The sequence below is a fragment of the Sphaeramia orbicularis genome, chromosome 17, assembly GCF_902148855.1.
Source record: "Sphaeramia orbicularis chromosome 17, fSphaOr1.1, whole genome shotgun sequence".
NCBI lineage: Eukaryota > Metazoa > Chordata > Actinopteri > Kurtiformes > Apogonidae > Sphaeramia > Sphaeramia orbicularis.
Window position 1 is genome coordinate 43,765,699 of NC_043973.1, and position 72,089 is coordinate 43,837,787.

The window sequence follows — 72,089 nt, forward strand, 5'->3', positions numbered from 1 at the left end:
AATTACTTCTATGTAACAATAGGATTAGTGGTTTAAAAGTCATTAAAAAATACAAATACATCTTATTTGAATTTCCCCCTTAATACTTCCAGTAAATAAAGATATCTAAGCATATCTTAGCTTAGATGTTCATATAAACACTTGGTGATTCTATCAAATCTGAAAAAAATAGTATTAAAAGTGACTTTTTCAGCAAAATTGATCAGTCATTTGTCAAACTCCATGGATTTTACTGATGAATCATGTTGCAGAAGATGACAGTGTTTCCACCTTCACTACGGAGCCTCTGAACATCCAAATGGGTCATATCTGACACTGATGAAAAGCTGAGAAACTACATTTTACTTGAATTATTTCCATGTGTCAACAGGATTAGTGGTTGAAAAGTTCCTCAACCTTTCATATCAGTAGATGCCTCTGGTCGGCTGTGCTCGTTCAGGTCTTGGAGGGTTAAAAAGCATCGGTTTGAATCCCTCCATTTCCCTTTTGTTTTGTTAACCTGATGCGTTTGTGCGTCTCGGTGCATCCCTCTGCCCTGCTCTGCTCTCTCCTTCTCCCCTTCTGTCTGTCTCTGAGCGCTGAGGCCATAGATCTCTCTAACAGGCACTATCTGCAGCCCTAAGCCCTAATGAGGCATCATAAGGCGAACAGTTTGCAGCAGCGCCACGCTCCTCTTTTATTTGCCAAACCATATCTCTTCCTCTCCCCCCCTCCTGACTGCCCTCTCCTCGTCTCTCAATTGCTCTATCAGTCTGCCCTGCTCTCCATATCTCTCCCTCTCTGTCTCTTTCCTCCCCTCATTCTCTCCGTCTCCTATGCCTGCCCTTGCCCTCTCTCTCCCTCTCTCCCTCTCTCTCTCTCTCTCTCTCTCTCCTCACGTCTTCCCGCCATTGTGTTTTATCTCTCTTCTCATTCACCCGTTGAGCTCCCTCTCCCTGTCGTGGTGGTTTGAATCATATCTGGCCGCCTACATATGCTAAAGCCTGTGTAATTACAGCAGCTCTTAAATAAAGACACGCTCCTAAAGCTGTCGGCTGGAATCACGGCCAAACAAGGCAGGAGGGGCCTCCCAGCAACAAAGCTGTCATAGATAGCTATGGATTTATCACCGCCAAGGATGAGGGGACAGGGGAAGGAGGGGGGAAATATATATTTCACATATATTCTGAGGCATCGTGGAGGGTGAATCCACCCACTCTAAAGTTTAATCGTGTTTTTATTTTGAGTGAAATCGCAGGAAAATCAAACGAGGGAGGTGGACAGGGAGAAAGTAAGAGGGTAAAAGGAGGAATAATAGTAGAAGAGGTTGAATAATGCAGAAAATGTTGCATCTTTAAGAGAAAACAGGATATTGTATTACTTTTATTATTTATGTTGCTTGTATGATGTTATGACTATTACTATTATCACTTTGTTATAACTTCTGTTCTGTGATTATTAAACTATGTATATATACATATATACATATACATATTGTGCATACTATAATATTATATTATAACATAATAAGCTACTTATGATGATGACGATGATGATTTTATTATTATTATTATTATTATTATTATTATTATTATTATTATTTACTATTTTGCCACTTGTGTCTACTAGTACTTTTAGTCTGTGATTATTAAACTACATACACATATTGTGCATACTATACACTATATTATTATTATTATTATTATTATTATTATTATTATTATTACTACATTGCCACTTGTTTCTGCTAGTACTTTCCAATGTGCAATTACTTTTTTTTCACTACTGTTTATTACAGTTATGTTAATGTATTGCATTTGTCTTGTGGTGTTTCTTGTGTGTATGCTCGGTGTTGTGCTGGTTTTGAAACCTCAATTTCTTGAGGTTTCTGCCCAAAGGATCAATAAAGGTCTATCTAATCTAATCTAATCTAATCTACTCTGATCTAAACTAATCTAGTCTAATATGACCTAATCTAATCTAATCTAATCTGTTGGGTTTCTGTAAATTGGCTTAGAGTCTGGTTTTGACCAACTCTATATATAAAATGTCAAGAGATAACTTTTTTTGTGATCTGGCGCTATATAAATTAAATTTGATTGATTGAGTGATTTAATTGGTTTTCCCCTGTAAATCGCTTTGGAAAAAAGCGTCTGCCAAATGCGTAAACATAAACATAATCTAATCTAATCTAATCTAAACTAATCCAGTGTAATATGACCTAATCTAACCCAATGTAATCTAAACTAATCTAGTCTAATATGTCCTAATCTAATCCAATCTAATCTAATCTAATCTAAACTAATCTAGTCTAATATGATCTAATTAATGTAATCTAAACTAATCTAGTCTAATATGACCTAATCTAACCTAATGTAATCTAAACGAATCTAGTCTAATATGACCTAATCTAATCTAATCTAATCTAATCTAGAAATTGAATGTAAAAGCAGTAAAATAAGAGTACCTGGGGCTGCATTAGGTCTTTATTTCATGACCAAAAATGGTTTTCATTGTCGTGGATCGCTAACCCGTCTCCATCCCATACATGCAGACTACAGATATCTAATATTTAAATGTACTTCAGTGTAAAGTGAGAGTTGAAAGAAGTGCTTTTGACCAACAGAGCGTCAGAACAATACGCCGTGATATAAAATACTGCTCCCTCGACGCAGTTTTTGGCAGCATGGCGTTAAACACTCCATGCATTATCAATCTCCGACCCTTATGACAGCTCTTTAAAACAACTCATTGTCAGGAAGTTTCCATTCTGTAAAACAATTTCCCTCTCTGTTAAAACAAAGACGTCTATTCAGGACTAATATATCTGTGGCCATAACGTCCTCTCTGTCTGTCAAAACGTAGCAGCTAAAGTCAATATTACACATACATCCTCATGTTTAGGGATGAATTTCAAGTGGTTGGGGTTTTATATATATATTTTCTGGCCTCATTCCTTAAACCTGGACTGGAACTAAATGAGAGATCCATGTGATGTGCTTTAGTTAGAAAGTCTTTTTCAACTCTTTTTCTACTGCAAGCGCAATTTTTCATCTCGCTTTCATCATCGTCTCCATCCTTTTTTTTCACCCTCAAGTCCAGCGTTCCTCCTCCTAATTTTCCTCGTCATGTCTTCCACCAATTCCCTCCTCATCCTCCCTCCCTTGTTTCTCCTTCCCTCTCTTCCTGCCTTGACTTCTGTAATTCATCAGTGCGAGCAGCGGTGCAGATTGATCAGCCTCTAAAGGCAGTGCTGTGTGTGCTGCTGATGTAGCAGTAACCTCTGCTGAATAGTGAGCAGTGTGTGTGTTTGTGTGGCACCAGGGAAAAGTGGAGGGGACATTTTTTAAAATGTATTAATCGTCGCGGTAACAGGGGATGAGAGTGGTCGAGACAGGCCCATCTTTTGAGAGAGAGACCATATGTGACACCAACACACACATGCCGACACAGACGCGCACACTCAGCCGCATTCTAATATCCCCAGGGTTCAGCCCAAGTGCTTTACACCCTCGTATCGGCTAAAACACACCCCCCTCCCACATACTGATACCTACAACCCTCACAAACACACACACCACCTATGGGGAAATACAAGACAATTTATCACTAATCACTAGACTCCCTAACTTTGTATTCATCTGGATTTCCTATGATTAATAGCTTTCCGCAACAAACTTTATCTCTCTAAAAACTACGAGTGTGTACGTGTGTTTGGAAATAAGTGCTCTACAGTATAAGCAGACATAAACCACTGTTTAATTGTTTGGGGAGAGAATGTTGGATTAGTCACAAGATTACTCCTCCTATTGCATCTTTCTCTGGCTTTTCTCCTCTACGCTACCTATTTCACTTTCCCTCTTTTGTATTCTGCTCTCCCTCCGGCAGGATACGGAAAGAAAGGTTGGGCCTTTAGTGCATTTCCATCCTTTATTTGTCTTTTTTTTCTGTGTTTATTCATCGTTTTAGGCCAATGAATAAGTTAAAATGCACCCACATAACAAAAAATATACACATTTTTGATGAAATGCAGGAAAGCATGGGATAATATTGCATTAAAGGGTGAAAAATCTGATGAATTAAAGATATTTGTATTTTGAGGAGCATGTTTTGTGAAGTTGTAAGGGGAAAAAGAGAAGAAATGTTGAGAATCTAGTGCTTTTTGCCTTCTTATGTCTTTTTTCTGTGTTTACTAATCTTTGCTTTGTACTTTTAGGCCAATGGATGAGTTAAAAACGCACCCACATAACAAAAAATACACAGATTTGTTTAAAATGCAGGAAAGTATGGGATGATATTGCATTAAAAGGTGAAAATCTGATGAATTCCTGATATTTGCATTTTGAGGAGCATGTTTTGTGAAGTTGTAAGTAGAAAAAAAAGAAGAAATGTTGAGAATCTAGTGCTTTTTGCCTCCTTATGTCTTTTTTCTGCGTTTACTAATCTTTGCTTTGTACTTTTAGGCCAATGAATGAGTTAAAATGCACCCACATAACAAAAATACACAGATTTGTAATAAAATGCAGGAAAGTACGGGATGATATTGCATTAAAAGGTGAAAAATCTGATGAATTAAAGATATTTGTATTTTGAGGAGCATGTTTTGTGAAGTTGTAAGTAGAAAAAAAAGAAGAAATGTTGAGAATTGAGTGCTTTTTGCCTCCTTATGTCTTTTTTCTGCGTTTACTAATCTTTGCTTTGTACTTTTAGGCCAATGAATGAGTTAAAATACACCCACATAACAAAAAATACACAGATTTGTAATAAAATGCAGGAAAGTACAGGATAATATTGCATTAAAAGGTGAAAAATCTGATGAATTCCAGATATTTGTATTTTGAGGAGTATGTTTTGTGAGGTAAGGGACGGAAAAGAAGAAATGTTGGACTCTAGTGCTTTTCAGTCCCTTCTTTTGTATTTTTTTCTGCATTTATTCATCTTTGCTATGAAGTTTTAGGCCAATGAATGAGTTAAAATGCACCCACATAACAAAAAATATACAGATTTTTGATGAAATGCAGGAAAGCATGGGATAATATTGCATTAAAGGGTGAAAAATCTGATGAATTAAAGATATTTGTATTTTGAGGAGCATGTTTTGTGAAGTTGTAAGGGGAAAAAGAGAAGAAATGTTGAGAATCTAGTGCTTTTTGCCTTCTTATGTCTTTTTTCTGTGTTTATTAATCTTTGTTTTGTACTTTTAGGCCAATGAATGAGTTAAAATGCACCCACATAACAAAAAATACACAGATTTGTAATAAAATGCAGGAAAGTACAGGATAATATTGCATTAAAAGGTGAAAAATCTGATGAATTCCAGATATTTGTATTTTGAGGAGTATGTTTTGTGAGGTAAGGGACGGAAAAGAAGAAATGTTGGACTCTAGTGCTTTTCAGTCCCTTCTTTTGTATTTTTGTCTGCATTTATTCATCTTTGCTTTGAAGTTTTAGGCCAATGGATGAGTTAAAAATGCACCCATATAACAAAAAATACACAGATTTGTGTAAAATGCAGTAAAGCACGGGATAATACTGCATTGAAGGGTGAAAAATCTGATGAATCAATGATATTTGTATTTTGAGGAGCATGTTTTGTGAAGTTGTAAGGGGGGAAAAAAGAAGAAATGTTGGGAAACTAGTGCTTTTCAGTCCCTTTTTTTGTCTTTTTTCTGCATTTACTCATCTTTGCTTTGAGTTTTTACACCAACTTATGAGTTAAACGTGCAGATTTCTAATAAAATGTTGGACAGTACAGGATTAGACTGCATTATACTGTGTAAAAATCTTGAAAATTCCTGATATTTGCATGTTGAAGAATATGTTTCGTGCTCCTTAAAGCAGCATTCAGTTAATATTAGTAGATTTTTTTTTTTTTTTTCATTTTTTATTAACTTGTACCGTTTTGGTCGTGTGTGGTCGAGGTTTCTGCTGGACCAGAGAAGACGAGAAAGAGGAGGAGGTGGAGAGGAGGGAAGGGAAGGGAAGGGGGAGATGAGAGTGAAGCAGGAGGAGCAGGCCTGAGAGGGAGGAGAGGATGAAGGCGATGGAGGAGAGGAAGCAGAGGAGCGGAGGAGAGGTGACAAGGCTTCGGGGACAGACAGAGGGCATGAATAATTTATCAACACTTCTGATGGACAGATTAGGAGAAAAAATGAAGAGAGACGGAGCGCAGGGGGGGGTGGAGAGGTGGAGGTGGAAGGTGGGGGGGGGGGGGGGTGCTGGAGGAAGCGAGATTGAAAGCAGAGGAAGGGGAGGAATAAAATGACAAACAGAAAGAGAAAGAGAGAAAGAAGAAGAAAGCAAGTGAAGGGTGGAGGGGCCACACACTGCAGCTCTTTGATCCTAACAAACCCCTCTCACCCTGACACCACCATGCCATCTGTGGCCCGCACTGTGTGTGTGTGTGTGTGTGTGTGTGAGGGGGAAGACAGAGGAGACAGTGACAAAGAAACACAGATACAAAGAAAGTGTCTATTGTTTTCTTACGATCAGAGTCAGGTTCTGTAACAAATACTGTATAAATCGCACCTAATGTAGTGAATCTGAACTCGTGCAATGCTTGTTTCTGACTTTCACATGCACAAATTGCACAAGAGTAACTCATTACCTTAAGAAAATTTTAAAAATAACATTATCTAAGCAGTTCTGCCCAATTTATAGTGTCTGTTCTGGTAAAAATAACCAATTTTGAGATCAAATACTAAAAAGAAACCTTAAAACTACACATCCCATGATGCAATCTGCTAAAAGGTTTCACTAGTCGCTTTTCCATTGACCTTCAAATTGTGCAAATATTACTAGCTCATAAAAATGTACCTAATGGAAAAGTGACAATTTCACCAAAACTCTCATTTTTTGATTAAAGGTTTTTGCTATACTGTGAGCATACATGTTAATATAAGTAACATAGGCTTTGATGTTTTTAAATCCTTTTAATGTAATTTTCCAAGCACTTTTAAAGGGGTCATATTTAGCGAAACCCACTTCTATTAGTCTTTGGTTCATTTATTTGTGTATTTGGACCCTAATAGTGCAAAAAGTTTGAATTTGAACCCTCCAGGTGCTGCAAAGCTATGTTTATATTCATTTTGGCAAAAATCAAGTGGATTTCTACCACCTGTTTTAATTCCTGCTTAATTTGTTATGTTTTAAAACTAGTTACATCATGACATTTGCACATACAAGGTCAAGACTTCCGATGAACATTTCTCCGAATATGCCACAATTGTTTATCAGCAGCAGCAGATGTAGTAAAAACTGAAAATATGTCCAAATTTTGAGCCAATTATCTAAAATGTTCAGCTGTTGGATGTATTAGCAAATACAAGTGGCTGAACGGGACAGAGCAGCATAGTCAACAACCTGGAGGGGGCGGGGCCTGAAGTGGCTCATGTGCATTTAAAGGGCCAGCACTCCAAACCACCTTTCTGGTGTCATTCCTCAGAAATATTGTTGAAGATTTGACCTGTGGAGTTGAATTAATGAAGAATTCAGACCCAAGCACTGCATTTACAGTTTGGGTAGATCACAGGGAAATGTTTGAAAACACATAATTCCATTTAAAATATCAAAATATCACTCCTTTAAGTCAGTACTTTGAAGATTTAAAAAAACTGTCTTGGTTAATTCGTCAAACCCTACAGCCAAATGCCACAATTAGCATTCTGACCACTTATTGACGTTAGTGTGTGTAAGGTTGATGAATGCCTATCCATGGATGGATGGACCGGATACCTCGGTGTGTAACGCGTGTATTGACGGGAATTCTGCATGCGAAGGACGACAGGACGGAGTGGTTTAAGTGCCCTCAGGTGCAACAACACATTAACCACAGAGATCGCATAAACACCCGGCGTATATTTGTCTTGCAGTAAAACACACAACACCTGTCTCTGTCACATTCGCACACGTCGCATCAGGGCCTTGAGTCGTCGTCGCTGTTCCGTTTGCTTCACCTGCTTTGACTTTCACATGCTCTTTTTTTGTCCTCTCTCATTTTCCCTTCCTGTTCCTGTCGATGGCCTCCCGGTGCACCTGCCTTTCATTATCGCAGGCGGCGTTTTTCAGCTTATACCGCTGGCTGTGTGTGTGGAAGATCGGGGTCAGCATGCGGCCCGTGGACATTATGCCACAGCCCTTACATGCTGTAGACAACAACCCCACAATGTCAGAGTGTGCACCTCCTACCCCCTCGCTCCCCTCTGACATACTCACTCTAAGCGCCGTGATCCGTTCCCCCTGGCGACCAGCCATTACCGGAGACCTGGAGCTGGGCCGCCGTGCCAGGTCGCAACACATGTGACCTAACAGTCAGCGCAATGCAAACATACATGTGCATGTGGAGCATGCCTGACATTCATGGAAAGTCAACGCTGTATTTAATTCCTGCTCCTTTGCACACATGTACATACATTTTTAATAACTTTATAGAATTATTTTAACATTTTTATCGATATAACTTGGCACTTTTCATTAGATTCATGTCCTGAGCCTAAATGCAATGAAATTTTGTACATACCTGAATGACAATAAAGTTTGTCTAAGTCTAAAGCTGCTGCTGTTTTTACACTAACACTGTTTAAGATAATAAGGCGTGAAGAAAAAAATGTTAAATCAAAGTTATCACCTAATACTGAAGTCATTATTGGCCTGTTTTCTTCCTTTTTTGCTAGTTTTTGGTTTTGCATATCGTTGCCTCACCTCTTCCTCATGTCAACACCCAGCAACATACACTTTTCACCCAATAAACATCAAATATTAACCCACAAAGACCCCAAAAGCCACCGGTGACACAAACCATCTACTGATCTAAACTGTTTAATACCTGTTGATCCATTAATCTTATCGATACATGTAAATAATTGTAGTAAAATGCAGTTTGTCATCTTTCCATGATCATCAGATATGACCCATTTGGACGTTCAGAGGCTCCGTAGTTACCATGGAAACAGTGTCATCTTCTACAACATTGATTCACCAGTAAAATTAATGGAGCTGGATCAAGGACACTTGGTTTATGTTCAGTTAATGAGAGATTTTGTTGGAAAAAGTCACTTTTTTTTCAGATAACTGTCAACTTTACTTTGAGCTTTTATGACCTCAGCATTATCAGTCGATTTAAATATAGGGAAATACATGATTATCACAAACAAGCACAAAATACAGAGCATAATATTAAAATAAATGGTGATATATCATTTAATAAAGGTTAAAATAAAGAGAAAAATTCATTTGGGAACTGGCACAAAAGTAGTACTGTGTCTTTATGGGTTAAGAATCACAAAATCTGCACTTATCTCACCAATGTTACAAGGAGATAAACCCCAATAGCACCCGATATAATCATACTTTAATGGTGATTTCACAACTTTTTGAGATCAAGACTCAAATGACCTGTTTTAGGTCTCCTTGGAAGCAAAATTACACTAAACCTGTCTTTATTGATCAATTTTTCAGTAAGTTTTGCAACTTTACAGCATGTCAGACTAGTTTATTTTTTCCTTTTATTCCTATTTTGTTAAGCTAACAGACAAGAGCATTTCCTAAAACACAAATATATATACCATTACCATTTTAAGCTAAGTTACAGTGGTGTGAAAAAGTGTTTGCCCCTGTGATCTGCTTGAGTCCCAAAGCTTTAGAAATGGCTTTATGACCTTTTCCAAACTGATAGATCTCATCTGTTGCAGAATTTCTTTGGATCTCAGCATGATTTCTAGCTTTTGAGGACTTTTTGGTCGACTTCACTTTGCCATGCAGGTCCTATTTAAGTGACTTCTTGATTGAGAACAGGTGTAGCAGTAATCAGGCCTGGGTGTGGTTAAAGAAACTGAACTCAGCTTTGCAAAGATGTGATAAGCCACAGTTAAAGGTGGGGTAGGAGATCTTAGAAAAACGATTCGAGCAAGCTACATTTTAAAATATTCAATTCAAAAGTCCAAACCCCTTTCTTCAGACATCCCCCCGAAGCCCCGCCTCCAGAGTACTGGCACACAAATGCTTGTTCCTGAGGGTTCATGAGCGCTGCACAGCAAGAATTCGCCCAGCTCCGGCCCGGATCCATGCATACCTCATTCAGACTCCTCCAACACCCCAGCTCTTACAGAACAGCCCCAGTTCATACCTATCTGGCTAACGTTAGATTTCCTAGTGATTTATGTTGATGACAAAACAGGATTCTGTTGGGTTTCTGTAAATTGGCTTAGAGTCTCTCTATATATAAAGTGTCATGAGATAACTTTTTGTTGTGATCTGGTGCTATATAAATAAAATTTGATTGAGTGATTGGGTGACACGGTGGTGCAGTGGTTAGCACTCGTGCCTCACAGCAAGAAGGTCCTGGGTTCGATTCCAACTCCAGTCGACGGGGGGTGGGACCTCTCTGTGTGGAGTTTGCATGTTCTCCCCGTGTCTGCGTGGGTTCTCTCCGGGTACTCCGGCTTCCTCCCACCATCCAAACACATGCACTAATAGGTTAATTGGTTAATCTAAATTGCCCATAGGTGTGAATGCGAGAGGGATTGTTTATCTCTATATGTCAGCCCTGCGATGAACTGGCGACTTGTCCAGGGTGTACCTTGCCTTTGCCCCTATGTAGCTGGGATAGGCTCCAAGCGACCCCCGTGACCCTAGTGAGGATAAAACGGGTTCAGATAATGAATGAATGATTGAGTGATTTGATTGGTTTTCCCCTATAAGTCGATTTGGAAAAAAGCATCTGCCAAATGCATAAACATAAACAAAACAGTTCGCCAGTGAACTTTCCATCCTAATATAGCTAATATAGCCAAGCTCTGGCTCTGGCTTCGTTTCCTGAACAAGTGCTCCAGGCATCTGAGAACGCACGATTCATGCACAAAGAGGGGTACGAGCAGAGTGGGGGGTGTCAGCTGAGTTTGATAGACATATTTCGATTGGGCGCTTAAAATGATTGGATGATGTTTATTCAGTCCTGTCCATTCCACAGGTGACTACATTTTTTTGATTTTTGTGTTAGAGCATTTAATTAATTGGTTGTAATCGGGTTGTGAAGGGGATTTTAAGCAGTATAGTAAAAAATGATCCAGGAAAACATCTTGCACCCCACTTTTAATTTATGTTTCAACAGGGGTAGGAGGGGGGGTATGTAGGTTTTTTTTCTCCTTAATAATAAATAACTTCAATCAAAAACTGCATTTTGTGTTATCTTTGTCTAACATTTAAATTTGTATGATGATCTCAAAAATATTTAAGTATGACAAACATTAAAAAAATAATGAATCAGGAAGAGGGCAAACACTTTTTTCACACCACTGTATACAGTTATATCTAAATATCCATGCTTCTGCTTGTCTCCTGTTAGTCTATGTTTTGAACCATTGTGCAGTCGTACAAAACGTTCCAGTCTATGTCCGTAACCTCGGACCAGTTATGGACCATCCCTGCAGTTACTTCACAGCGTTTGGCAACAGACAGCTGTGGGCTTTAGTTAACACCATCTTCAGTATGATTTGGGAGGTCGATTTTAATCTTCCCACCACTGGGCCTTAAGGTTCTGGCCCGGTCTTTGCGTGACACTGCGCTGACAATTACATGAAAGTACACAGAGGGTTCCTAACAGCCTGCAGAGCCCCGACCGGCGACGTCCCACAGGTCATTAGGCTGGAAAACAAGGCAGCGCTAACAAGTGCACAGTGAGGTTTAATATGGTGTTAGTGCTCAGATAAGAGAAATGAAAAGCTCGTCTCGGTTTGTGTTTTTCTCGCCCACTGACTTCTTTTCCTCCAGAACTAAAACGAAGTGTGTAGATAGGAAACAGAGCAAGACAGATATAAGAAAAAGGAAAAAAAAAAAAAAAAAACCCTAAAGAACAGCAAAGTAGGTCAGGATATGTTCTAAAATCTGCGGTTATGTATCTGTGTGTGTGTGTCTGTGGTAACAAAAGAAACATTAAATAGGCTGCAAACAGTTTTATCGATTACACAATCAAATATGTTCTATCTTATTTGACAGCGCTGCAGGAACAAGGCTGTGTACTTATGAAGGAATAATAGGAATAGGAAGGAGGAAAGATCAGGCTATGTTAAGCACTTGTGCACTGACACACACACACACACACACACCCTCCCTGTTGGGTGTAGAGGAGAATCAATATGTCTTTGAATGAGGGTCAGAAGGGTTGTCTGCCCAGGGAGAGCTGACAGATTTGCTCTCTTTTGCTCTGTAAAGCCCCTGCTTGCGTCTAACACCCTCCGACACACACATACAGATGGAGACACACACACACACACACACACATACACAAACATACAGACGCAGACACACACACTCGCATAAACAGATGGAGGCAGACACACAAAGATGAGGGGCTTCTCCAGGAGGGCAGAATTCCGAGCATTTTGCTGTGGGGGTGTGATATTAGACGTTCCATATCGAAATGGACCCTGCTGAGTGTTTGCGTGTGTGTGTGGATGTGTGTGTGTGTTGGAGAAAGACACGGGGAGACGGAGACAAGGACGGCGGACGCTGGGTTTGGACGTCGGACCAGCAGAGTCGGACAAACGTGTTCGCGCAATGTGAGGAAACAGGCATTGATTGGAAAGCAGCATGGAGGCGGTCTTCAAAAGTCGAAAACTAAACACATTCTCACCACTTTGTTATCGTCAGCCTGATATTTTTATTATGGCTTTAAATGTCCGGCTTTGATTTTGTATTTTTTCTTTATTTTATTTTGCTGTCCACTAAGCAGATCAAGAGAGATGTCCACCAACCTGGACCTCGTCTTTTTGTCAGTTTTTCCTGCTAATGTAGCATTTCTGGAGTTTTTAAGGCCTAGAATTTGTGAATTGTGTTCAGATAATCATGCTATTGATGGCACGATATAAATAAAACTGAATTCAGCTGGTATTTTATTGATAAACTGAGTCCATACGAAGAACTCAGAGGTGTCAAACATACGGCCCCGCAGGCCAAAACTGGCCGGCCAAAAGGTCCAATCCAGCCCTTGGGATGAATTTGTGAATTGCAGTAAGATAATCATGTATAATGAAAGGCACAATATGAATAAAACTGAATTCAACAGTTATTTTTTTGATAAACTGAGCTGGTGATGAGATTTTCAAGTATCAAAAATGTATAGTCAAACACTGATATCAACAATATTTGTCCATATGATGAATGTAACTCGCAGGTGTCAAACAGGCCAAAACTGGCCCGCCAAAGGGTTCAATCCAGCCCATGGGATGAATTTGTGAATTGAGCTAAGATAATCATGTATTATGAACGACACGATATAAATAAAACTGAATTCAACAGTAATTATATTGATAAACTGAGCAGGTGATGACATTTTTAAGTATCAAAAACTTATAGTCAAACACTGACATTAGGAATATTTGTCCTTTTGATAACTGTAACTCACAGGTGTCAAACGGGCCTAAACCGGTCCGCCAAAGGGTCCAATCCAGCCCTTGGGATGAATTTATGAAATGCAGAAATGATGTTGAATATATTAACACTCATTTCTGTTAAAATCATTTTAGTTCTGGTCCCACATTCAGACCAATTTGATCTAAAGTGCAGTAAAATAAGAGCATAATAACCTACAAATAACAACAACTACAAATGTTTCTCTTTGTTTTAGTGTAAAAAAAAAAAGAAGTAAAATTACATAAAAATGTTCACGTTTATAAATGATCCTTTCATAAAAAAAAAAAAGTGAATTGCATGAACAATATGCACAACCTGAAATGTCTTAATAAAAATAAGTGTAATTTTAACAGTATTCTGTCTGTAACTGAATGTTTTGTGTATTTGTAGATCCATCTGTGATCTGTAAGTGATAATGCACACGCGTAAATGATAAACTGAGCCATAATATTGTTATTAATAATGTTAATAATAATATTTCTTTCATTTCAGGTTGTTCATTTTCATAATTTTACTTTTTTTTTTTTTTTAACTGTTATTATTTGACTGGTCTGGCCCACTTCAGATGATACGTGACCCTAAAATAAAATGAATTTGACACCCCTGATGTAACTGGTTTTATGTGTAAATCTTATTTTTTAGCTCTAACTGCACACAAGCATCACAGAACTGGTAATATTGGATGTTTCAAATACTGATAACTTCAGAATAACACCTAACAATCTCTTGTTTGGCTCCTTATATTTTTATTTTTTACTCTTCCTTTAATCACCCCCCCCTGTTTTTGCAGCTAATTAAATCAGACGCGTGGACTGAAGCAGACATATGCATGTGTCTGTGTTTAATGAATGTTTTCATGTGTGTGTGTTTGCCACGGCATACATGTGTGTATGCGTCCTGTGTGGTTAACATACTAGAGCAGCAATTAGTAATCACTCATGGAGCTAATGACATCAATCAATGAGCTTTTAAAACCAGCCATTTGATAATTACAACCATCAATGGTCGCCCGTGGATTCATTATAGTACAACATATTCTCCCTCTCTCTCTCTCTCTCTCTTTCTGTTTCGTATCGGTATCATTCTGTTCTATTAATTTATATATATTTATTATTATTTCAGCAACTTAAAGCGCTGTTTTCTTAATGATCCATTACATTAAAGGAGGGAAATTGTAATTTATGTGGCGGAGAAGCGCAAAAAGAGGGTGTTACGGTCAAATCAGCATGAGACGACTGCTTCGAAAGCAAGAATTCAGAAGTGAAACGGCAAAGATATATGGGTGCTTCTATGAAACTGGGTATATTTTGGTATCTGGCACTTTTCCAGCTTTTTAGACCCAATAATAAAAGAGAAATTTAGACATATTTGACCCCAGGATGTACCTAATGATGACCTCCGATAAATGCCAAAAAATTATACTCTTTCTCTGAACCATCCCAAGATTAATGAATTTTTAATAAAATTTTGGGGTCAAAAATAGGACCCAAATTGGGACATGAAAAACTACCTAGGTATCAGTGCATTTGATCTGGAAACATGGCTGTAAATAGTCTTATATACCGCTATAAATACAGACACTGTGTTAAATTTGATGATCCTAGTGGTTTTTTTCTGATCCAGACGTGGGTTTTTCATGAATCTCAGTCTCGTTCCAGGTTTTGTATGTAACCCATCGTGTCCACTTGCGTTACATGCAGAACCTGCCCAGTGAAATGCATATAAATCGTAAATGATTTTGCAACAGCGGTCATTTTTGTGAAACACTCTGCCTTGCATAATTAGTTCAATTCCCAAAATATACCTGTGAGAGAATAGAGAGATATTAAAAAAAAAATAGTAGCGTGTAATTTTCGTGTCCTTTTGACCGTGTTACGTGCGTATTTTTGTATTAAATGTAATGTAAAATAATATAAAAATGTGTTTTATCTGAAAAATAGTTTCTCTTTTATCTCAGTAAGTATTTATTTTTAAAATAGACCCCAAGTGCTTCCAAACTTGCTTCGTAACATTAGTCTACATCTGGTTTGAATTTTTAGCCCCCATGTCCTGTTTTTACGGACCAGTTTCTTAGAAGCACTCATATAGATGTGCAATTCTATCTTTTACTTTTACCCACTTCCCACTTTCATTAGTAAATTTTAGACCCTAATGCAGCTCCTATTGTCTGTAAACTGTGCTCTAAACCTGAAATAAACCCACATTTCTTTCCTTTTACAGTCAGATTTGTCTAAAGTAAAGCATAAATAATCCATTTGTCGCTTGTCTTTGCTTAAAACAATGTCTTGATGAGTAAAATCACAACATGAAAAAGTCCAGAACTCTGTGTTGCATTCAATATCGCTTAGATTTTATGACCTTGACCCTAAAATCAGTTCCACTCAGTGAAAATGAAGTGTCCGTGTGGCCAGCTGACAACAACAGGATCTGAATATGAGCTAACCTGGACATCATATAGGTGTACGGGTGTGTATGGGTGTCCTGTTATGTGTGTGTGTGTGTGCGTGTTTGCGTAGTTTGTGTGTGCATGTGGCGCGGATGCACAATTACCAGGCAGGCGCAAATCGATAGGTGCCTGCTGACAGATGGATTAGCACGGTAAACAGATGATACACACACCGCTAAATTATTCATCTGCTGAACAGTGGGCTGGGTTTCCACACACACCCTGTGACAGTGGGAGAGGGTGGTGGTGGTGGTGGGGGTTGGAAGATGGTGAAAAGAAGCTAAAAACACAACTCGTTTTTTTTTTTTTTGGTTTTTTTTTTGTTTTTTTTTTAGCAGAGTTTGGATAAAGTGATTTCTTTCTTCATTTAATTACGTCCTAACAGGGTACAGCGGAGGTCAATACTTAAACTCGCCTGCCTTGAATGTGTTTAGAGATCAGAGATTCACACACAAGGGGGGAAAAAAAAGATCCACGGACACACAGTCAGCGTCCCTCTAATGCCTTTTAGATATGCAGAGGCACCACGAGGTCAACCTGAAGTGTCTCGCGAAGCGTCGGAGATAGCGGATACACACACACACACGTGCGCAAACGTCGACACACTCATCCTTTCTTTATCCACGTATTTTTCTGAAGTGCGGGCAAATCCGTGATCATCGACTGTTTATGCCTTTAACAAAGCCCGCTGCATGAATGCAATTTTACACGCGTGCAAACACGAACTAGAGATATGAGGAGTATTGTGGATCAACCTGATGGTGCTGAAAAAGACAAATAAAGAGGGAACTTTTCAATCCGTGTATCATTCGTTCTTTTCACATTCGCAACTGAGAATCCACAGTCGGAAAACGAAAAAATGACTAATTTCATTATTCATGTACAAATCAAAAATCATAAATCAAAAAACGAGTTGTTTTTCATTCTTTCGATTGTACGCACAAATTAAACGTTGGAAATAAGCACATGGACCAAATGTCGGGTTTCATGTTGACATTTTTGATATCCGATTTGGTATGACCCGGAAGTTACTGACTTCTCCGTGTGTTGAGCTGGACAATCGTGGGTTTGCTAGTATTCTGCCGTAATGGAGAATTTTGTGTTATTCAGCGGCAGCAAATACGTTACTCTCAAGGAGGACGACATGACACCTGAAAAAGTTGTCAGAATCTTCTAGGTATTGTTGTTTTGTCTAATACAGTGCAGCCATGGTAGACAATCTGAGTAGAATCCACTGTAGCTACCTGATCCGTACCCAGAAACCAGATCGGTACCCCACATGCGAGACCCACAGAGAAACTAACAACCACAGAAACCAACTAAACATTAGCAGACACCGAGCATTGTTTTGCAAATAAACAGTTATGTACACGGAATCAGCCGTAAATGACAACAATCAGTGACAGATGTGACGTTATTTCGCGCATGTGGGGCACCGATCCAGTTTCCAGGTACGGATCAGGTATCCATAGCTACTTCACGTAACACACAAAGAAGTCAATAACTTCCGGGTCATACCAAATCGGACATCATAAATGTCAACATGAAACCCGACATTTGATCCATTTGCTTATTTCCAATTTGTTTTGTGTGTACAATCGAAAGAATGAAAAACAACTTGTTTTTTGATTTTTGATTTGCACACAAATAATGAAATTAGTCATTTTTTCATTTTCCGATTGTGGATTCTCAATTGAATGTGAAAAGAATGAGTGATACATGGATTCTTTTCTTACATGGATCTCATTTTCAAGCCGTGACCTTGGGTGATCTTTTGGTTCAGGCTTTCCAAATGGACGTCCAATCTTACAATTGAACAATCGTACAGTCGAAAGAATGAAAAACAACTCCTTTTCCGATTTTTGATTTGTACATGAATAATGAAACGAGTCATTTTTTTTTTCATTTTCCGATTGCGGATTCTCAATTGAATATGATAAGAACGAATGATACACGGCTTCTTTTCATATATGGATCTCAGTTTCAATCTTGGGATCTTTTGGTTTGGGCATTCCAAAAGGACGTCGTTACATTTACACCCAAACTCTGAATATTTCACCAACAGATTTATTTTTTTTTATTTCTATGAAAGCTGGTCCATTGCTTGTATTTTTACAGGAATGGCTCTGTCCAGTCATCTCTGGGACCTTTTAGTCTTTGCTGCGACCAGAGTGTACTCCTTCTATTGAACTGTATAGATTCTGTGTATGCAAATCATATGAGCACACACATTCACACACACTCTGGCATGCATATAAAACACCCATTATTGATTTGTTTCACCTTTCCAAGGGACTTCTGGGGCTTTTTGCAGCAGATGGTAAGCTTTACCCCCCTGGGATGGCTGCAACTTTTAGCCCCAAGAAGAGGAACAAATCAAATGTTAGCATATAAGGATACACGCTCGCTAACTTAAAAATAACTGAAAAATCCTCCTTCCTGATTTAAAGAACTGTTTCACTTCCAAATCAGCTACAGGTGCAGTAGGTGGTTTGGTTGCTGCTACGTGAATATAACATGTGTGTGATCTTATGCTAAGTGGCGGTGCAGTCCAGCTTTGTGAAGCGACAGCGCGTTGAAAAACGGCTAACGATCTCGAACCCTGCAAACCTTCCACCCACAGTCTGTTTGTACGCATCATGGCCGCCATCAGCAGGAACCAATCAGATTTGATGAATAATTCAATATTAAAGAGGGTGTGACCAAGACAGTGAGGGGGGGGGGGGGGGGGGGGGGGGTGTAAACAGGCTTTTTAGAAACAGGCCTGCTGTTTATGTGTGTGTATGTGTGAAAGTGAGAGGAGAAGAAGAAGAAGAAGGAGGAGGAGGAGGAGGAGGTGGAGGATGGGGGTGGGAAGGTGGGGTGGGGTGGGGGGGCTGTCACACTAGACTGCATCCACAAACTGGCTACAGATTAGATTACTGAGGAGAGGAAAGGAGAAGAGAGGAGAGGAGATGGGGGTGTTGTGTGGGGGGTGAGGGGGTGAGGAGGTGGGAGGAGAGAAGACGACAGGAGAAGGAAGGGTATGGAGGGAGTGAGGAGAGATGAGCGAAGAGAAAGGTAGACTGAGGAGAAAACAATCTCTTAACACTTCTGCATTTAGGGGTTTAGTTCTACTACTGCTGCTGCTGTGGTGAGAAACAAACACTTTTTTTTTTTTTTTTTTTTTACTACAAACATGGTTAAACATACATAACACAAACAGCAGGATCAGGAAAAAAGGAAAAATAATAAATAAATACATAAATATATCTGAATGTTTATTTTAATCTCTGACACATAGGCGTAAATGTCATTTTGTACTGTAATGTAAGGTATTGTACGTATTGTCCTTTTAGTACTATTAAATGCTTATTTTAGTTCTTGCCATGTACTATATTGTAGTGTATTGAACTGTACTGTCTTGCTCTGTACTGCACTTATTACACTGTATTGTTTTGTTTTGTTTTGTATTGCACGGATCTCTTTTACTTATTATGTGGGAACTGCGGATGAAAATTAGCATTGGCGCTAACTCCGGCATATTTACATGTTTATACTGAAATGGAATGTATAAATGTGTTCATTAATGTGCACTGTCCCGCCTAAATAAAGATACATACATACATACATACATACATACATACATAAATACTCTCACACAGTGTAAATATGTATGAATATAAGTTACACCTGCTTTAAAAACAACAAAAAGCATGTTTAAACGGGTAGGGTTTTTGAAGTTACTGAGCTAAGAAGAGGGTCCACTGTTTCCAATGTCCTTCTCCTACATCCTTTTATAGCATCAGATTATAAGTGATCTGCTCCATATGATGAAAATGATTTGCAATATTTATAAAGCTGTCCACAGAAGGGCCGTGTTTTTGAAGCCAGCATGTTGTCGTAGTTTTCTTGCTGGCTGCCATAAAAATCTTTAGTAAATAAGAATCCCCTGGGGGAAGTCTAAGCTATAGAGTGGGAAAAGACATATTAAGCTAAAAAAAAATAAACACATCTTGTAGTGCAATGTGTGAAAAAACATCTAAGAAGTTGGGGTGTAGGCAAATATCAGATCTGCAATATATCACAATATTTCACTTCATGATACCGTATCGATATTTTTCAGTATTTATTCAAATGCAGATATAGCGAGGGTTCAGTTTTACTTTTGCTTTTCTTTTGTTTATACTTTATTTATTATCATTTGACACAGTTTTGTTAAATAATGCTTATCGCAAGCATCCTAAAAGCACTTTTTACTGTCTGAGAAACAGATGTTAGTTCTTTTGTTGGGATGGCGCAAAAATAACATTATGATGTTGGATGATTCAGGGACTGTCCACTATGCATTTTAATCACAACTAATAGAATATGAACATTTCAGCAGGATCTTAAACTGTAATGTAATGTAATTTAAGTAGGAAAGTTGTGTGATATCGCATCAAATAAAAATGTGTTTAGTATTTGTGCATATTTATGATGTAATTAAAATGTTTCCAGGAAATAATCTTTAAAAAAACAAAAAAAATATCGCCTTATTATCAGTATCATGATATATTGTATTCTGATTTGTATCGCATCACCAGATTCTTGCCAATGCACACCCCCACAAAGAACTAGAGTAATTTTTCTTTTTTTTGCATTAAATGGAATAAACCTGTTTCATACCACAGAGTATGGGAATGCATCTACCTGTACTGTGCAGCCACAGGTGTAGCCATGACATGCAATGACCTTAACCAAGCCAGTGTGTGTGTGTGTGTGTGTGTGTGTGTGTGTGAAAGAGTACACATATTAAAAGCCAAATGTGTGTTGTGTTGCCAGGTGTGCCGCAGTTGTATGAGGCTCAGTGGAGTTTTAACGCCGGGTTTTTATTGGCCAACGCTGACATCACCAGGGGAACAAAGTGGAATTCCGGAACCCAGGACATTATGGAACCCGGCATGTGTGGATGCCTCTGCTGCTTGTGTGTGTATGTGTATGTGTGAGTGTGTGTGTGCGCTAAAAGAAAAGCAGAATATAAGTCTAGTCATCAAAATAATGCTTCATATATGTCATGATTTTTTTTAACTAAATCTATGTATCTGGTGAATTTTCTACGTATGAGCGTATCAACTTTATGAACTTTTATGTAGTTGTGGCTTTTTTTTTTAAAGTCAGCGTTAAAGAAAGCAGGTCTTAAGTCTGCAACGTGTTTTCCAAAACCTGAAACAAAGTGCTTACATGGCCTAAAATGAAAAAAACTTCAAGACTCAAGATATAAAGTCCAGTTGTCGGTTGCAGTTTAGGCAATAAAAGCACTTTGGCTCACATTTGGAGGACATGATGCAGACTTAAAACGGATTAATCTAAGCTCTGGTTTCTTTGCTTAACCCTAACTGAACTAAAATGCTCTTGTGCACAAATGAAACCATAAAAATTGAATAAAGATTCAAGTCCTGTTATATCCAACATTCACGTGGGCCAAATCCTTCAATAACACACACGGTACACATCTTTGGTTTGCAGCAACACACCGTGACATGTTTACTTTTGTTGTCTTTCATTTGATAGAAACACTATATTGTATTTTCCTTGTACTATGTGTGTTTTTTCCATTCAGTCTTTTCAGTCAATTCCTCTGAGGTACAACAGCAATGGGAGCAAGTGGAATCTGTCATGTCATATTAGCAGGTGTGTTCACTCGTTTAATTAAAAAAACATCCTATATAAAGAGTGGAAGTAAGATCAAATGACTTTTGTGGCTGGAGAATATTTTGCAGGGTGCCACAGAGGGAATCCTCTCATCTTATCCTGTCTCCTTCATTTGCCTTACACCAGCCCCAGCGGCTCATTTGTGTAACCCACTCCTACACACACACACACACACACGCACACACACAAAGACACACAGTGATCTGTGTCCAAATGGAGTGGCTGGGCTGACAAAAGGCTCGACAGGAAGCAACTAATCCTTGATCTGCACAATATCGCAACAATGACCGCAAGACTCACACTGAATGAAACACACACACACACATAAACATTGCTTCCAGTTGCCACCCAGAGAGAAAACGGGAAAAAAAAAGGGAACATATTCCAATCTTACAGTCACTGTTTCATTAAAGGAAGGAAAGAAAATGTGGAGAATATACAGTACTATGCAAAAGTCCAAGTCTAACATAAGGTTTACTGGTTTAGTGACAGTATAATAACATATGCATTTGTCAGTTTCTGCGATAAAATACAATCTGTATATACAGTCGCGGAAAAAATTATTAGACCGCCCCTTGTTTTCTTCAATTTCTTGTTCATTTTAATGCCTGTATTTTACTGCAAGTCACCTTTTCTTCCATTTTCTCTGTTTTAGATATCATAACCCTCAACTTTAATGTAAGCTTTTATGGACCTTTTCATCATTTTGATTAGTAAACTAAATACAGGAAAATATGTGATTTATACTGATAAAATGCAAAATATAGAGGATATTATTATAATAAATGGTGATAAATGACTTAAAGGTTGGATATAGATATGGAAAATTTCATTTGGGAAGTAACACAAAAGTAGCACTGGGTTTTTATGGGTTAAATTTAACTTGTAGAAACCTGTAGGAACGCTGTAAATAGAAAAAGACAAGTGTAGGAATCATTAAATACAGTTGCAGAAAAAAATTATTAGACCACCCCTTGTTTTCTTCAATTTCTTGTTCATTTTAATGCCTGGTACAACTAAAGGTACATTTGTTTGGACAAATAGAATGATAGCAACAAAAATAGCTCATGAGAGTTTAATTTAATAATTGATATTAATCCATTTTCTATGGCTTTTTTGATAATAACCAAAATCACTTCAGTTCTTACATCAATATCTATTGCATTGTACTGACAAAAACAGTGCTTTTAGGCATTCCATGTTTTCTTTTCTGTCTGTTTTGGTCGCATGATACGCACAGGAGTTAGTACTTGACTGCATAATCATTGTTTTTGATTATTCATTAATCATTTTTTCCGTATATGTGTAGTATGTACAGCGGTAAAAACAAAAGTATCAAAAAACAGCTTCTATAAACCATTTGCATTTAACATGTTTTTAACCCTTTTGTTCAGAATATATGAGATTTATTGCATTCATTTTCTGAGGTTTCATTCAGCACATGTCAGATGGTTCTAATCGCTTGTGCTGCTTCTTGTCATGGGGTCAGAGGTCATACTAAGTAGTGACTTTAACCTTTACAACACATTTACGTCCGTTTTTTTGTGTGTCTTTGAAAGCTGCGCGTGCACTCCCTGTATTTTCTTACTGTTTGTGAAGAAACGACAATAAGAAGAAATAAATAGGTATGATCATTTCAACGACAAAACAACAAATCTAACCGTGGAATAAGACTTTTGCACAGGAGTGTATGTGGACTGTATACGTAGCAATAACACGGAAACACACCCATACACATAAGAAGCAAGAAGTGCATGAGGCCACACACTCTGGGGTAAACAACGCCACCACAAGCGGGACGGTCCGTGGTGTGTTCGTGGGAGCGTTGGAGTGTTTGTGTGGCACAGTGTTGAGACTGACAGGGAGGGAACATGAGAGGGACAAGCCTTTTAACATCTGGCTAAGCGCTGACAGGAACACACACACACACACACACACAGATGCACACATGGGCAGGCAGGCGAGCGAGTCCCAGTCCTAATTATTAGAACACTCTTACTTAACTTAACCCTGCCACTAGACCGTGACAGGCAGAGATGGAGGGGGAGGGAGAGGGGGAGGGAGAGGGGGAGGGAGGTAGAGGAGGAGGAGGAGGGCAGATTTTTGTGAGGACAAGGAGAAGGATGAGCATTTCTGTCTCCTTGGCTGATTTTTTAACCCTTTATGCACCATGATGTTAGAGGAGTTAGCATTGAAAACGAAACCAGACTGGAAAGTTCTTTTATTATAGAGAAGAATTACAGAACAGAGCTCCATCCAGATGTTTGACTGACCAATGGTGTAGTAGATAAAATAAGATAAGATAAGATAAGATAAGATAAGATAAGATAAGATAAGATAAGATGAAATAAAATGAGAAAAGATAAGATAAAGTGAGATAAAATGAAATAAGATGAGATAAGGTAAAATGAGAAAGGATAAGGTGAGATAAGGTAAGATAAGATGAAATAAAATGAGAATAGATGAGATAAAAGATGAGATAAGACAAGATAAGATGAAATAAAATGAGAAAAAAATGACAAAAGATGAAACAAAATGATAAAAGTTAAGAAAAAAGATGAGATAAGATGAAATACAATGAGAAAGGATAAGATAAGATAAAATGAGATAAGATAAGATAAGATAAGATGAGACAAGATAAGATGAAATAAAATGAGAAAAGATAAGATAAAATAAGAAAAAATGAGATAAGACAGGATAAGGTGAAATAAAATGAGAAAAGATAAAATGAGATAAAATGAAATAAGATAAGGTAAAATGAGAAAGGATAAGGTGAGATAAGGTAAGATAAGATGAAATAAAATGAGAATAGACAAGATAAAATATGAGATAAGAAAAGATAAGATGAAATAAAATGAGAAAAAAAATGACATGAGATAAGATGAAATAAAATTATGAAAGTTCAGAAAAAAGATGAGATAAGATAAGATGAAATACAATGAGAAAGGATAAGACAAGATAAAATGAGATAAGATAAGATAAGATAAGATAAGATAAGATAAGATAAGATAAGATAAGATAAGATAAGATAAGATAAGACTTGATTTATCCCATGGGTAAATTTCTCAGTTAACAGCAGCAACATACAACAAGCAAGTGCAGAGAAAAGACAGGTAGAGAAACAACAAATGAGCGAAAAATGACATATAAAGAGAAAAAGAATAAGAAACCTGGTATTTATATATGAATATAACTCACATATTTACATTGTGGGAGTAAGTGGGAACTGTTCTATAGTCTGAAAACCCTTCAGCATCAGTCTGCCCAGTCTTTGTGAATTGTTTTTTTTCCCCTGGTTTATTTTTTCTCCTGTGAGTTTTTTTTTTTTTTTTTTTTTTGGGTCAACCAGAGTCGCTGCTACTTTGGCCTCTAAAGAAACTACAAACATGACATTTGCTCTGTGGACAAGGAAAATAACAAGATAAACAAAGAAAAGGCCAAAGATAGAACAGAAGAAAGGCAAGGACGGGGATGAAAAACGGAGGCCTGTCGCTGTGTGTTTTAACAGCTGGATGATGCAGCTGTTAAACTGGAAATATGCTTTTGCACCAAATGAGACTCTCTAAATTTTATGATCCAATTCTTGCGCAGATTTTTTCCAAAGGTATCGTCGTTAGCAGCAGCAGCCAAAAGACGCAGGTTTGATAATATTCGACTGAAATCCTCTTCGCCGTGTACCTGTACGGCGGGACATCTTAGGAATTCCTTTGCTTTTATTTCGGTCAAACAGATGGGATCTGCGTTTCAGCTCAACATCTCTTTTCCTCCTCATCATCTGCTCTTCTTCCTTTTCTTCTGCTCTCCCACAATTTTTTTTTTTTTCCCCTATTTTACTTTCATCCTCTCTTTTATGTCACCCTCTCCCCCTCCTCTTTCGATCCCCTGGCTTCTCTCATTCTGTGCTAAAAGAATTTGTCTTTCTTTCCCTGCCAGGAATCTCTTGGATTTTTCAGTACGTACATTTGTCTTCTCGTTGACCTTTCTCGGTCTATTTTCATTGTACAATTTCTCTTTGTCTATTTCTTTAAACGACGGGAAGAAAAAATAGAGAAAGGAAAGTAAGGAAGCTGGGCTAGGCATTCGGGGTCAGGTTCAGTGTAAATCTCTCAGTCTTGTAAATATGGAGAGCGCAGAGAACGCAAACAAACAGACTACAGCTGTCACACACTTGCGTCGTCGCGAGATGTGCAACCGCGAACAGACGTAAAGTAGTAGAAGAAGAAAGACAGGCTGAGGAAAACAAAAGGCGATGGAACGTGCTGGAGACTGAGGCGTCTCTGAAAACATTAAATCCCTTACACAAACAAACAAGTGCTCCTTCGTCGCCGCGCGCCTCTGCAAGGGCGGATCATTTCATTTGTCAACATTCCCATTAATTCCAATCACACATCCAATAATTCCATTTTCTCTTTTTAGTGTCAGCACAAAAAAAAAAAAAAAAAAAAAAAGAAAAAAAAACCTTCTTCTGTTCTGTAGCTTTTCCATTCTTGTGCTAAAACCTGTGAATGTGAGCGCTGTAATGCTAATAGCTTTTACCATAATATGACATGCATAGGCCTCTTAAGGCATGATGGGGCCTTTATGCGCCGGTTTAACGGCTGACAGGTTAGCGGGTTTAGTTAAGAGCCGACGTGCCTTCAGGTGCAGTTGGGGGGATTTGGGAGGGCTTAGCATAGAGTCGGCCACTGTTGCTTGGAGTGCCTCGTGAGCTGACAGGAGTGCATGCAGGGAAGTTGGGCTCCTACGGTTTTTCGAGTTGTTTTAACATCATTTTTCTTGAAGTATGTAGCGAAGAATGGAGGATCACCTTCATGTTTGGGATTAACTGGTGTGACATGTTCTTGGAATGTGAGCAGAATCAAGGGTTGCATAGATATGTGCAGGCTATATGTGAAGGTATTTTAACCCATAAAGAGCTACTTTTGTGCCAGTTCCCACATGAGTTTTTATTTTTTTTAAATTTTTTTTAACTTAAGTAATTTATCACCAATTATTCTAATATTATGCTCAGTATTTTGCTTTTTTAAATTTTTACTTTTCTTAAGTTTATTCTAATATGCTCAGTATTTTGCTTTTTTGATTTATTTTTTTATTTTTTAAGCGCCATTCCACCCTCACCCCCCCACCCCCCCTTGGGAGGACAACTTTATTTTTAATTACAGCTTGTGTTTAAGTAACAATCTCAAACTTTATATTCACAAGTTCACCCATTCTTTAAGTATGTAGCAAAGAATGGAGGATCGCCTTCATGTTTGGGATTAACTGGTGTGACATGTTCTTGGAATGTGATCAGAATCAAGGTTTGCATAGATAAGTGCAGGCTATATGTGAAGGTATTTTAACCCATAAAGAGCTACTTTTGTGCCAGTTCCCACATGATTATTTTTCTTTCTTTTTTTTTTTTTTACTTAAGTAATTTATCACCAATTATTCTAATATTATGCTCAGTATTTTGCTTTTTTAAATTTTTACTTTTCTTAAGTTTATTCTAATATGCTCAGTATTTTGCTTTATTTATTTATTTTTTTATTTTTTAACCCGCCACCCCACCCCACCCCACCCTCTTCGGACGACAACTTTATTTTTAATTACAGCTTGTGTTTAAGTAACAATCTCAAACTTTATATTCACAAGTTCACCCATTCTTTAAGTATGTAGCAAAGAATGGAGGATCGCCTTCATGTTTGGGATTAACTGGTGTGACATGTTCTTGGAATGTGAGCAGAATCAAGGGTTGCATAGATATGTGCAGGCTATATGTGAAGGTATTTTAACCCATAAAGAGCTACTTTTGTGCCAGTTCCCACATGAGTTTTTATTTTTTTTAAATTTTTTTAACTTAAGTAATTTATCACCAATTATTCTAATATTATGCTCAGTATTTTGCTTTTTTAAATTTTTACTTTTCTTAAGTTTATTCTAATATGCTCAGTATTTTGCTTTTTTGATTTATTTTTTTATTTTTTAAGCGCCATTCCACCCTCACCCCCCCACCCCCCCTTGGGAGGACAACTTTATTTTTAATTACAGCTTGTGTTTAAGTAACAATCTCAAACTTTATATTCACAAGTTCACCCATTCTTTAAGTATGTAGCAAAGAATGGAGGATCGCCTTCATGTTTGGGATTAACTGGTGTGACATGTTCTTGGAATGTGATCAGAATCAAGGTTTGCATAGATAAGTGCAGGCTATATGTGAAGGTATTTTAACCCATAAAGAGCTACTTTTGTGCCAGTTCCCACATGATTTTTTTTAACTTAAGTAATTTATCACCAATTATTCTAATATTATGCTCAGTATTTTGCTTTTTTTTTTTTTAATTTTTACTTTTCTTAAGTTTATTCTAATATGCTCAATATTTTGCTTTTTTTTAATTTATTTTTTTATTTTTTAACCGCCATTCCACCCTCACCCCCCCACCCCCCCTTGGGAGGACAACTTTATTTTTAATTACAGCTTGTGTTTAAGTAACAATCTCAAACTTTATATTCACAAGTTTACCCATTCTTTAAGTATGTAGCAAAGAATGGAGGATCGCCTTCATGTTTGGGATTAACTGGTGTGACATGTTCTTGGAATGTGATCAGAATCAAGGTTTGCATAGATAAGTGCAGGCTATATGTGAAGGTATTTTAACCCATAAAGAGCTACTTTTGTGCCAATTCCCACATGATTTTTTTTTAACTTAAGTAATTTATCACCAATTATTCTAATATTATGCTCAGTATTTTGCTTTTTTTTTTTTTTTTTTTTTTAATTTTTACTTTTCTTAAGTTTATTCTAATATGCTCAGCATTTTGCTTTTTTTATTTTTTATTTTTTAACCCGCCACCCCACCCCAACCCTCTTCGAAGGACAATTTTATTTTTAATTACAGCTTGTGTTTAACAGTCTCAAACTTTATATTCACATGTTCATCCATTCTTTAAGTATATAGCAAAGAATGGAGGATCGCCTTCATGTTTGGGATTAACTAGTGTGACATGCTCTTGGAATGTAATCAGAATCAAGGTTTGCATAGATAAGTGCAGGCTATATGTAAAGGTATTTTAACCCATAAAGACCCAAAGCTACTTCTGTGGCCCTCATTTTATTTATTTATTTTACTTTTCTTAAGTGATTTATCACCATTTATTCTAATATTGTGCTCAGTATTTTGCATTTTCAAGTGAAAATCAGGTATTTTCCTACATTGAATTTACTGATTATGATTGATATCCATAAAAGCTCAAATTAAAGTTGAGAATTATATAAAAAATGGAGAAAATGGATAAAAAAAAGTGACTTTTTCTGTAAAATATATCATTGACTGAACATAAAAAAACATCTCCATCCACTGCCATTTGTCAAATTCCATGGGTTTTACTGGTGAATCAATGTTGTAGAAGATGACAGTGTTTCCACGTTCACTACAGAGCCTCTGAACACTCAAATGGGTCATATCTGATGACCATGAAAAGATGAAAAACTGCATTTTACACCAATTATTTACATGTATCGATAGGATTAGTGGATCAACAGGTATATAACTTTTAATATCAGTAAATGATTTGAACGCCAGTGGATGTTTGGGTCTTTATGGGTTAATACAGAGCAAGTTATGACAGAAAACTTCATAAAAACCTACAACTTCCACTTTTAACCTTTTATCGGGCAAATGACTATTTTTGGTCATTTCTGCAAACATTCAATATGGGGCCAATCCTGTGCCTTATTGAAATCAAGAAGCATGTTGGTTTTTATAAAACTCAGAGAGATTTTATAGAAATTTTGAAGCTGTATATAATGAATATGGATGATTTTTGTCAGTTTATGACCTTATAACAGTTGTTTTATTGCATGCGTTTACTTTTTAGCAAGTGCTGCTCCGATGTTTTATGGTAAGAGGAGGGAGACTGTTGTCACGTCAACCGACAAGGAGGACGATGTCCAATAACACACTAAGGTTGAAACTTTGAGTTTTAGAGCATTTCAATCAAATTTCTATAAAGGGTTAATCCAACTTTTACAATTTCTTAGAGCTTTTTTTTTAGTTTTTCACCATGACTGAAAACCAGACAGTGTTGTGAATTCTGGAATGGACAGTCACTAGAAGGTCGCAAAACAGAACTGTCATCCAAATACCAAGTAATGTGAAGAAATGCAGCCATAAAACTGAAAGAAGGCAAGAATTATCAGTATTTAACGATGTTCCAAACTGGATCTATGTAAATACTGCAGATAAGATACAGATTTAATGACAGATTCAAAGTTCGCAGTAGCAGAATGTGTTATTGCGCTGTATGATCTCAAGCATCATAAACAGCTTTTATTTTATGATACTGCAAAGCTGCTTCTGCTGTATGTGTGAAGCTGCAAGTATGGCGCTAGTTAGCTAATGTGTGTGTGAAGCAGCAAGAGCACCGTTCTCATGGGATTGTACCAAAGTGTTGTTTGTTCTTTACGCCTCCACTGGATAGCCAAAACCAGTGAAGGAGAACCCATAATTCTTTGCTGTAAGCAGTGCCTCTGCACATCCAATTGCATTAGAAGCCTGTGGTAGCAGTGAAGGCTACTTGTGCCAAGATTTAACCTGATTAGATACAGATTCAGCCGTTCCAAAAGAAAGCACAAACGCCCTGTACCCATCTCCTATTCTATTTCTGACCACAGCCTTCATGTTTACAGATCTATAGTGATAACAAGGTACATACAGAGATGATGTACTCAACACCTATAGGTGTCTGGAGGAAGGTGGTTTTCCTGGTTTAGAGTAGTTCGGGCATAGTGTCAAAACATTCAACAACAAGGGAAATTTTTCATCTAATAGGACTAAAGTTGCCATTAATGAGCATTTCTTGTCTTTTTTTTTCTCAGTTTGTGCCATTTGATATCTCTCTCTCTTTTCTTATTTCCTCCAGCAAGCCACAGGATGTCATTTCCACCAATTTCCCGCCCTCCATTCCTTCCCTCATCCCTGTCTTTCCCGACCCTCCCTGCCTCTCCTGCGGTGGTCTTTTTATCGGATCAGTCTCAGGTCGTCGCCTCTGTTTCTCGTGTGTTCCATCAAGGATGTATCCCTCAACCACACACACACAAACACACACAAAAAGCTCAAAGACAGCGGAAGTAATGGGGAATAAAGTAAAAAAAAAAAAAAAAAAGAGGAATATTATGACTTTAAAACACCAGAGAGCACACGATGACAAAAAAAAAAATCAGATTTACCCTGTTAAATTATACACTATAAGCACGTCTCTCTGTGTTTCGTTCTCCTAATTTGTCGCTGAGATCCGATGCAGCTTGTTGACATGTGTAGGAGATGTCGGTGCTCATGCTGAGAGCCGTTTGTGTATCTGGAAAGGGTGTGTGTGCATGTTTGTGTGTTTGCGCTTGGAAGTCTTACAACCCGTCTCCCACCTCCCGTTTTATTAAACTCACACACTCTCTCACACACACTGTCTGCCAAGGTTTGGGGCATGTGGGTAAATCTTTTGGCAACAGGGCTGCCAGCATGGAGCTATGATGAATGCTGATGGCAAAGAGCATGGCCGGTCTCTGAACCAGTCACTCACACACACACACACACACAATCATACTCACACACTAATCAGATTCCCAGTGCGTGAGGGCCAAATGGCATCCTTCCACTGGTGAATGCTAATGTGACCAGTGGAGCTTGCGAGCTTGTGAAACAAGGATAGGGGGAGCCAGGAGAGATGATGACAACAGAACATAGATGGGATTGTTCACTGGCATGTGTGATGCTGATGTGCAAAAATGTTCACACTTGAAACAAATAAGATTTGATTTTGTGTTTGTTTTACTGTGTTTATGGGACTGTGGATGCATCGAATTTGCAAGTTTAATTATCACAGTTTCCTGCAGAGCAATCTTTAAAGATAGTGTAACAACGTTGCTGTAAAAGAAGTTGTTCAAGACCTTGTGTGTTTAGGATTGTGTCAAAGCAAACCTTGTTGGATCAAAATTGTGTGTTCAGTGAAGGAAGCTTTATCAATTGAATGCTACATAGTTAAGATCATTAAGCAAAAAGAGCAGAACTAATACTTAAAAACACCACAGTCAGGATGGAACCACAGAGTATGTTTTTAGAAGTCGAAGAAATAGGATAAATAGATGGGTAACAAATCGAAAGTGCTAAACTACAGATATCTCCTTGTTTGGTGTTGGTAGTAATGGTTGTGGAGAGCACTGTCACATCTTAGTATATAAAAATCTGCAACACTTTGGTTTCAATTTGTCACCCATCTGTAGGTACAATTCAAAGTGGTTCTCTGGATAGACCGTAGAAAGAGTTCAATTGCTACTTACAGCGCTCGATGCGGTCCTCTGGGCTGGAGGAAGTCTCTCGATCAGACAGGAGGCCTGACACGGCGAAGATCTTTTTCCCACTGTCCTCAACTGCCTTCAAGGCGCTGCTGGGCGAGCCCCCAGGAGGAATCTGGGCGCCGCCAAAGTCGTACTCTTTCCCCTCAGCGTCAGAGTACCGGAGATGGGGTGAAGCCTCTGGATCCAGGCAGCCTTTGAGGCGCTTGGCAGGGGTGAACGCAGACTGATACCCCCCTGGAGCTCCATCCCGATCCTCCGGAGGCGAGGCGAAGGGCCTGAAGGCGCCGACCCCACTGTGATTCAGCATGCTGATTGGTGAGCAGTCCAGATTTGGTGGGGCAAACTGATGATGGAGGTGGAGGAGGGACGGAGGAAAGTCCCTGTTGGGAAATCCTGGAGGTACAGCACCTTGACGGTGGTACATTGACGCAAAAGTGTAAGAACCATTGTTGAATGGCAAATGGACGTCTTTCTCTACTGAAACCGGGACGCCAAAGGGCCGCGGCTGCTGACAGGGGATAGAAGCATCACGCGAAGCTTCAGCTGTGGAGGCCAGGACCATGAGGGCTGGGGAGGCCAGGGGATTGGGCAAGTAGGAGGAGCTCTCCATCTTGAAGGCTGCCCTGTGGAGGTCCATATCTGGATCAAAGAGTGTATTTCTGAGGAATTATAGGGGAAGAGGAGATGATTCCTCCTCAGAGAAATTGGAGACACTATCCAAGACCCTTGGAAAGGGTCTGGGGAAGTGAATGAGTGACGTTTGAAGAGTCAAATGGCTTTTAGAAAGAAGGGGCTCAAGAAAAAAAAGAGTCCAACTTAGGTAGAGTGTTCTTGGCAAAATGTGTGTGTCAGCTAATGTCAGTTCAGGTTAGCGTGAAATCAGTTCATTTCTCTTCAGTGGAACTAAACTTATTTCATGTGTCTCCCGCCAAACTCACTTCATTTGTGTTCAGTCCCACTCATTCCATTCCAGTTAGGGGCGTTTTGGGTTTGTTCAGTCCTTCATCGGTTTTACAGTTTGGACCAGTTCTGTCCTACTGATAAACACAATAAACTTTCAAGGTTAAGGTTTGTCTCCTGGGCAAGAAGCTGTAAAAGCCTCCCTTTTGGAGAGGTTGTTGTGGTGGAAGCCAAGGGGTCCTGGGAAAGTGAGTGTCTGTAGTCGATCGACCTGGTTCCTCGTGTTCATCTGGTCACCAAACTGTTGGGATAAGAAACACAAGAATTAGATTTAAATTCAGCTCCAACAAAGATAATATACTACGTTGTTGTCATACTGTCTCAAGACCCACATGGGTTTTAATTGCGATAAATAAATGTGGCTGATCCTCTGTTCTTTCCAAAGTCTTGCACAGCATCGATAATCTCTGTATCTACAGCAGTGCTAACGCTCAGCTCCTCTGTCTGTCTTATTACCAATAATCAAAATTTCAATCCCTTTAAGCACCTTTTCACATTTGTCTTAGAACTCCTCATCTCTTCTGATGACAGTAACTTTTGAGATCAATGTCCTGCCCTCTATCTGTATGTATTGGAAAGGAAGAGAGCTGAGTGGAATTCTTTTTTTCTTTTTTTTTTTTTTTTTTGTAATAAAGGAGCTGCTGAAAGCCCAGGCTTGCAGTCAAAGCCTTTGGGGACAGAGTGTTCTTAAGCGGACAATGTTGTTAAAGCCACAAATTTAGACCCTCTTGGGAAAAAGTGTCCTCAAGTTGACACTGTTGATCAAATCCTGTAAATCCCTGCCCTTTGACAAAAGCCAAGAACTATTTCAAACCCAAACTTCTCTCCCCCTCCCCCTTTTTTCTCTCGCTCTTTCCACTTATGTTGAAAAAAAAAAAAAAACTTCTCCAAACTGTTTCCACCTCACATCTTTCTACCCCGATCTCTGCAGCCCTCCTCCTCCTCCTGCTTCCCATCCTCTCTTCTTATCTCCTTCCAAATGTCCCCTCCTCGTCCTCTGTCCTCCTAATCTGTCCACCTCCTCCTCCACTTCCTCTTCTCTCAATCCTCATCTCATCCTCTCATCTCCCTAGCACTATCTCTCCTCCCTCCCTGCTTCATCTTAGATCTTGGTTTAAGCCGCTTATTCCTACCATCTCCCAGGATCTTATTGGACCAGAACCACTTGTCTTAAGATAAGGACACACATACACACTTCACCCTCGCAGACATCAAATAATGTGTATGGCTCTCCACTCGGTGGGGCAGACACACTCCACCCACTCTCCTATCTCTCTATCAAACCACTTTTAATTCTACAATTTTGACTATCTGGCCTCTCTTTCTTTTCACATCTCTTCCTGTCAATCTCTTCTCCTCTCATCCCTTCATCTCTCGATCCCCCCCTCTCTCTCCTCTCCCCTGGGTGATTCAGATGGGTGATATCATATCAGACCTCTCCATCTGCTATCCATGAGCCAGAGGAAATTTGACTGAGTGAATAAATTAGCCGTACTTGACCTCACGACCCCCAGGCATCCGTCGCAACAGACCAGAATTTCCCCCCCATTGGGGATTAGATCGGAGCATGCGATTGGTCAGTCAAAGGAACGTGGAGAGGCAGCCGACGAAACGACGAGCTACATTTTTATCCCCAAAGGCCAATTTGAAGGTGGCTGAGTTAAGCACGAAATACGTTGAGATTTAGAGTAGCTAAAGGTGTGTTTGTTGTACATAAAAACAGCACAAAAGTCTTAGACCACCTTTAGCTTTGTTGATTTTGCAGGGTTGAAATGCGCATATGTTTATTTCCCATTCTTTTTTCTTCACACGCAATGACAAAATAAAGCAAATATTAGCACAGCCTTAAAAAAACATTAAAAAACCTGAACTAAATGAGTTGCAAAGGTTAAACTCACTATTTAGTGTGACCTCTGACCCCATAACAAGAAGCAAGAGTATTGATAATATTGAAAGATGTCTTATGATTTGTGTTGTTTGGTGAATGAGCATAAATGTATAGCACTTATTTTGTTTGTTAATTTATTTTTATTGCATTGGGCTGTTGTATTATTATGTCCCATTTGTATGTGTGTGTGTGTGTGTGTGTGTGTGTGTGTGTGTGTGTGTGTGTGTGGTGGGGGGGGGGCTGAATGATGTAAGATTAATGTAAATAATCAAAATTGTAATGTCATGTAGAGGAGACCCCAGGAAGAATAGCGACTGATGTTTCAGTTGCTAATGGGGTTCTTAATACATGAAATTAAATTAAAATATTTGACATGTGATGAATGAAACCTAGTATAAAACATCAGAAAATTAATGCAATAAAACTTACATTGTCTGAACAAAAGGGTTAAAAACATGTTAAGTTCAAAGAGAGGTCTAAATAAATACAACAACTTTGGTTTATAGAAGCTGTTTTCCCCAGAAACTTTAATTTTTTTTTTTACTGATGTACATACTTTACACATATCCAGGTTGACTGAGAAATGCGGTCATTTGAACTTTAACCTCCTAAGACCCAGCTATGGGTTTTCTGTCCACATTTGTGGACAAGAGTTTCACAACTTTATACAAAAAAAAAAAGAAAACTGTCCACCAAAAAGGACATTCCATAAAACTTTTAAAAACTACATCTGAAAAAACTGTTGCATTATGATGTTTCCAATATAGGCTCTTATTTAATAAAAAACAAAAAAAAAGCATGTACTTTGCTGACACTTCCTGGGTCTTACGAGGATAATAAAACAGCAAAACTAAAGATGCACACTAAAATTCATGATGGGATTTTATGTATTAGTCTGCATTTGATCAAATCAGAAGAACAATAATGTAGTTTTTTGTTTATATTATGCTAAAAGTCAACACTGCAATTACACGGAACTTGAAAAGGTCAAATATGAAGTCGTGTGCGTGCACCTACATAACCGTACAATAAATACAAACTCGCAGTATCAAGTAGCGGCATGGAGCGCTCTAGATGAGCTTCAAAGCTGCATTGACTACCAGCCAACATCAAAAGAGAAACTCCCTGGGAAATGAAAGGAGAAAATCTTTTATAGCTATCAGCTGTCCACAACACTCATTCAAATCAATTTCCAAACCTGATCTCAGCTTTGGCACGCTCCCCCACCTCCTACACACACACAACGACACAAAGACACAAAGAGACACACTCCGACAACTGCCAAGAGAAAGGAGAGAGGAGAGGGCCTAGAGACAGAGGGAGATGGTGAGATGTGAGATGTTTTACATTACCGCAAATGTACAGTAGGCCAGTGTGGAGTGTTGAGAACGGCTTACGCTAACACGACTTTGGTCTGGACAGATGCCACAGAGTCACATTACATGTCTCCCTTCCTCCTCCTCCTCCTCCACCACCTCCTCTTTTCACCCTCTCCTCCGCTCTACCTACCGCAATCCGTCCTGGAAATAGCACCTTGAAAAGTAGCCACAAGAACTCCTCTCTCTCTTTCTTCCTCCCCTCCCTTTCTCCGTCTCTCACTCTTTCTCACTTTCTCGTCTGGCGTCCTCTCCCTGTTCGCGCTGTGTATCACATCACGCTTTCTCCTGTATAACCTCTAAAGTAGGAGTGTGTCTGAGGTGTTGATAGCGAGGTAATACACTGATAAGTACCGGGATATTTCAATTTTATTATCATTACCCAGCAGGCCGAGGGGCGGCGAGTGAAGGGCCGCCAACGTGAAGCAGCCAATCCAATAACAGGAAGGTGGATATGGAGGGAGGAGAGGAGAGGAGAGGAGAGGGAGAGGAAGAGAAGAGAAGAGAAGAGAAGAGAAGAGAAGAGAAGAGAAGAGAAGAGAAGAGAAGAGAAGAGAAGAGAAGAGAAGAGAAGAGAAGAGAAGAGAAGAGAAGAAGAGAGGAGAGGAGAGGAGAGGAGAGGAGAGGAGAGGAAACGAGAGGAAACGAGAGGAAACGAGAGGAGAGGAAACGAGAGGAGAGGAAACGAGAGGAGAGGAAACGAGAGGAGAAGAGAAGAGGAGAGGAGAGGAGAAGAGAAGAGAAGAGGAGAGGAGAGGAAACGAGAGGAGAGGAAACGAGAGGAAACGGAGGGAATGAGAGGAAACAAGGACACGAGAGGAAATGGAGGGAATGAGAGGAAACAAGGAAATGAGAGGAAACGGAGGGAATGAGAGGAAACAAGGAAACGAGAGGAAACAATAGGAAACGAGGAAACGAGAGGGAACAACAGGAAACGAGGAAACAAGAGGAAACAAGGAAATGAGAGGAAATGAGAGGAAACAAGGAAACGAGAGAAAACGAGAGAAAACGAGAGGAAACAAGGAAACGAGAGAAAACGAGAGGAAACAAGGAAACGAGAGGGAACGAGGAAAGGAGAGGAGAGGAAATGAGAGAAGAGGAAACAAGAGGAAAGGAGAGAAAACGAGAGGAAACGAGGGAACGAAACGAGGGAACAAAACAAGAGGAAATGAGGAAACAAGGAAACGAGAGGAAACGAGAGGAAATGAGAAAATGAGAGGAAACGAGAGGAAATGAGAAAATGAGAGGAAACGAGAGGAAATGAGAAAATGAGAGGAAACTAAGAAAGGAAAGGAAAGGAAGGATGCTATAAGATCAAATGAAACAAATCTTGTATGAACAGACTTCTCCAGACACATCTCCACTCATACAGACTCATACATGTAAAAGGCCTTTAGACTCACTCATCAGCTCTTTTTAACTGTCTCTGCGTGTCTATACGAGTTTCCACATTTTACATTAGCCCCATAACTTAAGAAAAAAAAATTACATATAATCTTCTATACTTTAACATACAATAGGTTTTAAGCGTACTCACATTAAACTAATAGAAGTGTCAGAGCCGCTCAGTAATTTCCATCATATCTCTAAGACAACAATCATAATTCCAAATGACACACACCTATGCATATCATCAATATACAAGCGCAATTACATCTAACGCACACCCACATAATGTCACTGGGTGCCACTTACAATCCCATTTGCCAGTGAAGGATACCACCCACACATTGTCTGACACTGGGTATATGCATTTTATAATAGAAAATGTCACAGGGGAACATTTACCACGCTGTCATAATTTGATTACAGTGTGCAAGAATGATACAGCTGTCGGCGCGATATTAAATACAAACAGCGAGGAGGGCTTTTCATGTCAAATCTGCACTTTAAGTGACAATGTTATACCAGTCGGTGAAATTGCGGTGTCAACAACAATGTGCTATAACATCATTCTGGGAGAAATTTTCACTCAGGAAATATGAGATACTGAGAGGGGGCAGCACGAGGAGTCACAGATTCAATGTGTAATAATTGGTAAGTGTGGCCGTAAACATTATTATTATCTTTAAAAAAATAATAGATGCTGTTTGTTTGTTAGAAGACTCGGGGAAAAAAAAAAAATTGCAGCAGTTGTGAGCTTTTTGATTCAGGCATGTCTAATGATGATTTACATGTAAATTAAGGGAAAAATTGCTTTATCATGTGCTTGTCTAAGGAAAAATTGTCAACTGGAAGGTTTGTCATCCAAAAAGTCAAATCATAAGCAGCTCTGATCTAAAAAGGATCTAAAAGCAGAAAAAAATTGGTCTGTAAAATAGAATAGAATAGAATAGAAATCAGTTTACTAGCTCTCTTCTGTTTAGCTGCAAAAAGACTCTAAAAATATTAGAGGTAGACCGATATATTCATTTTTTTTCAATATCAGCCATATGCCCTAAATTTTTTTGAAAGCCGATACTTGACCAGCTGTAAAAATATTTGATCAAGCACCTGTGTGCACTTGAAGTTCAATAAATGTTAAAAGACTACTATGTGTTTGTGTATGAAGAATTTAATTTATGTTACTGCATAGAAATCTTAATTATCGGAGTGTTTCAATTGTATTTCACGGATAATGTGCTTTAAAAAAAAAAAAAAAAAAACACCTTAAATATTGGGCTCAAAAATTGGGTGTAAATATCAACCATCGGCTGACCAGTTTTTTTTTTTTAAATCAGTATTGGCCTCAGAAAAACCCATATTGGTCGACCTCTAAAAAATATCACAAAAAATACTGAAAATGTAGGCATGTGCAAAAAGTATATACATATGCTGCAAGTACTACAAAAACTACTGAAATATACAAAAGCTAACTCTATGCTAAAGATGAGCAATATGTACAACTAATAAGGATATATACAAGTAATATAGGGTATATACAGGTAATATACGGTATGTACAGGTAATATAGGGTATATACAGGCAACATAAGATATTTACAGGTAATATAGGGTATGTACAGGTAATATAGAGTATGCACAGGTAATATAGGGTGTATACAGGTAATATAGGGTGTATACAGGTAATATAAGATATTTACAGGTAATATAGGGTATATACAGGTAATATAGGGTATGCACAGGTAATATAGGGTATATACAGGTAATATAGGGTATATACAGGTAATATAGGATATGCACAGGTAATATGGGGTATATACAGGTAATATAGGGTATATACAGGTAATATAGGGTATATTTCAGGTAATATAATATAGTTACAGGTAATATAGGGTATATACAGGTAATATAGGGTATGCACAGGTAATATGGGGTATATACAGGTAATATAGGGTATATACAGGTAATATAGGGTATATTTCAGGTAATATAAGATAGTTACAGGTAATATACGGTATGTACAGGCAATATAGGGTATATACAGGTAACATAAGATATTTACAGGTAATATAGGGTATGTACAGGTAATATAGGGTATATACAGGTAATATAGGGTATATACAGGTAATATAAGATATTTACAGGTAATATAGGGTATGCACAGGTAATATGGGGTATATACAGGTAATATAAGATATTTACAGGTAATATAGGGTATGCACAGGTAATATAGGGTATATACAGGTAATATAGGGTATATACAGGTAATATAAGATATTTACAGGTAATATAGGGTATGCACAGGTAATATAGGGTATATACAGGTAATATAGGGTATATACAGGTAATATAAGATATTTACAGGTAATATAGGGTATGCACAGGTAATATAGGGTGTATACAGGTAATATAAGATATTTACAGGTAATATATGGTATGTACAGGTAATATAGGGTGTATACAGGTAATATAAGATATTTACAGGTAATATAGGGTATGCACAGGTAATATGGGGTATATACAGGTAATATAGGGTATATACAGGTAATATAAGATATTTACAGGTAATACAGGTTATATACAGGTAATATAGGGTATATACAGGTAATATGGGGTATATACAGGTAATATAAGATAGTTACAGGTAATATAGGGTATATACAGGTAATATAAAATATTTACAGGTAATATAGGGTATATACATGTAATATAAGATATTTACAGGTAAAATAGGGTATACACAGGTAATATAGGGTATGCACAGGTAATACAGGGTATACAGAGGTAATATAGGACATGTACATTTAATATAGGAAATATACAGGTAATATAGGATATATACAGGTGAGATTAGGAAAACAAGGTGCATGTGTTGTAAGTATTGCACTGTCCATTAGACTGGGGGGTGGTGGTTATTCAGTCAACGTGTGTGTGTGTGTGTGTGTGTGTGTGTGTGTGTGTGTGTGTGTGTATGTATGTGAGTGTGTGTGTGTGTGTGTGGGGGGGGCATTTAACTGCTAAGTCCACCAGTAGAACAGAGCACCAGTGTTATTGATGCCCTCCTGTTTGTTGATTGGTTGGGATGCATATCTTTTGTGCATGGCTGTTTATGTGTGTGTGTGTAACCATCAGTTCGGCTGCTTCAATAAGGAGCTGAAAGTTGTCACATCAAGTTTTCCAGTATGTCTGCTGAGTTTTGGAGAGGAACGAAGAGGAATCCAATTTTTGTTATAAAAATGCTTCTTCAACTGTGACTACTGTGTGTATTTGCGTGTATGTGTTTTCCAAGACTGTCGGGAAGCAAAGGAGCTGAAGGTTTTTTTTGTTTTGTTTTGTTTTTTTCTTCTTCTTCTTCTTCTTCTGTCTCTAATGGAGATGGAGAGAAAAGCAGTCAAAACCGCAGGCCTGTCTGAATGTGTGTGAGGCTGCACAGACGCACACATACACACTTCCCGCTCTGTGGGTATATTTAGAGATTGTTGACAAGCGTGAAAGTGCCACTCTTACATTTTATTACAAGACAGGCCGGGTTGTGTCATTCAACTCATCCCTCTGGAGAACACACACAAACATACACATCCCAGGTGACGCATAGACACCGCACAGTAATCTACAATTTCCTATAACGTACATCTGAACTGACCTAACATGCATTCACGACCACCTTGAATTTTTTTTTTCCCCACATCTTGACTTGTGGGACAGAGAACAAAACTCTCACAATAGCAAAACGCTGAATGTTGAAAATCCCTCCACATTTAAATTTACAGTCTCTAAAATCCACCCTGAGTCACTGCCAATACTTATATCTCACTGTACATCACCCTGAAAGCCTTGGCACATCTTATTTTAGGGTAATTACAGCACAGTGCATTTTACTACTGTACCAAAACTCAACCAAGCACGCCTTTAATGGGTAACGATCGATTACAGTTTAATGACATTTAAGCATTCTCTTCCTCCTTAAAATGTATGTATTTTAAGCTTTTGCAGTATTTGCTTTAACAGATGCAAAAACAACATTTACTTATTAGTTGTATTAAGATAAGATAAGATAAGATAAGATAAATATTGTATTAAGTATTTTAACCCATAAAGACCCAAACATCCACCAGTGACCAAAAGCATCTACTGATCTAAACTGTTTAATAACTTCTGATCCATTAATCCTATCATAGTTTGTCATCTTTTAATGGTCATCAGATATGACCCATTTGAGGCTCCGTAGTTACCGTGGAAACACCATCATCTTCTACAACATTGATTAACTAGTAAAACCCATGGAGTTGGATCAATGACAGTGGATGGAGACAATTGGTTTATGTTCAGTTAATGATAGATCTGCTGAAAAATTTACTTTTTCTTCAGTTTTCTGTGTTTTTTATGTAATAACCTGAAACTTTAATCTGAGCTTTTAGGAACATCTACATGATCAGTGAATTAAATATAAAAAAAAAAAAATTGATTTTCACTGAAAATTCGCAAAATACAGAGGATAATACTAAAATAAATGGTGATAAATTACTTAAGAAAGGTTAAATAGAGAGAAAAATTCATTTGGGAACTGACACAAAAGTCACATGGAGTCTTTAAGAGTTAAAATGATTACAAAAACATGAGAATATGTATAAAATTAAACCTTATTTTGTTTTAATGAATCTTGTATTAGGTATTTTAACCCATAAAGACCCAAACATCCCCCAGGGACCAAAAGCATCTACTGATCTAAACTGTTTAATAACTTCTGATCCACTAATTCTATCAATCCATGTAAATAACTGGTGTAAAATACAGTTTGTCGTCTTTTCATGGTCATCAGATATGACCCATTTGGAAATTCAGAGGCTCTATAGTTTACCATGGAAACACCGTCATCTTCTACAACATTGATTCACCAGTAAAACCCTTGGAGTTGGATCAATGACAGTGGATGGAGACAATTGGTTTATGTTCAGTTAATAATAGATTTGCTGAAAAAGTCACTTTTTCTTCAGTTTTCTCTGTTTTTTTATATATATATAACCCTATAATAACCCTCAACTTTAATTTGAGCTTTTACGAGGGCTGTTCAATAAGTTCATGGCCTCACCCAGAACAGAACAACACAGACTGATAATTTATATTTTATTTTTCAACATAATCTCCATTTACAGCAATGCACTTGGTCCATCGATGTTCAAGCATCACTATCCCATCACGAAAGAATGTAACATCCTGTATTATAACAACCAGTATTTCTGGGTGAGGCCATGAACTTATTGAACAGCCCTCGTACGAACATCTACATGATCAGTGAATTAAATGTAAGAATATAATAGATTTTCACTGAAAATTCACAAAATACAGAGGATAAAATTACAATAAATGGTGATAAATTACTTAAGAAAGGTTAAAAAGAGAGAAAAAATTCATTTGGGAACTGACACAAAAGTTATTTAAGGGTCTTTATGGGTTAAAATGCACTTTATAGAGACTGCAGAATAAACCAGATGTGTGTTAAAGACTGAGAAAGAAGCTGCATCCTAAAATCTAAAACCCTGCATAGAATGAAATATAGAAAGTAAACCGTCTGCGTTTTTGTATAAAAAGTGTCGGCCCACTCTGTATTCCAGACAGACTGTGCTGTTCGTGCTCGTGCGTGAGTAGGTGTGCATTTCCCAGTGTTTGCTGATGTCCGAAGCAACAGTCGATACTATTGAAATCTACTCATTCATGTCTGGCCATAAGGCAAAGCTCAAATGTCCTTGTGAATAAGAATCACAGCCATTTATCTCCCCGCAGTTCTTCCTCTCTCGCTCATATTATTTGTCCTTGTCTTTCCTTCAGCTGCAAAAGCCTAATTTTGTTTCCGAATGTCTTTCAAATATCCAATCTCGTGTTTCTAACCGCTTTCTTTTCCTCCTTTCTCCTTCTCTCGACCCTCCTTCGATATGAAATCTGTAACCTGGTTATCTGCTTCAGTCACCAGCTGTCACAGTTAACGGGAGATGTATGCATGTGGTGAAAAAGCATTACAGTAAGATTTAATAATAGACAGACACACACATCTTTCTAAGAGGGATAATGACACTTGGGCAATATACAGCACCAAAATCAATAAGGATTGGACAAGCTTGTGCGGGCCGGCTTGCAAGCTCTATGCAGCACTTCACAAACGACAAATATATTGTGCGGAATATTTCGGAGTACATCAATTAATTAGCCGTTTTTCTGAATGTTTTAATGCAGAAACAGGAGGAAGGACATGTTTTTGTCATTTCTCGCTACACAACCCAACATCATTCGTTCATGAAACACTTCTAAAAAAAAAAAAAAAAAAAAAAAAGAAAATTAAAAAAAAAAAAGAAAAGAAAGAGGATTTACTTCTCAAATAAGCCTGTGTGATTTCAGAAACAGAGTCATGGCCAGCAGACAAAATCATTCTGGAAATACGCCCTGACCTGTGGCAGGGATTTCTATTCGTGGCGAGGCCCGGTTCAGCAGGGCCAGCTAATTCCTGGTGCAGACAAGGCCAAATGGGAAAAGCATACAATTCCATTGCTCATAGATTGCCATCCCAAAGTGTATTTTAGGATCACTGGTAAACCAAATCTCAGCATCTTTTCTTTCTTTTTTTTTTTTTTTTCCTTTCAGGTGCAGCTTTAGGAGCCTGTGTCCTCAACAGGCCTGTGCGCAATCTTACATTAGTCACTTTTCCATTGACCTTCAAATTGCGAAAACATTACTTATGCATAAAAATTTACCTAATGGAAAAATGACAATTTCGGCAAAAGTCTCATTTTTCGATTAAAAGCTTCTGAGGTAGTTTTTCGGGCGTAGTGCAAATGATGTATCACGCAAAACTGCAAATTTTCGCAACTAGCGTCAGGTGAATTTAAAAAAACGGATATTGATATATGTTACAACAAGCAAAGAAGAAGAAGAAACATGTCTTGCTATGTGTGGACACACCAGGAAACCCAATCATTTTTTAATTTATTACGAGATAGAGCGGTAATATACAATAATAACAATGAATATATCTGTAAATCAACACCATATTTACGTTCGTCGCCATGTTTATGGAATGACTTCTTGTGTCATCTCGCGGTAATAAATAAACAAATCATAGCATTTGTGATTTAATGGAAAAACCAACATTACGCACTTTTGTTTTTTTGAGATTTAGTAAATATCGGTAAAGTTTTGCGCAAATGTCCAATGGAAAAGCAACTATTTTCATGATTTACAAACATTTTCAATGATTAAACAGCCCTTACATTGATTTATAATTATGGAAACCAGGGAGAGAATAAAAGAAAAGGACAAAATTACCTCCAATTCTGCTAAAAAATGAAACCTGATTAGAATAGAGAATGTGCTCGGGGGCAGCAATTGTACAAAAAAAAACCTGACAAGGTGCTGTATTGCATATTTTCTGCTGAAGTCCTCACACTTTTCTCCTTTCAGACACGAGACACACACTCGCAAACGCCTGATAAGCCTGATAGATGACACCGGCGTGTCTTCGCTGAGCGACAGGTGACAGAGCGTGCCGTCTGTCCTGCACAAGTGTGACAGAGTGCGAGTTCGTGCTGCACCCGCCGCCCTCCTATGACTCTTTATTGCTACAGCAGCCACTAATCTAGCTGGCTGGCAGGCAGACAGGCGGCTGGCTGGCTGGTTTGCAGTACAAGCTGCATGCGAGCACAAGCCAATTAGTCCAAGTTTAACAAGGAAAACAGCAGCCAGGTACAGCGCTTTCACTCACAGATTACGCTCTAATAGTCCTCGACTGTAAAGTTCATAATGATATTAAGAACAAAGGGGAACCACCATTATCTGCTTTTCTATCGTCTCCAATGGGGTCAAAGGTCAGAGACAGATACAAAGCGACATCATCTCCTCTTCACAAAACAACTGAATCCTCATCTTTTAAGATAAGATGAGATGAGATGAAATAAGACAAGACAAGACAACATAAAATAAGCCAAGACAAGACAAGTTAAGACAAGACAAGACAAGACAAGACAAGACAAGATAAGATAAGATAAGATAAGATAAGATAAGATGAGATGAGATGAGATGAGATGAGATGAGATGAGATGAGATGAGATGAGATGAGATGAGATGAGATGAGATGAGATAAAATAAGACAAGACAAGATAAAATAAGACAAGACAAGATAAAATAAGACAAGACAAGATAAGACAAGATAACATAACAACAAAATAAGACAAGACAAGACAAGACAAGATAAGATAAGATAAGATAAGATAAGATAAGATAAGATAAGATGAAATAAGACAAGATAAGACAAGACAACATAACACAAAATAAGAGGAGAGGAGACGAGAGGAGACGAGATGAGATAAAATAAGACAAGACAAGACAAGATAAGATAAGATAAGATAAGATAAGATAAGATAAGATAAGATAAGATAAGATAAGATAAGATAAGATAAGATAAGATAAGATACATTAGTCCCACAAGGGGAAATTCCAGGTTTACAGCAGCAGAAGTACAAAAGCATAGAAGAGCAAAAAAAGGGCAAAATCAAAAATAAAGACAAATCTAAAATTAAAAAAAAAGCTATATACAATTTACAGCTGTGCACATGCTGATCACGCCACAGGTTGGATAGAGGTGTTCATTCACTCATTCATTCATTCATTCATTCATTTATCAACATATTAAACAACCAAGTACTTGCACCACTGTACATAACAGACATTTAAGTAGGTGTATACTATATAGCATTCATACCACACTTCCTGTATAATACGTATAATATGCTATCATATGCTATTTTAATCTGTAATATATAATATTTAATCACTGCTAAGCACTTCTGGTTAAATGCAAAGTGCATTTCGTTGCTTTGTACTTTGTGACATGTACAATGACAATCACGTTGAATCATATCAAAGTATAAAAACATTCAATTTTGCTTTTATATTAAGTGAAATGGGACATCTTGGGAAGCTGAAGAGCTTTTTGAGAGGGGCCCAGGCACAAAGAATAAATCACACAAGTAACAAATAAAATAATGCATTTTACAGGAAGACAAACCCCAAAAATACCCACCCTTTTCAAGCATCCATTTAAAAGATAAGCACATGAATCCACAGTCTCTCACACACATACACAAAATAAAGTAAAAATAATAATAACAATAATTCCCCTAACCTAAAACTAACCTAAACTTATCAGTCTAGTCACCAACAGTCACACGTAGGCAAAGATTAATAAAGATATTTGAGCATATTCCAGTAGCAGTCGCCTCCTAAATCTCTTTTTTTGAGAGTTATGTGTAAGTCTTTATCAATCTCATTCCATACCTGTGGACCTTTGCAAACTCTAAGATGAGTACATTTGAAATTCTGTTTTTTCTTCTTGATATGATGCTTTTTCTTAGTCTGATAAGTGTGGTGTGTGAAGCAAGACAAATTGGGATTAGGTCGCAAAGTGTGTTGTCGAGCATATCGACAACAGAAAACACGGTGCAAGAATTATGAAAGATATTGCTGCTCTAAAAATGTAATTAATTAGGTAACTTGATTGCTATTTCATAACTGTAATGCAAATTATCATTATTATTACTTGTTGTTTATGTTCTGTATGACAAAATGATAAATAACTAATAAAATTTTCAGAAAGCTATAGTGTTTTCACGAAGCTGCTGAGCATGCAGTGTGAAAATCAAAGCGCTTGAGTGCAGACATGCACAAGCACAAAGGTGTGTCCTGCTGCTGCCAGTGTGTATTTATGCATGTGTTCTTTAAGATCAGACTCTTGTGTATCAGTCGCGTCCCCTTGCCTGGATGCCCGGCTGGCTGCACAGAGGAAAAATGATAAGTAGGCTACACAAATACTGCCTGTCTGCAATCGATACACGCAAATGCACCAACAGTGTCTTCTGGGGAGGTGTGTGAAGGGGCGAGAGAGGGGGGTAGAGGGGTAGAGAGAGAGAGATATTAGCTTATTTTCCAAGCAGGGAGCTTCTGATCCGGCTCACGGTGTAATTGACGAATGGCGGGGTAACCTGAGAGAGATATGATGTGGCGGGGGCCAAAGGTGGGGGGTGAGGGGTAGACACAGAGAGAGAGAGAGAGAAAGAGACACACAGCAATATGGAGAATAGAAAGTATCTGACATCCGACACAACTCCTCTCCCCCCATTAGTCTAATTCTTTGACTTTCTCTTGTTGCCGATAGCGTCTCCAAGTGATATTTCCCCTATAACGGCATTACCAGTGCCTGCCTTCTCCAATGCAATCAAACCATTAAACACAGTGCAGCATCCTTTCTGTGGAGTGATTTCCTTCCAATAGAAAATGACTGGACATGAGCTACTCCCCTTTCCTGTCATCAATAAAAGGAATAATCGAGTCTGCATGCAGATTCGGAGAAAGGCGATAAACTTCTCCAAACAGGGAGAGAAATAAGACCATAAAAAAAAAAAAAAATTATGTTGCTTCCATTAATTAGAAATATATTACAATATTAGAACAGTATGATTATTATGATATCATTTCATTAATCATGATTTCAAAAATATCTTCAAGTCTAAAAAGCTGCAAAAATGGGCTTCTCAAAAAAAAAAAAAAGTATGTTTTATAAATAATGGAGAATAAAAGTTTTGATTGTTGCTCAGACACCAAATATTAGACAAATCAATCAAAAAATGCCATGAAACACAATTGAAGTTGCAGACAGGCTGTAATTTCCACAGAAGGAAAACATTTGCAGCTCCTTTCATAAGAGAGACAACCTCACAATATCCATCCATTACAATAATAATAATAATAATAATAATAATAATAATAATAAAAAGGAAAACAAAAAAAAATTCCTTCCGACTTTTGGCGCTTAATTATTATGATTATAACTGAGATAACAAGACAACAATAGCGCAAAGTTTTGGGATGCAGACCGGGTTACGCGCGGAATTTCTCTCCAAGGGGCCCGTTCTCGTGTCTGCGTGTTCAAACACTTGTTATTTACCGGCGACGCGTTTATTTCAATTACCGGCTGCATGTCAAATTAGCTCTCGTGTGTAGTGTTTATTAGCACAACAAAATAATAAAACACACACACATGCAGGAGAGAGTGATGAGGAGGAGGAGAATAGGGTGGGGTGGGGGGTGCAGGAATGCGCGTGGAGGGAGGAGGTTTGGAAGTGGAGAAGGAGTTGGTTCTGCTTTTAATAAAGAATGAGGAATTAGTGCATATTGATAGGACTTAATAGACCGAGGGGGGTCATCAAACCAGTCGCGACTAAGCGATCCATGGTTAATTTACTATCACTGTCATGTTATGGGAGAGACTGAGTAAGGGGGGGGGCGGAGTGGAGGGGGGCGAGGTGGTAATGCGCGCGTTATGACGCATTAATATTGGCAAATACGCGCAGTAGCAGGTAAGGATACTTTTATAAATGCGTGCGTAAAAGTGCGAAGCGTGTGGGAATGTTTCAGGTTCCTGCAGCAGGTTGTTGAGATGAAGAAAAGAAGGAGGAAAAAAAAAAAGATGTAGGCGGGGAGAACAGGTGGGGGGAGGAGGTGCAGCTGAGGAGACGCGTAATTCTTCATTAGTCCCGGTTTTATTCTCCTCGGTGATGGCGATGCGTAAAATTTCGGAGCGACGTTAAATCATAAAATCTGATTTTTTTTTTTTTTTTTAATGTGTGCGTCACGTTAAAGGAGACGTTAAAGTTCATAATTAAGCAGGTGGGAGGATTTTCTTTTTTTTTTTTTTTTGGTCTTTTTTTTTTTTTTTTTTTTTTTTCTTGAGGCCTATTCTTTAGATTCAAATTAAAATAAACTTCTCTCCCTGCGGCCATCGATCCAGGAAAGAGGTGTGAAATGGACATTAATTTTAGTTCACTTCTCACTGCGCAAAGGAGGGGAGAGAGAGAGATCAATGGCGAGCAATAACAACTGACTGCTGAGAAAGAAAAGGAGGGGGGGGATCGAAAACACTGACAAATAAATCATCTTTTGCTACTTTTGCTTCAACCTAAACACTTTTTCCCCTTTTAAAAAAAAAAAAAAAAGTCTCGTATTCCATTTGGGGACAGGAAAAAGAAGATGCGAGGAACAAATTAATCTCACCAAAAAAAAAAAAAATTCTAATTGGAGGAAAAATCCAGAACATACGCATCATTTCTTTTTGTTATAATTTACAATGTTATTTTATGATGTTCCATTCCAAAAAAGAAAAGAAAAAAAACAATTATTCTCATACTGAAAACAGGCGCAACTGTGACTGAAATCTACAAAATAAATAAATAAATAAATAAATAACAAAGCTCCTCTTATTTCATTGAGAATTTAAAGTCAAAATAAGATATTTTCTAATTATACAATAAAAATGTGTCGGTGTTAATGTGTGTTTAAAGGTGCAGAACAAACAGGTGAGTTTAATTCAGCTGACAGTGGGATGATGTGGCGGCCTATAAATCACAGAAGTCTGAAAACTGAAGCGGAAAATAATCAAATGATGCCCAGAATGACAGGGCGGTGCATCACTCTGCATGACACCATTCATTCATTCATTCATTTGAAATAAGGACTATCAGACGAGTTGGACTCCGAAAGAATCAGAAATGCACATAAGCTAATGAATAATGCTAATTAATTCAATCCTGAATAAAAAAAAGAGTATTTATTTTTGACGAAAGCTGCCTAAAATATCATTTAAATAGTTTTTAAATGTAAGAAACTGACAGTTGAAATTAATTATTGCTTCATTAACATTTTCTTAAAACGAGATAAATTTGTTGAGTAAAAACGGAATTCTGTCTAAATATTAAAGCGCAAAACTCGAATCTAAATAGGAGCTGAATCATTTTTACTAAAGAAATGATCATTTTTATACATATTTATAATTACAATGACAGATTCTTATACATTTCTTTGTTAATTAAATGTGATTATCTCGAAATTAAAGTGATGGAATTAATCTAAAACTTGCATCGGTAACAGACTAGATTATGATGAATGTATATAGTTCCATCTGATCTTCCTCTTCTCATCTTCCTCGCCGTTAAAAGATAATTATTCGTCACTAATGTGTGTGGATGGAAAATAAAAGGTCTCGACCTGGTTGATCTGGCTGTCGATAAAATCAATTTGAAGGGATTCATCAGGAAAATCAAGCGGATATTACTAGATCTGAAGCGAGTTTGTGATTTTTTTTTAAGGAACTATAATTCATTCTTCACTGTGCGCTGCGTTCAATGACCCGCCTCGGGCGCACCTTCGCTCCAAAAGTGCGTTTTTACGCGCTATTTATTGCTGGCACTGAAAGGACTTTTTAACTTGGAAATTACTACTAATAGGTCTGCTGCATTTTTCCCACACTAGTAATTTTTATTATTCCCTCTTCTTGATGTTACGGGTTTGTGCGGCTGCTCACTTGTTCGCCTTTTCTTTCTTTTTTGGCTAAATAAAGACACATGTTTATGATTAAGGAAAGACGCACACGGGTGAAAAAAAAGACTGAAAATGAGAGTGAAATGTTCTCCTCTGGTTATAAATGATTAAAAGTTGTGAGTCCAGAGCGACTACAACTCCGACTTGATTAACTAAAATGGCCCTCACTTTTAACTTATTGTTATACTTAAAAAAAAAAAAAAAAACTAATTAATAAACCTGTATGAGATTTAACGACAGGAAAAAACAAACTAAAGGAAAATATATGGAGTCCTATTGTAAAAATGACCCAAAAAAAGTCACTAATAAATTATTTAAAATACGCACAAGTCCTGTAAAAAATTAAAAATATATAATAACCGTTGTTTTGTTATCTAATTACGCAAAAAAAAAAAAAAAAAAAAAAAAAATCTTAATGAACGTGCAAGCTGTGTTGTGTGTGGGGACACACCGGGGGCTGTCGCTCGGGGGAAGCCGGGTTTGGCTCCCTATGCTCGGCCATGAGGCTGGAAGGCCCCCGGGACTTCCTCTGGCTGGGCTGCTTATTTAGGGGGAGGATGTAAATTATAGTGGTTCCCTAGTTAACAGGTGTTTCCCAACTGTGTGTAGGCCTGTTTGTGTGTTTGTGTGCGCGTGGGGGCCGGTGTGTGCGGACGTGCACGCGCGCGCCACGCAGCGAGTCGCGTCTGGTTCTGAGACAAAACGAGAATAATTTGTTATAAAAGGAAACAGCGTAAACACACACACACACATACACTCCGAAAGCGTGGGATTTTCTGTCAAACACACTCATTTGCTTTTTTTTTTTTAACTTTTATTTTCTGTTTTTGTTGGTATTTGTTATTTTATGAATTTTTTTATTTATTTTTTATTTTAATTGATATAATCCCTTATGGTTGAGATGTTCAGAATCTGAGATTAAATCAGAATTTGTCTCATTAGAGGATGTAATGAAATTATTACCATATAGTTCAAGTCTTGGACTCCTTCGTTTTTTTTTTTTAATCTTTTATGTGATTAATTCAGATTTGCCTCATCAGTGACTTTATAGGAGCCCAACATAAAGGGCCAATATGCGGCAGTTGAAGCCACATGTCCTCATCATTATGCGCTTTAGAGCTCCAAAGCAACAGTAACTCGCACTGCAAACCGGCACCAGAACCATCCAGTGACTTCAACACGAAGAACTAAAACAACGATTTAAACCAATATGTTCACAGTAGGCCTGCTGACTAATGCCCATGTTCCGGGGGCTGACGGGTAATGATGGAATGAAGTCTCTGGAGCTTTGCTAAATAAATATGACTTTTTTTTTCAGACTTAAGTATTTCTTTTAAGTTTGATAATAATTCAAGAATCATGTCACTAATTCTGACAAGACCCACTTAACCCGAAATCTATGACACAATCAATATCCGGAATAAAAATATTTGGACTCGTGAAGAAGTTGAAGTGTTTTTAATGAACTCTTCCGTGGGTTTGACACGCGGACACCGGTAAATAAACCAGTTAAAGCTACTTTTTTGGGGTTCCTTCATGTGCAGGGTGGCGCGCGCACACACACAAACACATATATGCACACACACACACACACACACACACAAACACACACATATACATAAACAACTACAAACGCACATCAACTCACGAGCACACGCGTTAAAATCTGTGTCCAAACGGGGACAGACCGTGCCATGACTTTGTTTTCTAATTTCCACGCGTGGAAACCGTCACCGCGCGCACCAGCCCCCTAAAGCGCACAGTCCGCGAGAAAGTTTAAGAGAAAACGAGTGGCGAACTACGTCTCAAACACGAAGAAGAAAAAGCGAAACAGGCGTGGAAGCACAAACTGTATGAGCTTCAAACCAAACAACAACAACAACAACAACAAAAAAGTGGAACTCACCTCGCTGTGGCAGAATCCGCTTCTTTCTGCAGACGACTCCTGTTTCCGGCTTCGTTTTTTTTTTTTTATCCTCAACAACAAAACTTTTTTTTTTTTTTTTCTGCGGAGTGGGAATATCAGTAGCAGTGGCCCTTCTGGTTCTTGCGCAGCAGCACCGGAGATAACGGGAGGCGCTTTGGAAAAGGAAAAGTAGTTAACACCTCCCTGTTAGGTTACCAAAGCGCAGCCAGAGAGGAGGACAGAGAGAGAGAGACACACAGAGAGAGAGAGAGAGAGAGTGAGAGAGAGGATGACTTTCCACAGATTCACTATAAAGTGGGTATCAATAGCGCAATCGCGCGTGCAGCCCCTCCGCTGAAAACACCGACAGGGACACAGTCAGAGCAGAAGGAGCGGAGCCGCGGACGGAGCGCACGATCGCAGAGACGGTGGCTGCCAGTGGCGGCGGTGTGAGGGAGGGAGGGGGGTGGGGTTGGGCTGGGGTGGGGGTCTCACACTGCTCAACAACGACGTGTGTGAAGCTGGAGCTGGGGCTGCGCGAGCCTGAGCGTATGGGGGTGGAAGGGGGGAGAGGGAGGAGGAGGGAGGGGGAGAGAGAGAGAGAGGGAGGGGTGGTGGTGGTGGTGGTGGGGGTCCAGGGTCCAGAGCGCTCCAAGGTGCAGTACTGCCGCGCAGCGCTCGGGTCGTTCAATGACTCAAGAGACGGACTGACAGACACGGGACGGACGCGCTCATGGCTGTTCTGGTCCAAACTGGTGTGAAACTGATAAACCAGCAGCTCTGAGGCTAACAAGTGTGAGCTTTATTCTTCTTTGTCATGAGGTTCGGAGCTGGAAACTGTTTCTATTAGATCAGGGTTCTTCTGCGGAATAAAACCAACTCGTACTTTCTTTGCTGCGCCAACTTCACGTTCACTTTTTTTTTTAAATAGAAACAAAAATCAACAGTAATTATTTAAAAAAAAAAAAAAAAAAAAACTACTGAATATTTTTGTATTTTTGTGCGACCAGTGCCAGATTACCCCCTCTACCCCTTCTGCCTCTGTCTGGCGTGTCGTTCCCCTGGGTGATTTCCACTGCGCTTTGTGCGCAAAGTGAATGAATTATCCCCCTCCTCTCTTTCTCTCCCTCTCACTCCCTCTCTCTCTCTCTCTCTCTCTTCACCCTCTTCCTCTCTCAGCCGTTGGAGTGACTGTGTGCCATGAAGCCAATGAAATCCACCTCCTAACAAAAAGAGGTGGACTACCAGACTCCCTTATAAAGTGCGCACTAGAGACTGAAGTTAGTGAGACAGAGGGAAGTTCACTTAATGCAAATCTTTGCGACAAAGACCCTGCATAAATCAACAACCAAAAAAAAAAAAAAAAAAAAAAAAACCTTCTCCAGCCGCTCTCAATTAAAGACGCAGCAATTTATGAGGAGACAATCACTCTTTGCTGTTTAATTATGGGATTTTCACTTCAGTAGAACAACGACTCTTGGATTATCTAATAGAAAAGACTTGCACGTGTCACTTTTTCCTCCTATCTTTCACTATTATTATACCTAGAATTCACTGAAAAAGCACTGCCTTTTACTCTTTAGACAATATTTCCCTTGCTCTTAAGTTTCAGTGAGTACTTTTAAGGCAGAAATCTGCAAATAATGTGTTGTTCTGAGTTAAAACATCCCCTCAAAATAAAACCAAAACACTAGGTTTATCTGTAAATTGCGCAAAATCTGTCAAATTGAGTGTGTGATGTATCAGAGGTGGTCCGGGTATGAGGCACAGACCAAAGCCTGGTGTCCATTGTCTTCCTCTGCACTACACCCCCCTGCTGGTTACATACGGAACTGACACAAAAGTCAATTTGTCTCTATGCAAACTTTTACTATTTCCTGTCTTTATCTTTTCCTTTAACCCATAAGGACCCAGTGTGACATTTGTGGCAGTTCCCAAATGAATTTTCTTCTATATTTGACCATCCTTAAGTGGTTTATTCACCATTTATTGTCATATTATCTTTTGTATTTCTGCATTTATCAGTGTAAATCAGATATTTTCCTGTATTTAATTCACTAATCATGAAAATGTTCATAAAAACTCAGATTAAAGTTGAGGATTATTGTAAGAAAAATAGAGAAAACTGAAGAAAAAGTGACTTTTTCAGCAAAATCTATCATTAACTGAACATAAACACAGTGTGTCCATCCACTGTCATTGATCCAAGTCCATGGGTTTTACTGTTGAATCAATGTTGTAGAAGATGACGGTGTTTCCACGGTAACTACAGAGCCTCTGAACGTCCAAATGGGTCATATCTGATGACAATGAAAAGATGACAAACTGCATTTTACACCAATTATTTACATGGATTAGTGGACCGACAGGGGTTAAACAGTTTATATCAGTAGATGATTTTGGTAGATGGTGGAGGTTTGGGTTAAAACACTAAATGTAGAAACAGTAGATAATAAAAGCAGCAAACAGAGTGATGATATGGGAGCAGAATGTGAAAGAAAAATCATGTGGTCAGAGTGTATCTCATTGTATCAACGTAGCAAAAGAATCAGTGACTTATCTATAAAGCACAATATAACGTAGTGTGATCATAAAATGTATTGGTATATTTTGTGAACTACAATAAAACACTGACTTAATGCATTCAGCACATTTTAGATGCAAAGAGATACTTAAAGAACAACTAAGGCAGTGTTTTTCAACCGTGGGGTCACATGGAATTCAAATGGGGTCGCCTGAAATTTCTAGTAATTGATAAAAATGAAAAAAAAAAACTTACTAATAAAAAATATATGGTGAGTTGACAGACACAACCCCAATCCATAAAAGACATGACAAACTGTGAAGCTGAAACTGAAGCACTGTGGTACTGTTTATCTTTCAAATGTTCATTGTGGTCGGTTTCAGATGCTGCAGCTCTTTCATAATTCATAGTTTGAGTTCTTGTTTGTTCAGTGTTAATTGTCAGCCTTGTAAATCCAAGCTGGACTGACTGTACATATCCTGACCAAGTAAAATCAAATTTTCACTTTGTACAGTAATCTACATCTGGCTTTTCTGCCTCCGTCCATAATAATATACATTAAATAGACTAAATGTGGTCTAAAATTAACGTTTATTTGCAACATAGTATAGCAAACTATTACATGATATAAATAAATAAATAAATAAATAAATAAATAAAATAATAATAATTGTAGCAAAAAAAAAAACCCTCTGTGAAATGTATGATGTAAAAATGTGGTCACAAGCCAAAAAAGGTTGGGAACCACTGAACTAAGGGATGTATGACAAGCAAAATGACACAACGAACACAGAATCCTCCTGTTTTCTACTTGTACGTTTCGTGTTAATAGGGCGTTCTGGTTTTCTAATCGGACTCGTGCTTTGATCCGGTTTCACACTCTAATATATCAGTGTTTTAGGTAACAAAAGCGTGGGAAAAGTGAAGTGGGTTGAGCGTGTGTGTGCGCTGGGTGGTCTCCATACACATGAGGGGCAGTAGCAGCGGCGGCGGTGCCATTAGTGGTGTGTTGTCTTGCTAATAGGCTCAGTTTGGAGTCAATGGGCTGACAGAGGAAGAGGACCATCCATGTATTAGATCCTTCTCCATTCAAAGTCTAATGCCGGCCTTTAGTCCAACCCCCCTGATGTTTTTAAATGCCACCACTGTGTGTATTGACTAGGAAGCACTTTGATAGCACCTGTTTCACTGCTCAGGCATCTGCAGCTGCTTCTGTCCACCACCACCACCACCCCTCTTTTAAGCAAAGCCTTCCACCATTCAGACAGAAGAGGAGGAGACCATACCTTAAGCGTGGGTTATATGGAAATCTTTAAGGTCTGGCTCAAGCAAAGGCAAAAAGGTAGTTTGAAGAAAGTCACTAGGATGAAATGTTTAACTTCTCAAAAAGAGGTGATCGACATGCACATCCAGAAAATGAAAGGTGTGCAGGATCCCAAAAAAATTAGATGAAAAAATGAAATAAGGTCCGCACAACCTGTGAGCTCCCAAAGAATTGGTAGTAAATAAATTCTGTGGGAGCTCACAGGTTGTGCAGACCTCATTTCATTTTTTTCATCCAATGTTTAACTTCTCCACATTTACACCTGTTTGTATCAACTTTATAGTGTTTTAACAACACTACTTTAGTACAGTACATTTCCCCCCTAATCACCGCCAACATTTAACCATTTGCTCCTTGTGCCAGTATCAACATTTCCTGAAAATTTCATCAAAATCCGTCCATAACTTTTTGAGTTATCTTGCTAACAGACAAACAGACAAACCCCAATGAAAATATAACCACCACCGAGATAATTATTAGCCCATCAAAAGTCATCAAAAACAATGGTTATGCAATCAAGTACTATCTCCTGTGTGTGTCATGTGACTAAAACGGACAGAAAAGAAAACAGGGATTGCCTAAAAGCACTGTTTTTGTCAGTACAATGCCATAGATATTGATGTAAGAACTGAAGTGATTTTGGTTATTATCAAGAAAATAATGGAAAATGGACAGATATCATTTACGGGGTTCCTCCAGGTTTCTACAAGTTAACCCATAAAGACCCAGTGATACTTTTGTGTTAATTCCCAAATGAAATTTTCTCTATATCTAACCTTGCTTAAGTGATTTATCACCATTTATTATAATAATATCCTCTGTATTTTGCATTTTATCAGAATAAATCAGATATATTCCTGTATTTAATTTACTAATCATGAAAATGTTCATAAAAACTTACATTAAAGTTGAGGGTTATTATATCAAAAACAGAAAATGGAGGACAAAGTCACTTTAAGTAAAATACAGTCGCGGAAAAAGTTATTAGACCACTCTTGTTTTCTTCAGTTTCTTGATCATTTTAATGCCTGGTACAACTAAAGGTACATTTGTTTGGACAAATATTATGATACCAACAAAAATAGCTCATAAGAGTTTAATTTAAGAGCTGATATCTATCCATTTTCCATGGTTTTCTTGATAATAACCAAAATCACTTTCGTTCTAACAGTGCTTTTAGGCATTCCGTGTTTTCTTTTCTGTCTGTTTTAGTCACCTGATACACCCAGGAGTTAGTACTTGATTGCATAACCATTGTTTTTTAAGACTTTGGACGGTCTAATAACGCTTTCTGTGACTGTATAGCATTAACTGAACATAAACCAAGTGTGTCCATCCACTGTCATTGATCCAGCTCCATGGGCTTTACTGGTGAATCAATGTTGTAGAAGATGATGGTGTTTCCACGGTAACTACGGAGCTTCTGAACGTCCAAATGGGTCATATGTGATGACCATGAAAAGATGACAAACTGTATTTTACACCAATTATTTACATGTACTGATTGTTGTTGAGAATCAACAGGTATTAGACAATTTAGATCAGTAGATGCTTTTAGTCAGTGATGGATGTTTGGGTCTTTATGGGTTAAATCTGTTTAAGACCTTTTTAAGACTACTTAGAACAGAATTTAATGCTCATTTCACAGCCATACTGGCAAAAATTCCTGACTCCTAGAATTTAGGGAATCTCATGTCAACCAGTTAGATCTTTTCTGATCTTTTCTCCAACCTGGCATTATTACATTTGCAGTTCCTTATGCTTATGAGCTGTCCCTTAAAGTTCCCAAGGTCAGCATTCTCGCGTGACTGAGGGTTGCACACGTGTTGGGCTCAATGTTTTGTGATCATTTCTGCAAAGTTAGTGATAATTGGTTCCTAATTTCGATATAAATTGTTGGGTTGGAACGAGTGAAACAGAGTTGACTAACGTTACTTTCTTCGCAACTTTAACATTTAACAGACATTTTTAAACACAACACAGCCAACAAGTTTATAGCAACGTAACTTAAGACCTACCATATCAAATTTAACACCTTTTAAAGACTTCTTCAAGGTATTAAAAGCAGATTTGGAAACTTTTAAGACTTTTAAAATTTTTAAGAACCATATATTTAGGTTTACAAACTGATAGGGGGTAGGTTTAGATACTTGATTTAATGCAGAAAAGACTGCAAAGATGAGATCAAATTTGGACTTACAATGACTTTAATAGTAATTAAACCAAACCACATCATTTTCCTAACCTTTATCACAGTGCTTTTATTGCATAAACCCACAAATGTACAGAAGTCAGGATGAGTACTGCAGTTTCTGGTGCTAAAGTTGTGGATTTTGCATCTTGGATCATACCTCTAGTTGCCTCCTTCCTAAAGAGGAAAGGCTAAAAACAAAAAGTTATGGTGAGTCATGGGTTACAAAAACTACATGCATATGTCAAGACGTACTGATATGATAAATATTTGGTTAAAAAAATGTCAAGATTATACATGTCAGTGGAATGCAGGAAATCTGGTGAAGGCGCTGATAGTTTTGGTTTGACTCAAAGACAAAATGTATCCTGCACAGCTAAGAATAGTTAGATTAATTCCAATTTCAGCAGCTATGGCACAGAAAAACACATTAGAACTGTATGATCACTGTCTGTATGTAAATATTAAAGGCTGTAAAAGTATTTAAACCTCTCTGAAACCTTTCTTTCTTCCGTCACAGCTCAAATGCACATCAGAAGCAGGTTAACATCGGGGCTTGTTGTGTTTTTAGCAGCTTTCTTCGCCTCCAACTGAACTGAGTCATGCCCCGGTGTTATGAAACCCCCGACGTCTCCTCTAAAATGACAGAGTGATAATAAAAAGCTGAGCTGACAGCTGAGGGCCGGGGCTGCCCTCTTGCAGCCTGCTTTCACCTCTGCTTGGCCGGGTTTATCCTTAAATCCAATTGCACTTTCGTAAAACTCCAAATAGAGGCCAGTTGAGAGGAAAGGGTGTGACGAGCTGTGGGTTTTTCTTTTTGTTTATGTTGCCGGCTGGTTCGGCTATAGGACATTCTGTTGACACGTAGGTGGAAAAAAAGGTGGCATAGATTTTTTATTTTTTTACCACTAAGCAAATACTGCAGCATCACATAGAACTTCAGAGCAATGTATAGCTTCCTGAGACCCAGCAATGTATTTTTGTCTTCTGTAGGGGACAAATATTTGACAGTTTAACTTAAAAAAAATGCTGTCCACTCCATAAATAAATAAAAAATAACTTATTTGAACAGTATTTGAAAAACTGTTGCATTATGCAGTTTCTAATCAAGACAATTGTTTAATGTAAAAAAAAAGCCCAAACTTTCACCTTCCTGGGTCTCAGGAGGATAGGTTGGGAAAACCTTAGCCTTTTTATGGCTTGAACCTGTAATCCGTTGATATTTTAAAGCAGCTCATACTTGACCTTCTGTACCACCAAGTGACTAAAGTGTAGGCGTTTCACACTGTGTGGGACTTAATTCCTTAAACAAACCATGGTTGAGTGTGATTTACAGCTAATCTGGACGGGCAGCGGTCATTTCTATCTTTCCTTTAATAATTTACGATTGGTAGAATTTATAGCACCGGCTTCCCAGGCGTGCACGCCGCCAAATCCATATGTCTGTAATATAATGAGATTTTAGCACAGCGAGATTATAAATTATGGTGTGATTTGTTCTCTTGCTGTTTTGTCAGGGCATAGCCTTTGAGTGTGTATGTGTGTGTGTAGCTTGGGGACATGGCTGGCATTTGGCTGCCACGATGCTCTAATTGCTGACGTACACACAGATAGATGGGACCTGATGGTTGGTGTCGCCAGTGGTGGGAGGGAGGAGGTGAAGGGAGAAAGGGAATAAAAAGGGAGGAAACAAGGGTTGGAAGTGAAAAAGGAGGAAGAAAAAGAAAGAGGATGGGGGAGTGGAAGGGATGGATGGACGGATGGATGTGGAGGAGGAGGAGGAGGAGGAGGAGGAGGGATCGCGTCTTGTGGCGGGAGACGCAGCTGCCAGCGAGGAGGTACACAGCGAGCGGTTAACCACACCGAAGGAGCCACGTTTAAGGGAAAGACAAGCAGACAGACAGGGAGCGGGGACTCGGGCTCAGCCACATTCATCTCGCTCTCAGATTTGTTGCTCCAGGGAGCTGTTGGAAAATGAAGAATTACATGGCCCTGATCAGATTACATTACAGAACAAGTGATTACATGCATTTGACTCTTGTACCAAAGAACAAAAAAATGAGCGAAGGAAGAGGAAACATACATGATCTGATTAATTATGTAATTATGTGGGATTTGTTCTGGCTATGATACATGGGTAACATTTTGAGGGAAGGTAGATGGGTAATTTTATCAATGCTTCGCTGCTCGCTGTCTAGACCGACTCGGAAATAAATGCAGAGTTTGTCCCAATCACGTCTTACTGAAGGGGCTGCTTTCATTATATTTATTTTGTCTCATCAGAGGGAGGGATAATATTGGAATTCCACCAACGTAAATAACAGAAAAAAAGTGGTTTTAAATAAACACATAAACTATACAAACAGCCATTACAGGTTTAAGCCTGTTTCAATGAATTATCAACCTGTGGCACTTTTTTTTTTTTTTTTTTTTGGGGGGGGGGGGGGGGGGGTCAAAGAACCTTAAATTGCATTGTTTTTGTGCATTTGGGTTTTTTTTATAGCACAACGTAACATTCAGGTTTTACAGATATCCACTGAATAATGTCCAAGCCAAAATGAAATGATGAAAAAGTCTAATATGTTCACTGATGTCATGAAAATTTAGCTTGTGATAATATATATTCAAATGTGCACATTAACTATACAGGTATGTCCTTCTGATTTAAAGGGATCATATTTCGCTAAACCCACTTTTATTAGTCTTTGGTTCATTTATTTGTGTATTTGGACCCTAATAGTTCATAAAGTTTGAATTTGAATCCTCCATGTGCCACAAAGCTATCTTTATATTCATTTTGGAAAAATTCGAGTTTATTTCTACAACCTGTTTCAATTCCTTCTTAATTTGTACGTCACGACATTTGCACATATAAAGTCAAGACTTCTGACGAACATTTCTCCGAGTACGACATAATTGTTTGTCAGCAGCAGCGGTTGTAGTCCATACTGAAAATATGTTCAAACTTCAAGCTGATTACATAAAATGTTCAGTTGTTGCTTCTATTAATGAACACAAGCGGCTGAATGGGACAGAGCACACAGTCGATAATGCAGAAGCATTTAAAGGGCCAGCGCTCAAAACTACCTTTCTGGTGTCATTACTCAGAGATAGGTTTAAAGATGGACCTGTGGAGTTGAATTAATGAACAATTCAGACCCAAGCATAGCATGTACAGTTTATGTAGACCACAGGGAAATGTTCTAAAATGCATAATTCTATTTTAAAAAGCTAAATATCACTCCTTTAAGACTTTTTAAGACCCTGCGGGAACCCTGAATGAACACATGCACGTGAATAAAAAGAGTTTGGTTTGTTTCTTTGTTTTGTTTGTCACATCCCAGGGAGTCTTATGCAACGTACTTATCACACACTCATATTGCAATGACAGTGAAAATACAATTTATTGGTCAGAACTTTGACTACACAGGATGTGTTACAACACAAGGTTGCGGTAAGGTCATCAGCATTTCAGCAGAGCTAATTAAGCAACTTTATGTACTGTCACTGCTCATGTACTTAAAACAGAGAGAAAAATGTGGTTTCATCAGATAGATGACAACAGATGAACTAAAAATGCTGCAAAAATTTCGTCAGATTAGATAAGCCTTTAGAGCAGGGGTGGCCACATTAAGCCAAATTTGATCTGAAGTGGGCTGGACCAGTGAAATAACAGAATTATGTATAATGTCAACTCCAACCTTTTTTCTAAGTTTTCGAGTGAAAAAAGTAAAATAATGCGATGAAAATGTTTACATTTACCAATTATCCTTTAAAACAATGTGAATAACATGAACAAAGGGAAATTTCTTAAGAAAATTAAGTGCAATTTTTACAATATCATGTCTCAGTTTATCATTAACACATGGACATTACAACTTAAAGATCACAGTGGATCTACAAATACATAAAACATTTAATAACAGGCAGAATGTTGGTAAAGTTGCACTTCAGACATTTCAAAATATTCATATTTGTTCAGGTTATTTGCATTTTTGTGAAATGATAGTTTATTTTAGTGTAAATACAGTAAAATGACATAAAAATGTTGACATTTACAAAGAGAAAAATTTGGAGTTGTGAGTATTTATAGATTATTATGATAGTATTTTATTGATCTGACCCATTTGAAATTCAATTGGTCTGTATGTGAAACCTGAACTTAATATCCTCAGTGTTATTTTTGCATCTCACAAATTCATCCCAGGGGCCAGACAGGACCCTTTGGCGGGCGGGATATGGCCCCTGGACCGCATGTTTGCCACCTCTGTTTTAGGGGGATGTTTGTAAAGCATCCAGCTTTGGAACTTTAGATCTCCTGGTGTATGAGTGTATGCGTGAATGTGAGGGTGAATGTGAGGCTTCGTAAAGCACTTTGGGCACCATAAAAATGTGGAAAAGCGCTATAAAAGTACCGACCATTTACCATCTACAGTGAAGTTGTAAGGACTTGTTGGCTAATTCCCATTATTCCTGAATATTTCCAAATTATATCTGCTCAATATCGACTTTTGTGCACAATTAGAATATCATGCCATTTGGGAATTGCCTCTGCAAGTAATATGGTTTTCCACTGCCGTGATTTTTGTCTATGAATGACTGCGACAACAAAAATCTCCCACATATACAGCACGAATCTACTCTCAGAGAATACACGTAAAACTCCCAGGGCATCATTTTGAGTTTGAATATTGAGCTGGCTTTAAGACTGCGACCGATCAGAGTGTATTTCCTTTCTCCGTCATCTTCAAACATCCACGGGGAGTGACTTGTTATTTGCTCTGAGCTGTCTGCATGGTTTGGCCTTTTGATTAGAAAGAGACAGAAAGACAGAGAGAGAGGGAGACAGAGGCAGAGAGCGGAGACACTGAAGAGAGAGACAGCCTTGAGGCACATGTCAAGCAATGTCACAGATAATCACACATTGTCTTAAAATAGCTTTGAAAATGACAGTGTCGGGGGCGGGCTGGGGAGGGCGGCGTTGGGGTTTGGGGTGCCGTGAGAGATGCATCGGAGCACATGTAGCATAATTAAAGACCAGATAAAGTTAATTTCTGACAACTCCCCAGGGTTACATTTATCAAGGGCAACATAAAAAAAATGCCTTATCTGTAAAATAAGAAAGAGAGAGGCTGGGGGGTGGGGGTGAGGGGGTGAGGGGGTGAGGGGGAGGGATTACAAGAATATCTAACATTCTTTGTTCTCTGAAACGGAGATAAATACGAGCGGGGTTAACATACTGACAGAAAGACAAAGACTAATTTCCTCAGTCAGTCAGGTGAGGATGGTGAAGTGGCCTCCTACTATCATCATCAGCCCAGTAAAACCATCCTATTTCATAGTCCACGTCACCTCCATATTACTGCTGCCGCTGGAAGTTTCCCCGCTGCTCCTGTTTGAGATGATGAGGCATCGAATCGGAGCGATGACGATCAAACACGTACCTCCTCCACATTTTTAGAAGACCTTCAAGTCCGCGAATTGTCAGATATTTGCAACCTGTGAAAACATCAACAGGATAAAGTTGATTAACCTGATTTTTTTTTTTGCTTAGTAATTGTCCAAATGAGCTTTTCCCAAAACTTAGAAGGTTAAAATACATGACAATGAGCCTGTTTTCATGACTATAAAAATCTGATAACATGGAGAAATCAGATAATTGTAATAATGAAGTACTTTATTTCACTTATTCTTTAAAAAGTTAAATAATATGCTTAAATCTGACTAGAATTTTCTTAAAGGGTGATATTTTTGCTTTTTTAAATGGAATTATGCATTTTCAAACATTTTCCTGTGGTCTACAGGGTGGGGAAGCAAAATTTACAATGAACATTTAGTTGTTTTTTCTCAGCAGGCACTACGTCAATTGTTTTGAAACCAAACATATATTGATGTCATAATCATACCTAACACTATTATCCATACCTTTTCAGAAACTTTTGCCCATATGAGTAATCAGGAAAGCAAACGTCAAAGAGTGTGTGATTTGCTGAATGCACTCGTCACACCAAAGGAGATTTCAAAAATAGTTGGAGTGTCCATAAAGACTGTTTATAATGGAAAGAAGAGAATGACTATGAGCAAAACTATTACGAGAAAGTCTGGAAGTGGAGGAAGCAACAAAAAACGTACCAAAGCTTTTATTAAAGCTCTCAAATCCAAAATCCTAAAGGATCCAACCAAATCCATGAGAAAAATGGCAATTGAACTTGAGGTAGACAACAAGACCGTTAGAAATGCAGTAAAATATGATTTGAAGATTTAAATTCTCATGACTTTCAATAAACTAATTGGTCATACACTGTCTTTCAATCCCTGCCTCAAAATATTGTAAATTTTACTTCCCCACCCTGTACATAAACTGTAAATGCTCTGCTTGGGTCTGAATTCTTCAATAATTCAACTCCACAGGTCCATCTTCAACCCTATTTCTGAGTAATGACACCAGAAAGGTGGTTTTGAGCGCTGGCTCTTTAAATGCACATGAGCCACTTCAGGCCCCGCCCCCTCCAGGTTGTTGGCTGTGCTGCTCTGTCCCGTTCAACCAACAACTGAACATTTTAGGCAATCAGCTCGAAGTTTGGACATATTTTCAGTTTAGACTACAACCGCTGCTGCTGACAAACAATTGTATTGTACTCTGAGAAATGTTTGTCAGAAGTCTTGACCTTAAATGTGCAAATGTCGTGACGTAACTAGTTATAAAACGTAACAAATTAAGCAGGAATTAAAATAGGTTGTAGAAATCCACTCAATTTTTGCCGAAATGAATATAAAGATAGTTTTGCAGCACCTGGAGGGTTCAAATTCAAACTGTATGAACTATTAGGGTCCAAATACACAAATAAATAAACCAAAGACTAATAAAAGTGGGTTTAGCAAAATATGACCCCTTTAACTCATGCTCTAAGTTTTATATGTATATTTACATATATTCAAAATGACAGCATATATTTGACAGCCTACATATCCTGCACCTTCTGTTCTACATGTCAGCCGTCAATTAATGCAGATCCATATTTAATATGATGGAATAAACAAACACCTCACACTTTTCTACATTTAAAGATTGCCGTTTTGTGAGGAATGATGTTCCGTCTACTCTGTAGCCGGCAGAAGCTGGTATTTAAGCTAAAAATAATGTTTATTCCTGCAGACGTTTAATGGTCCGTCAAATGGGATAACAAGGACGGCTGATTTGTGGGCCTCTCTCTGCAATTACCCATCGCTCCCACTTCCTCCCTGTTAAACAGGCCATTGATTTTATGCTGAATATTATTGTGCCATATTCCTCAAGAGTGCTTTTGATAGAGATATGGAGTGATTGGACACAGACATAGAGAGAAAGAGAGATAAAGACAGAAGTGAAGAAAAAGAAACAGCAAAGAAGGTGGTGTGTGATCGTTTTTGTTTTGTTGAAAAGTCAGACAACAGTTTGAACACACTGGCACTGAAAGGAACAGGAAGAAACACATTAGTCAAGATCATATATGTTCAGTTAGAGATTGGCCTGTTTTTATATTGGATGGAAATGTGAACTTTTTACATTTGTCTCTGGTAACAGAAAAGCTAAAATGACATCATTTTGCAAATATAGATGCAATGGCTGTATACTATTAACAAGAACTGGAGAAGTTGGTCTAAAATGTTGCAAAATCAACTATTAATCAATCCATCAATTGATCCATCCATCCATTCATCCCTCTATCTGTCAATCTACCTGTCCACCTCTTTATCAGTTCATCCACCCCTTATCCATCCATCCATCCGTCCATTTGTCCATCGGTCCATCCATCCATCCCTCCCGTCCATTGATTCGTCCATCCTTTTATCTGTTTGTCCATCAGTCCATCCATCAGTCCAGTGGTCTATCCATCCATCCATCCATCCATCCATCCATTCTTCTATCTATGTTTGTCCATCAGTCCATCCATCAGTCCATCTGTCCATCCACTGATCTGTCCATCTTTTTATTTTATCTGTTTGTCCATCCATCCATCCATCCATCTTTCTGTTTGTCCATCGGTCCATCCAACAGTTCATCCATCCTTCAGTGCATTGATCCATCTGTCCATTCATCCATCCATCCATCCATCCATCTTCCTATTTATCTGTTTGTCCATCCATCCATCCATCCATTATCTGGGTCCAGGTCATGACAGCAGCCTTTTAACCAATGATGCCCAGGACAAGACACACCATTCAGTGTCTCCTAGGTCTATCACAGGGTCACTTCCTCATTGGACATCTCAAAGTACTTCATATGGGAGGTGTCCAGGGGGCATCCTGACCAGATGAACCAACTCAACCAGTTTTACTCAGTGTGGCCTGGCACCAGCTGAGCCATCCAGCCATCACACAGGGGAACCCATTTCAGTCACTTGTATCTGGGATCTCCATCTTTGAGTCACTACCCACAGCTCATGACTATAGACGAGTAGGAATGTAGTCTCTGTTTACCAGGACAAATCAGTACCATGTCTGCATCACTGCGGACATTTCACTAATCCAGCCACCATTAGTGTTTAAGACCCTAAGACACACTTAAACTCATCCCCAACCTAGATTTTCCATCCTTCTTAGAAGCGCTTATTCCTTCTGTCCAGTATCTTTTCTAGTACTATTATTTTGTCATGCATTTCTAATTGATCTTCTTATTGAACTGATGCTGAGCAAAGTGAACTGAATTGTAATCCTACTCTGAAATGCAAATTCAGTCATTCTGCTTTCAGCTACAGACTATAGAAATTAATGCGCCTCTTCCCCAAAGGACTGATTAAACAACAGAATCCTTGTCGACTGCACAGAACAAAGATTTTTCAGATTGTTAAGTGCCTTCATACTGTAGATACAAACAATAAGATTCACCAAGCTACTCTGTACTGCCTGTAAACATTACATTTTTTTCCCACTGTATTAGTCATGCTTGTGCGGGCTATTACATTGCATTGTATTGTTTGAAGGAACAATAAGAGCACCTTTGACAGGTTCATCACGGACGCCTACTTGAGACATTTTTGCCCGACTTGGCGGCCTGACAGCCAGCGACTCTATTAGCCATGTGTTTTCAACCAAAACGCAGCACTGTGCTACCCAGGTTTGTAAGCACATTCACATGCAGCCACTAAGGAGTGAAGATTATAGAGAAGAAGAAGCCAAGTGACAAATTCAAGTGGCCAGAAGAAATATCAATTCATTTAGGACCAGTGAGCAGCAAGCCAGCTGTCAGAGAGAGAGCACGAGAGCGAGAGAGATCAAAAGGGCTTACCCCTGATATGACAGATGCATTAGAGACGAGTGCAAGACAGTTAATTTTATGTGTCTCGCTGTGTGTGCATGAGTGTTGGCTCTTGAGACGCAGCAAAGTCCAGTCAAGTGGTTCGACCAATCTTTTTTTTTTTTTTTTTTTTTTTCTCAGATGAACAAAGGAACAGCTTACAAAGGAACTAATCCAGTATAAAAATGCATCTACTGGTGACATTCCTTGGATTTCTAGCCACTGCAATTTAAGGTTATGTTAATGTGGAGTAATGTAGCCCCAAAAGTTCTTGCAATTCATGGAATGGGCAACTACTTCTGTTAATTTTCAAGTGTGCATCCACGTAGAGCAATCTAGATCCTAGTAGGACAACAGTTAAAGAGAGCTCGGTAGTGTTTGCTGTCAGCCATATTTGCATGCTTTATCTTCTGAGATGGAAAACAAACTCATTTTCAGCTTTAGTCATGGTCAGACTATGTTCTAGGGCTGCACGATATTGAAAAAAAAACTGACATTGCGATTTTTTTTAACCCAGCAACATGAAAAAAATACTCAGGAGGATACGTGTGGTGCCGACGTAAATGGTCAAACAAATTAGTTGTGTTACCTCTCTTTGTAGCAACAGGTGCAAGGCAGTGTCAACACAGAACACGTGTTTCAATACCATCCGTCTTGTAGCTGAAATAATTTCAGATAACTGACATTGCTTTTCTTTTTGGCACTAAGTATTCATTGCTGAATTTTCACTATTGTTACCAGCGACTCACTCCATGTGCAGGGGTGTGGTCTGCTTCGGCAAACTGATTAAGAACGATTGTGATCAGTGGATCGCTGCACCCAGTGTGTGTCAGGTACCCAGGTTTAAATTAGATGAGAACATGTTGAGTTCATTTGCCTCCTACATCGCAGGACCTGCAATGTGACTATTGCCCACACGTACATCGCAATGACGATGCTCAAACTATATATTGTGCAGCTCTATGTTCTGTATAGGGTGGTCTGTCTTTAGTAGAGGTACAGTATTAACCTTAAAGGCAGTGATTTAACATAATTTGGCTAGACATACAGTATCAGGGAGATCCTGTTTCAGTTGGTCCCACAGGTTTCATTTTACCCACTCCTGTTAAAACCCAACCAAGCTTTTGACAGTCCGACAGATCTGGTATGGGATTGTATGATACGATAACTGAAAGAGGAATGACAGTGGTGTTTTTTTTTTAAATTATCCAGTGAATTTCAGAATCAGAATCCGAATTTATTTGTCATCGCAGAGCAGTACAACGAGATTTAAAGTAAACTTGAAAAGACACTAAAAAAAAGAACATAAAATTGGAGCGGATTGAATGAACTTGATTGTGTTGTGCCACCAGCTGGTTAAATGTGATAGTGAGTCCTGAAGCCAGACCAGTTGAGAACCACTGGTCTACAGTCCCTGGTTGCAAACTTACACTTTGAGAAACAAAATTCTAGTAGTTAAAAACAGATGCTAAAGGGCCAAAAAAAATTAACTAGCAATAAATATGTGAGTTGGCTCCATACAGTTCCTCTTATTCTTCCCACCCCTTTTCAGGCATGTAAACTAAACTATTGTGCTGTTCTTCTTTCTAATATTACTATGATTGTTGCTCAAATATTATTATTTTTGAACAAACATGTCTAACAAATTGGTAATTCCTTTTCAAATTTGGCAAAGTTCTGCCTCATTCCTCATTAATGACAGTCTTGTAGTGTCACTGGAAAGGCCTCTGGTGAATGAATTCCTCCCTCCTGGTGCATTATCTGTGTATTGCATGTATCTAATTGTATACATCAGGTTTTTCAAGAGAAATAATATTGCATTGATCATGTAGAGGACTTCAAAACTCATGTATCAAAAATGATAAGTTTGGCGTTATAGGGTTAAGAACATCCAACTGGGAAGAGACCATCATGTGGACCCTGAACATGCCTGTGAGTCCATGTCCCATCTGGCTTAAGGATATATATTGGGATACATAGGATGAACTGAGGGATAAAGGTGAAGAGAAGAAGGCCATCTGAGCTGCACTGATGGATGGACCAACAGATAAATGGACCGATGGTTGGTTGAGTGGGCGCACGGATGGACGGATGGACCAAACCCAAAGTGATATTTAAGATTAGCCTACTGATTAAACCTGCTTTTACCATCACATAATGGGACAGTGCTGCAAAATAATCTTTTCATGGTCCTGCTTTTCTATTGACATGCATTATATGTAAGTTAATCCAGTGTATATTGATCTCCACCCATGTTTATAGCATTCGTATTGAACAGGAATTAAGCGGCGGCATAATCCATTTTTTACAGTTATCATATTGTCATTGTGGTAAACATGTTTGCCTATAACAGCCTCATAATAGTAATAATAGTAAAATCAGATCACCATTGCGTATAATGGGAATGATGGCGCTTATGGCTAAATCAATATTCATGTATATATTAGGCCGATATTTTGTGAAAGGCAATTACCGCTGTAGTGAAATGGTGTCACTGTGTGTGAAACAAAATGAATCAGAGAACATTTTGATTAGGCCTTTTCAAGGTGATCACAGGACGTTTTTATGTGTCACTTCTTCCCGTCTTCCACGTTTCTTTGATGAGAGAACAGAAGTGTACAGATGTTGAAGTGTGCTGACATGTCCTTGTGGAAGGATCTCAACCATGATGCTAATAACAATAATTAGCTCCTAAGTGTTTGCGGAAAGGGGGGGGAGGTAGAGACATGAATATTCTTTCATTGTGTATGTGTTCCAGGACAAATGGCTTCCCCATGTCTTTTTAAAAGGACAAATTAGCCATAATTGCTTGTTTTAGAGGTCTGGATTGAAGGCAGCTTTTTGCTACTTCATTATGGATATTTTAAGTCTCGATCACACACACACTCACACATTAACGCACACACCCGCAGCCAACCAGTTGAATCTATTAACGGCATAATATTGTGACTATTTATGAGCAACACAGCAATTAAAGTGATGCAGAGTGAATTTACTTCATAATGGAAATTGCTGAGTTACCAAAGACCAATAGCGTTAAGTGCAAGTGTTTAGGAGAAGTCTCATTAAAATGATTTACAAAAGGTTAAAATGTTGAGCTGCCACAAGAAAAGAATCATATTGTGTCTAATTGAAATACATTGGGATTAATACATTTCATCTTTTACTTGGAGTGGAGGCATAGGAACTAAATCCATACTCCACTTAAAGCAATCAAAGAGTGGAAATTTCCTGATGTGCAAAGACAGACTCTCCCATCAGTTTTGATTAGCGTTACAGTCCGTCTTTGCCGGCTGTTAGATTTTTGAGAAATTATTATTAATAACGAAATAATTTCCACAGATTAACCCCTTTCCGGCTTTATTCCTGATCTCCTGGCCTTTAGGAAATTGATCCGGGGAAAGATTGATGGCGTTTCTGCTGTTTTAAAACGTTTGTCCTTGCTGTTTTTTTTTCTTTTGTTAATCTTCTATTGTTTAAGGGCTACATATTCAGACTTCTGTTTAATGATGCAGTCGTATTTCTGAATGTCACATTGAAAACTTAAAAGTACATCTGATATTTTTTCTGCCATTACATTCCCCCAACACATTCACATTTACCAGTCATTAATTTTAAGATTCTATGTAGATTACAGAAAATGTATATGTGTCTATGGATGTATTTTGTTTTCGTATTTTGCTATAATCCCAGCTGTCTACCTTAAAAACCTTGAAATGTACATCAGTGTCTGTATTAGGGCTCGCTGAGTAATGGTCGATTATGTTAAGGCACTAAAAGCATCAGTCAGGGTTAGAAAAATATCATGGTTGGAGTTAGAGGAACTTCATGGTTACAGGAAGACAGTGTTATGATCACAGCATTTTGTTTATTAGGACTAATATTAAAGCATTTTTTCAAAATGACAGAAACACATCATTTAATTTCTTTTGGGGTTTGTGTTCCTCTTTCTTTTCATTACATAACACTGGTGTACAAGAAAAATGCTTCTATAATATAATAGTAAATCT

General features: G+C 38.3%; 1 protein-coding gene across 1 annotated transcript; it reads right to left on the reverse strand.

Moving 5' to 3' along the window:
• Nucleotides 1-31,809: 31,809 nt before the first annotated feature.
• LOC115437416 (E3 ubiquitin-protein ligase Rnf220-like) lies at nucleotides 31,810-53,234 on the reverse strand. The gene is made up of 2 exons (XM_030160641.1): nucleotides 52,764-53,234; nucleotides 31,810-33,036 (listed from the first exon to the last, which is right to left on the reverse strand). Exon 2 carries the CDS (start codon nucleotides 32,470-32,472, stop codon nucleotides 31,810-31,812), a length of 663 nt encoding a protein of 220 aa, XP_030016501.1. The 5' UTR covers nucleotides 32,473-33,036; nucleotides 52,764-53,234.
• Between the last annotated feature and the right edge of the window lie 18,855 nt (nucleotides 53,235-72,089).

Bases quoted from the DNA above. Each gene is read 5' to 3' on its own strand.
- LOC115437416 (XM_030160641.1), bottom strand. From the start codon at position 32,472: ATGGACCTCCACAGGGCAGCCTTCAAGATGGAGAGCTCCTCCTACTTG.